The following is a 72,089-nucleotide window of genomic DNA, read 5'->3' on the forward strand; positions in this document are numbered from 1 at the left end:
GCTGATGGAAAGCCTCTGTGAGAGGATACAAGTGCAGCATGTTGTGGCCAGCGCCTATCATCCCCAAACCAACGGACTCTGCGAGCGTTTTAATGGAACATTAAAGCAAATGCTCAAAATGCTGGTGGAGCCTGAAGGGAAAGACTGGGAGCGGTACCTCCTCCATCTGTTGTTTGCCTACAGAGAGGTACCCCAGGCGTCTACTGGATTCTCCCCCTTTGAACTGGTTTATGGGAGGAGGGTCAGGGGGCCACTTGATCTGATTAAGGACTGTTGGGAGGACGAACCAAAAACTACGGGAGTCTCAGTGGTTGAATATGTACTGCGGCTCAGAAAGAGAATGCAAAAACTGAGCAACCTGGCCCATGAGAACGTGACCCAGGCCCAAATCAGCCAGAAGGTCTGGTACGACCGTAATGCCAGACTGAGGGCCTATGAGGAGGGGCAGAAGGTTTGGGTGTTGGTCCTTATGTTACAGAAATTGCAGGCCACATTGGAGGGACCATATACTGTACACAAGCGGCTAAATATGTGGTGACCCTAGATGAGCATGCAAAGCGTCAGAAAGTATTTTATGTAAATATGTTGAAGTCTCATGATGCCAGGGAGACCTGTGTCTTACCTGTGTGTAGCCAGCCTGAAGAGGGGGAGGCTGATCTGTTACTGGATGTGGGGGCCGGGACTCAGTACGTGGAGTCCCTGGAGTCAGCAGAGTTTAACCCTGAGCTATCCCACAGTCAGAGGTCTGAGCTGATGGGGCGCTCAGGGAGTTCACCGAAGTCTTCACAGGGCAGCCTGGGAGGACGCGCTTAGGGTACTTTCACACTAGCGTCGTACGACGCACGTTGCAATGCGTCGTTTTGGAGAAAAAACGCATCCTGCAAAATTGCCTGCAGGATGCGTTTTTTCTCCATACACTTGCATTAGCGACGCATTGCGATGCATTGCCACACGTTGCATGTCGTGCGACGGATGCGTCGTGTTGTGGCGGACCGTTTGCACAAAAAAACGTTACATGTAGCTTTTTTTGTGCGTCGTGTCCGCCATTTCCGACCATGCGCGGCCGGAACTCCGCCCCCTCCTCCCCGGACATCACAATGGGGCAGCGGATGCGTTGTAAAACTGCATCCGCTGCCTCCGTTGTTTTTCACAGTATGCGTCGGTACATGTAACGTTTTTTTGCTCCCGGCGGACCGCCACAACACAACGACGGTTGCGACGTGTGGCAATCCGTCGCAATGCGTCGCTAATGTTAGTCAATGGAGAACAAACTCATCCTGCAAGCACTTTTGCAGGATGCGTTTTTTCTGCAAAACGACGCATTGTGACGGATTGCAGTTAACGCTAGTGTGAAAGTAGCCTTAGCAGCTCACCATGTGGACACTGGCACTAATCCCCCAGTACGGCAGTCTGCATACCGTGTGTCAGCAGAGGTGAAGGCACACATGAGGGAACAGGTAGAGGAGATGCTGAAACTCAAGGTGATACAAAAATCCCAGAGTGCCTGGGCCTCGCCTGTGGTTCTTGTTCCAAAAAAGGACCGCACTACCCGGTTCTGTGTAGACTACAGGAAATTAAATGTACTGACTACATGTGAGTTCTACCCCATGCCGAGGATAGATGAGCTGTTAGAGCAGCTAGCTAAAGCATCGTACCTCACCATCATGGACCTGAGTAGGGGATACTGGCAGATACCCCTGACCAGAGAAACTCAGGAGAGGTCTGCCTTTATAACGCCATTCGGGCCGTTTGAGCTGGTGATGCCCTTTGGTATGAAGAATGCCCCTGCGACCCTCCAGAGGTTGGTCAATCACTTATTGGAAGGATCTGATGATTTTGCCATTGCTTATCTCGATGATATAGCCATTTTTAGTAATTCTTGGGAGGAACACCTCGTACATCTTTCTCAGGTGTTGCAAAGGCTTAAAACTGCAGTTCTTACTCTTAAGCCGTGGAAGTGTCAGGTAGCCATGCAGGGAGTACAATACCTAGGAGAAATCAATCATGGCAATGCTGATGGTTTATCTCACCAAGGTGGGGCAGAACCAGATATGCTCGGGAGCTGACCTACAAGTCAACCACGTTCATAAGGAGGGAGGTGTAGTGAAATATATATAGGTATATACTGTATGTGTGTAGTGAAATATGTATAGGTTTATTGTGTGACTAGCAGTAATATAACATCTGTTCTGAAGGCTGTAGGTCTCACAACACATGGTATCCTGAGCAAGCAGTCTACTGTCTCCAATATCGCCAGGGGGTTTTGCTGGGAACCAGGAAGAAGGGGAAGCATTTCACACCTTCTAGTTTTTTTGCAGGGAGATGTCAATTACAGCCTGACGCTATCTATCTGTGAGAACTTACACAGAGAATTTAAGAGGAAATAATATATTCATTGGGGGAGCGGCTGTGGTCCAATCAAAAACAAGCAATTATAATAAACTGAGGCTGTTCTAGAAATCTGACCTCCAAGTTAACTCTATAAATTAGGCTTATACGCATACAAAGCTGTTCACAGATTGAGGGCAGCAGAGCTGATGTGTTCCAGTCCATATTCGTCCCCCCTCAGGGAGCAGAAAGCAGACTACAAAATTAGCTATTTCTTTAAGTTTTCTCCTGTTTATTCTTACACCTGTTTTGCTTATTTGTATGTCTTTTTATTACCATATTTTTTTACCGTTTTTATTGTAAGCACTGTACCTTTTTGTATTAAATCCTAAAACTTTAACAAGTTGAACCCTGCTTGTTGTAAAGAATCCATAGCCTTAAACTGTGTGAGCCTCATGATTGGCAGACAGTAGTAGTAATATTTCCGGGACTCATCGCCCGTGTGTTCGGTGAGTGGTGGCAGCGTGTATGAGCGGGTGTGTGGCCTGGGTCGGTGTGTGATTTATGCTCCCATTACAGCATAGGACAGAGGTTGAATGCTGGACAGAGAGGGAAGATAGATTAACCCTTGCAGGCACAACCCCAAGTCGCGTGCTGAGAAGTGGGTACGTGACAAATTGGTGGCAGCACGGTGGGATCCGTGACACCAAACAAGGCAAGTCGTTGTTGCCCGACCACCACAACCCCTTTGTATACCAGACCAATGCCCTAACCCCATAACTTCCCTCTCCAAAATCACTGAAAGACAGCTTGCTCATCTCTCCATATCACACCTCACCACTTGTGCACTTGACCCCATCCCACCTCCTCCCCAACCTCACCACTACAATAATCACATCCCTAACCCATCTCTTCAATCTATCACTAACTTGATACCTTCCCCTCTGCTTTCAAACATGCCACAATCACACCTATCCTCAAAAAACCAACCCTCGACCCAACCACTATGTCCAGCTATCACCCAATACTGCTGCTCCCATACACATCCAAACTCCTGGAGCAGCATGTCCGTGCTGAACTTTCCTCTCACCTTGCATCTAACGCTCTCTTCGACAACCTACAATCTGGCCTCCGTCCCCACCATTCCACTGAGACTGCGCTGAGCAAACTTACGAACAACTTACAACCAAAGCTAACAGACAATTCTCAATACTCCTCCTCCTAGACCTGTCCTCTGCCTTCAACACAGTTGACCACTGCCTCCTACTACAGATCCTCTCCTCCTTTGGTGTCAAATACCTTGCCCTATCCTGGACCTCCTCATTAGTTACCAACCGCACATTTAGCATTTCCTACTCCCACACTACCTCTTCATCTCGCCCTCTCTCTGTTGCAGTCCCCCAAGGCTCTGTCCTAGAACCCCTTCTCTTCTCAATCTATACACTCGGCCTGGGACAACTCATAAGGTCCTATGGCTTCCAGTACCATCTATATGCTGATGACACTCAGATCTACCTCTCTGGCCCAGACGTCACCTCTCTGCTCTCCAGAATCCTGGTGTGTCTATCAGCCATATCCTCCTTCTTCTCCTCTCGCTTTCTCAAACACAATGTGGACAAATCTGAACTAATCATATTTCCTCCATTTCGCACACCGTCCCTACCTGATCTATCTATCACAATAAATGAATTCACACTTTCCCCTGTCCCAGTAATCCGCTGCCCCAGAGTAACCCTTGACTCTGCCCTGTCCTTCAAACCACACATCCAAGCTCTCGCCACCTCCTGTCGCCTTCAGCTAAAAAATATCTCCAGAATCCGTCCTTTCCTCAACCCACACTCTACCAAAGTGCTTGTGCATGCCCTAATCATCTCCCGCCTCGACTACTGCAACATCCTCTTTTATGGCCTGCCTTCTAACACTCTCGCACCCCTCCAGTCCATCCTTAACTCTGCTGCCCGACTAATCCATCTCTGTCCTCGCTACTCCTCCGCTTCCCCTCTTTGCAAATCCCTTCACTGGCTCCCAATTTCCCAGCGTATCCAATTTAAACTACTAACACTGACCTACAAAGCCATCCATAACCTGTCTCCTCCATATATCTCTGAACTAATCTCTCAATATCTTCCCTCACGTAATCTCTGGTCCTCCCAAGACCTCCTTCTCTCCTCCACGCTTATTCGCTCCTCACTCAATCGCCTCCAAGACTTCTCCCGAATATCCCCCATCCTCTGGAATTCTCTGCCCCAACACGTCCGATTATCCACCACATTTGGATCCATCAAACGGAACCTGAAAACCCATCTCTTCAAAAAAAAGCTTACAGTCTGCACTGACCACACGGCCACCTCAACACCATTGGAGCTACTGCAACCCCTCTTCCCTCTGTCATTGTTAGTTTTGTTTACTGTAAGTGATATTTGTATTTTGATGTAACCCAGTCTAATGTACAGACCATGGAATTAATGGTACTATATAAATTAATAACAATAAAAATAAAAAAAAAACTGGGGGGGTTTTGTGGGCCAGAATGGAGAACCTCGACTCAGAAGAGAGGAAAGGTGAACAAAAATAATGTACCAAGATTTGGGGGGATGCTAGCCGAAAAAGAGGTTACTGCCAATCCTGGGGATCAGTCAGAGCCGTCTGGGTAGAAGATGACTGTGACCCAACCTAGGACATAGCAGTGTGGCTCTGGCGGGCCCCTAACGTGCTCAGACGGTGGAGACAAGGTGCCGGCAGCAGTACAGGACACAGACTGACCACCTGCTGAGCTGGGGTCCTAGTGAATGCAAATGCAATGGTCCTGATATCGAAGAGAGATGAGACAAGGTGAGATTCCGCACTGATCCCTTGTATTGCACCAGACAAGAGTGGCCAAACTGTGTTTCCCAAACCCAAGAAATAATAAAAATAAATTAAGAGTAAAATTAACGTGAGCTACGCTCATCTGGTGTTAGTTCAGGGCCATATGTGCAGTCGCCTGCGCCAAGGAGCCGATTTCTTCTGGTCTTCGTGTCTACACTGACCACTATAATGCTTGGAGAATACGTGGTGCCGATTGACATATCGCTATGGGGGGCGAGCTGCAGACCCCCATATATGCACGTGGTGTCACATTGCAGCCATTACAGTGACAAGCTGGTAAATGGAGCACATTCATCTTAATGCAAATGATATCATGGAGTCGAGGCTCTGGCCACTCTTCTAGACTGAACGTTATACCTAAAAGTAGGAATACTGGAAATAATAGATCAGAAGTCTGGACATCCTTCCCTTTATTATTCCAAAGTTCCATCTTGTCTTTATCTCCACACACATCCAGAGCTGCAGCCACAATTCTGCGGTTACCTGAAGTCTTATACTCCAGTCACCTCTAGTTCATCTGAGCTTTGGACAGTGACAACAGCAGCTCTGGATGTGAGTGGAGTGGACCCGATGTGGTTGGATCAGTACATCTGGAGTGGGGGTTTGCACAGTTACTCGATGTGATGCGGAGATTTGTGCGCTTCAAGGCTGAAGATTTGGGGTGAAGGGGCTGCAGAGCTGACAACTCCGGGGCTCTCAGGCATGGAGCACGTGCAGCAGCGACTCCCCCCGTTCTGTGCCGCTGAGCACAGATTTAGGATGAAACAATTCGGGTTTATATTTTTTGGAACAACAGAGAACAAAAGTCTTAAATAAAAGTATAACCTAGGTCTACAAGTGGAGTTTAGATGGGGTGATATCACAGCGGGGGCAGCAGCTCGCCGACCCCTCCGCCCGCCGCTGCCTCTGACACCGCCGCCTCCTTGTTCTTAGAGTCATGCTGGTGATTTGTGTGCTCGTGTCGCATCCGGGCGGACCTAGAGCAGAAGCTCCGGCCACAGACCTGGCAGCTGAAGGGGCGCTCTCCGGTGTGTGTCCGCAGGTGGTTGATGAGGCTCGGCTTCTGGGAGAAGCAGCGCAGGCACACGTCGCACTGGTACGGCTGCTCCCCGGTGTGGATCCGCTGGTGGCGGAGGAGGACGGAGCTGCACTTGAAGCTCTTGTTGCACTGCGGACAGGTGAAGGGCCGCTCGCCGGTGTGTGTCCTCTGGTGCCGCACCAGTGAGAAGTTGCAGTTGAAGGTCTGGCCGCACTCGCGGCACATGAACGTGCCGTCTCCTTTGTGGCTCCTCAGGTGTCGCCTCAGATCTTTGGAGCTGGAGAAGTTCAGGTGACAGATGCCGCACTTATGGACTTGCTGCCCAGGAGAGACAGAGATCAGCGGCTCAGGGTAGATGATTCCCGGCTGCTGTCTACAGTGCAAGTTTCGGTGGCGGAGGAGAGACGACCGGTGCCCGAAGCCGTTCCCACAGTCGGGGCAGACATAGCACGGGCCGTCCTCGTGTATCTTCTGGTGCTCATGGAGGAGAGACTCCGAACGGAAGAACTTCCCACAGACTGGACAGATGCAACTGCTGCACCCTTCCCGCTCCATCTGCGGCGACTTCTCCTCGCTTGGGGCTTCTGTTTTAACATCTCCGTGATTGCCGTCACTATTGCGCTCTTCCCCGTGTGTTTCCTGGGTCCCGGTGGCTTTATCAGCATGTGGCCGCTGCCCGTCTTGCTCCTGGTGCTCAGGCTCCTGCTTCACACAAGGTTTATCCTTCTCCCGTTTGTCGCCTTTCTTGCAGATTTTCTCAGAACCTTAGAAGGAAAAAAAAACAAAAAACGACAACTTACATTTGCGTTTGCCGTGGACTCTTACATGACGCACCGGTCACCATTACGCGGCCCAGTAAGATGACATGATGGACAGATCTACAAACCACTGCACCGAAAATACGGTGCTCAGCTAAACACTCCACTAGACCAGCGGGGATGTAGTCACATTACTTACTGGACCACCAGGGCTGTTCTATTGACCCACCAAGGTGTTAGGAGCCCAAGCACTGGTACTTAGATGAACACACCAGACCACCAGGGGCATGATTAACCTGTCATACTAGACCCAGAAATGGTATTAAATTAACCCACGAGACCATAATATCACCCCCTGCTCTATATAGACCTCAGCTTGTCAGAGACGTACGTCTTATTAATGAGGCGAGAAGACTACTGCACCTCCCGGCACCTCAAGGAAGCTCTTCACCCAGGCATCAAAAGGAGCGAGCAATGAGAATGAAGTGTTCGATCCTTCTCACCCCCGAACTCATCTGTTACAGTCAACAGTCTAAAGAAGCTAACACTGAGCTAAAACATGGGGAAAAAGCCCGCGAAGAGGCCAGGGATCTGGGAAACCCGCTAGATGGGCCTTGGATCTGGTAAACCCGCTAGATGGGCCAGGGATCTGGTAAACCCGCTAGATGGGCCACGGATCTGGTAAACCCGCTAGATGGGCCTTGGATCTGGTAAACACGCTAGATGGGCCAGGGATCTGGTAAACACGCTAGATGGGCCAGGGATCTGGTAAACACGCTAGATGGGCCAGGGATCTGGTAAACACGCTAGATGGGCCACGGATCTGGTAAACCCGCTAGATGGGCCAGGGATCTGGGAAACACGCTAGATGGGCCAGGGATCTGGGAAACACGCTAGATGGGCCAGGGATCTGGTAAACCCGCTAGATGGGCCAGGGATCTGGTAAACCCGCTAGATGGGCCAGGGATCTGGTAAACCCGCTAGATGGGCCAGGGATCCAGTAAACCCCCTAGATGGGCCAGGGATATTATGTATGAGGGTGCGTGGGATGAACGCTTGCTGATGGCCATGGGATCACACGCACCTTGTCCTTCGAGAAGGTGATTCTGCTCGTGACGCAGCAGTGCCGAGCGGGAGCAGAAGCTCCGGCCACAGACCCAGCAGCTATAGGGGCGCTCGCCGGTGTGGGTCCTCAGGTGGATGATGAGGCTGGTCTTCTGGGAGAAGCCCTTGGTGCACACCTCGCACTGATAGGGCAGATCGGGGGAGTGGATCCGCTGGTGGCGGAGGAGGACGGAGCTGCACTTGAAGCTCTTGTTGCACTGCAGACAGGTGAAGGGCCGCTCGCCGGTGTGTGTCCTCTGGTGCCGCACCAGGTAAAAGTTACTGGTGAAGGTGCGGCCGCACTGGCGACACAAGTAGCGCTGGTCCCCGCCATGAGTCTTCAGGTGCCTCTTCATCTCCCCGGAGTCTTGGCAGAGCACCTGGCAGATGCCGCAGCGGTAGCTGGGCCGGGACTCTAAGGAGCGAATGCTGACGTTACAGAGCAGACTCTCCTGCGCTGCCAGGAAGGTGCGATAGTCGTAAGGAGCCTGCTGTGACCCCTCACCGCCACCGTTCTGCTCCTTCCCATCACCCTGAACCGCAGCTCTCTTATCCAGGACTGGACCTTCTAGGGTCACCGCCAGGGTCCTGTCGGGTAAGGGGCCAGTCCTTGCAGGGTTCGCATCGCCCATCTGAGCGATCTTGTGACTCTCCGGTGTCCTTTTTTTATCACCTGCAAAATAAAAATACTGGGTCACCGGGTCGCCATGTATCGATTAATGTACAACCAGAAGCCTGGGCCAATCTTACTTCTGTGCAAAATGATGGCCCGCCCAATCAAGACGCCGGGAGGAATCCCCCCACACCGATCCCCATGTACCACGTCTCCCAGCCAGCACCTACCTTTGCAGTTCTTCATGATGTCATGGCGGCTGCGCTGGTGTCGTAGCATGGCCGAGCGGGAATAGAAGGCTCGGCCGCAGACGAAGCAGATGTACGGCCGCTCCCCGGTGTGAGTCCTGATGTGGATGACCAGGCTCGCCCTCTGGGAGAAGCCTCGCCAGCACAGCTTGCACTTAAAGGGCTGCTCTCCCGTGTGCGTCCTCTGGTGCCTCACCAAGAAGTAGTTGCAGTTGAAGTCGCGGCCGCAGTCCTGGCACGTGTAGCGGCCGTCGTTCACATGACTCGCCAGATGTTTCCTCAGCTCGCTCAGGCCCCGGAACTTGGCGGTGCAGAGGCCACATTTCTGAACCAGCTCCGAGGTGTCGGTGAGGACGCGGCTCACGCTGGGAACCTTCAGGTTCTCGTTCAGGCAGCGAGACTTCTGGTGGCGGAGGAGGGTGGAGCGGTAGCTGAAGCTCTTGCCACATTCAATGCAGGGGAAGGGCTGCCCTCCGGCGTGCATCCTCTGGTGCTCCGCAAACAGCAGCGCAGACCGGAAGGTCTTACCGCAGTCCGGGCAGATGATGCCGCCATCGTCCTTCGGGTCCTGACTCTCCACCTTCCAAGGACCTTTGTTACCTGGTGAAGGCGGCTTCCACTCGCCGCCCCGAGGATCTCTGGACACTTCTTCAGGCTTTATTAGACGTTCCGCCCCTGCATGATAAACGGGGTAAATCACTGATCAGTCTAGTCCTCCAGTCACCTCCAGAGCTGCACTCACTATTCTGCTGTTACACCGTGTCTTATCCTGCAGTCACTTCCAGAGCTGCACTCACTATTCTGCTGTTACATCGTGTCTTATCCTCCAGTCACCTCCAGAGCTGCAGTCACTATTCTGCTGTTACATCGTGTCTTATCCCCCAGTCACCTCCAGAGCTGCAGTCACTATTCTACTGTTACATCATGTCTTATCCCCCAGTCACCTCCGGAGCTGCAGTCACTATTCTGCTGTTACATCTTGTCTTATCCCCCAGTCACCTCCGGAGCTGCACTCATTCTGCTGTTACATCGTGTCTTATCCCCCAGTCACCTCCAGAGCTGCAGTCACTATTCTACTGTTACATCATGTCTTATCCTCCAGAGCTGCAGTCACTATTCTGCTGTTACACTATAATATAACACTAGATCCAGTGTTTGGACACTGCGGACGCCGTACGACTTACCACCATCTTCCTCACTGCCGGGGCGGCTGCCATCTTGATCTCCTCCCCGCAGATTTCCTTGCAGGTTCCCGGAGCCGATCTGCTGCTTTATCCGCGGTGAACTCTTCTCCTCGGAGATGGAGCAGTCACTTCCCGACCTCTTCATCCCCAAATCTTCACTGTGCGGCGGCTGCTGCTGAAATCTCTCAGCTGAGGACAAAAAGTGAGAAATCAGAATCACAACCTCCATTCTTATAAGTGACGGATCTATAGATCAGATACAGATAGATGGAGCAGATAAGTGACGGATCTATAGATCAGATAGATAGATGGAGCAGATAAGTGACGGATCTATAGATCAGATACAGATAGATGGAGCAGATAAGTGACGTCTATAGATCAGATACAGATAGATGGAGCAGATAAGTGACGGATCTATAGATCAGATACAGATAGATGGAGCAGATAAGTGACGGATCTATAGATCAGATACAGATAGATGGAGCAGATAAGTGACGTCTATAGATCAGATACAGATAGATGGAGCAGATAAGTGACGGATCTATAGATCAGATACAGATAGATGGAGCAGATAAGTGACGGATCTATAGATCAGATACAGATAGATGGAGCAGATAAGTGACGTCTATAGATCAGATACAGATAGATGGAGCAGATAAGTGACGGATCTATAGATCAGATACAGATAGATGGAGCAGATAAGTGACGTCTATAGATCAGATACAGATAGATGGAGCAGATAAGTGACGTCTATAGATCAGACACAGATAGATGGAGCAGATAAGTGACGGATCTATAGATCAGATACAGATAGATGGAGCAGATAAGTGACGGATCTATAGATCAGATACAGATAGATGGAGCAGATAAGTGACGTCTATAGATCAGATACAGATAGATGGAGCAGATAAGTGACGGATCTATAGATCAGATACAGATAGATGGAGCAGATAAGTGACGGATCTATAGATCAGATACAGATAGATGGAGCAGATAAGTGACGTCTATAGATCAGATACAGATAGATGGAGCAGATAAGTGACGGATCTATAGATCAGATACAGATAGATGGAGCAGATAAGTGACGGATCTATAGATCAGATACAGATAGATGGAGCAGATAAGTGACGGATCTATAGATCAGATACAGATAGATGGAGCAGATACGTGACGGATCTATAGATCAGATGCAGATAGATGGAGCAGATAAGTGACGTCTATAGATCAGATACAGATAGATGGAGCAGATAAGTGACGTCTATAGATCAGATACAGATAGATGGAGCAGATAAGTGACGTCTATAGATCAAATACAGATAGATGGGGCAGATAAGTGACGGATCTATAGATCAGACACAGATAGATGGAGCAGATAAGTGACGTCTATAGATCAGATACAGATAGATGGAGCAGATAAGTGACGGATCTATAGATCAGATACAGATAGATGGAGCAGATAAGTGACGGATCTATAGATCAGATACAGATAGATGGAGCAGATAAGTGACGGATCTATAGATCAGATACAGATAGATGGAGCAGATAAGTGACGGATCTATAGATCAGATACAGATAGATGGAGCAGATAAGTGACGTCTATAGATCAGATACAGATAGATGGAGCAGATAAGTGACGTCTATAGATCAGATACAGATAGATGGAGCAGATAAGTGACGGATCTATAGATCAGATACAGATAGATGGAGCAGATAAGTGACGGATCTATAGATCAGATACAGATAGATGGAGCAGATAAGTGACGGATCTATAGATCAGATACAGATAGATGGGGCAGATAAGTGACGTCTATAGATCAGATACAGATAGATGGAGCAGATAAGTGACGGATCTATAGATCACATACAGATAGATGGAGCAGATAAGTGACGGATCTATAGATCAGATCCAGATAGATGGAGCAGATAAGTGACGGATCTATAGATCAGATACAGATAGATGGAGCAGATAAGTGACGGATCTATAGATCAGATACAGATAGATGGAGCAGATAAGTGACGTCTATAGATCAGACACAGATAGATGGAGCAGATAAGTGACGGATCTATAGATCAGACACAGATAGATGGAGCAGATAAATGACGGATCTATAGATCAGATACAGATAGATGGAGCAGATAAGTGACGTCTATAGATCAGACACAGATAGATGGAGCAGATAAGTGACGGATCTATAGATCAGATACAGATAGATGGAGCAGATAAGTGACGGATCTATAGATCAGATACAGATAGATGGAGCAGATAAGTGACGTCTATAGATCAGACACAGATAGATGGAGCAGATAAGTGACGGATCTATAGATCAGATACAGATAGATGGAGCAGATAAGTGACGGATCTATAGATCAGATACAGATAGATGGAGCAGATAAGTGACGTCTATAGATCAGATACAGAGAGATGGAGCAGATAAGTGACGGATCTATAGATCAGATACAGATAGATGGAGCAGATAAGTGACGTCTATAGATCAGATACAGATAGATGGAGCAGATAAGTGACGGATCTATAGATCAGATACAGATAGATGGAGCAGATAAGTGACGTCTATAGATCAGATACAGATAGATGGAGCAGATAAGATCAGATACAGATAGATGGAGCAGATAAGTGACGGATCTATAGATCACATACAGATAGATGGAGCAGATAAGTGACGGATCTATAGATCAGATACAGATAGATGGAGCAGATAAATGACGGATCTATAGATCAGATACAGATAGATGGAGGAGATAAATGACGGATCTATAGATCAGATACAGATAGATGGAGCAGATAAGTGACGTCTATAGATCAGATACAGATAGATGGAGCAGATAAGTGACGACGGATCTATAGATCAGATACAGATAGATGGAGCAGATAAGTGACGGATCTATAGATCAGATACAGATAGATGGAGCAGATAAGTGACGGATCTATAGATCAGATACAGATAGATGGAGCAGATAAGTGACGGATCTATAGATCAGATACAGATAGATGGAGCAGATAAGTGACGGATCTATAGATCAGATACAGATAGATGGAGCAGATAAGTGACGGATCTATAGATCAGATACAGATAGATGGAGCAGATAAGTGACGGATCTATAGATCAGATACAGATAGATGGAGCAGATAAGTGACGGATCTATAGATCAGATACAGATAGATGGAGCAGATAAGTGACGGATCTATAGATCAGATACAGATAGATGGAGCAGATAAGTGACGGATCTATAGATCAGATACAGATAGATGGAGCAGATAAGTGACGTCTATAGATCAGATACAGATAGATGGAGCAGATAAGTGACGGATCTATAGATCAGATACAGAGAGATGGAGCAGATAAGTGACGTCTATAGATCAGATACAGATAGATGGAGCAGATAAGTGACGGATCTATAGATCAGATACAGATAGATGGAGCAGATAAGTGACGGATCTATAGATCAGATACAGATAGATGGAGCAGATAAGTGACGTCTATAGATCAGATACAGATAGATGGAGCAGTTAAGTGACGGATCTAAAGATCAGATCCAGATAGATGGAGCAGATAAATGACGGATCTATAGATCAGATACAGATAGATGGAGCAGATAAGTGACGGATCTATAGATCAGATACAGATAGATGGAGCAGATAAGTGACGGATCTATAGATCAGATACAGATAGATGGAGCAGATAAGTGACGGATCTATAGATCAGATACAGATAGATGGAGCAGATAAGTGACGGATCTATAGATCAGATACAGATAGATGGAGCAGATAAGTGAAGTCTATAGATCAGATACAGATAGATGGAGCAGATAAGTGACGTCTATAGATCAGATACAGATAGATGGAGCAGATAAGTGACGGATCTATAGATCAGATACAGATAGATGGAGCAGATAAATGACGGATCTATAGATCAGATACAGATAGATGGAGCAGATAAGTGACGTCTATAGATCAGACACAGATAGATGGAGCAGATAAGTGACGGATCTATAGATCAGATACAGATAGATGGAGCAGATAAGTGACGGATCTATAGATCAGATACAGATAGATGGAGCAGATAAGTGACGTCTATAGATCAGATACAGATAGATGGAGCAGATAAGTGACGGATCTATAGATCAGATACAGATAGATGGAGCAGATAAGTGACGTCTATAGATCAGATACAGATAGATGGAGCAGATAAGTGACGGATCTATAGATCAGATACAGATAGATGGAGCAGATAAGTGACGGATCTATAGATCAGATACAGATAGATGGAGCAGATAAGTGACGTCTATAGATCAGAAACAGATAGATGGAGCAGATAAGTGACGGATCTATAGATCAGATACAGATAGATGGAGCAGATAAGTGACGTCTATAGATCAGATACAGATAGATGGAGCAGATAAGTGACGGATCTATAGATCAGATACAGATAGATGGAGCAGATAAGTGACGGATCTATAGATCAGATACAGATAGATGGAGCAGATAAGTGACGGATCTATAGATCAGATACAGATAGATGGAGCAGATAAGTGACGTCTATAGATCAGATACAGATAGATGGAGCAGATAAGTGACGGATCTATAGATCAGATACAGATAGATGGAGCAGATAAGTGACGGATCTATAGATCAGATACAGATAGATGGAGCAGATAAGTGACGGATCTATAGATCAGATACAGATAGATGGAGCAGATACGTGACGGATCTATAGATCAGATACAGATAGATGGAGCAGATAAGTGACGGATCTATAGATCAGATACAGATAGATGGAGCAGATAAGTGACGTCTATAGATCAGATACAGATAGATGGAGCAGATAAGTGACGTCTATAGATCAGATACAGATAGATGGAGCAGATAAGTGACGGATCTATAGATCAGATACAGATAGATGGAGCAGATAAGTGACGGATCTATAGATCAGATACAGATAGATGGAGCAGATAAGTGACGTCTATAGATCAGATACAGATAGATGGAGCAGATAAATGACGGATCTATAGATCAGATACAGATAGATGGAGGAGATAAATGACGGATCTATAGATCAGATACAGATAGATGGAGCAGATAAGTGACGGATCTATAGATCAGATACAGATAGATGGAGCAGATAAGTGACGTCTATAGATCAAATACAGATAGATGGAGCAGATAAGTGACGTCTATAGATCAGATACAGATAGATGGAGCAGATAAGTGACGGATCTATAGATCAGATACAGATAGATGGAGCAGATAAGTGACGGATCTATAGATCAGATACAGATAGATGGAGCAGATAAGTGACGGATCTATAGATCAGATACAGATAGATGGAGCAGATACGTGACGGATCTATAGATCAGATACAGATAGATGGAGCAGATAAGTGACGGATCTATAGATCAGATACAGATAGATGGAGCAGATAAGTGACGTCTATAGATCAGATACAGATAGATGGAGCAGATAAGTGACGGATCTATAGATCAGATCCAGATAGATGGAGCAGATAAGTGACGGATCTATAGATCAGATACAGATAGATGGAGCAGATAAGTGACGGATCTATAGATCAGATACAGATAGATGGAGCAGATAAGTGACGGATCTATAGATCAGATACAGATAGATGGAGCAGATAAGTGACGTCTATAGATCAGACACAGATAGATGGAGCAGATAAGTGACGGATCTATAGATCAGATACAGATAGATGGAGCAGATAAATGACGGATCTATAGATCAGATACAGATAGATGGAGCAGATAAGTGACGTCTATAGATCAGACACAGATAGATGGAGCAGATAAGTGACGGATCTATAGATCAGATACAGATAGATGGAGCAGATAAGTGACGGATCTATAGATCAGATACAGATAGATGGAGCAGATAAGTGACGTCTATAGATCAGACACAGATAGATGGAGCAGATAAGTGACGGATCTATAGATCAGATACAGATAGATGGAGCAGATAAGTGACGGATCTATAGATCAGATACAGATAGATGGAGCAGATAAGTGACGTCTATAGATCAGATACAGATAGATGGAGCAGATAAGTGACGGATCTATAGATCAGATACAGATAGATGGAGCAGATAAGTGACGTCTATAGATCAGATACAGATAGATGGAGCAGATAAGTGACGGATCTATAGATCAGATACAGATAGATGGAGCAGATAAGTGACGGATCTATAGATCAGATACAGAGAGATGGAGCAGATAAGTGACGTCTATAGATCAGATACAGATAGATGGAGCAGATAAGTGACGGATCTATAGATCAGATACAGATAGATGGAGCAGATAAGTGACGGATCTATAGATCAGATACAGATAGATGGAGCAGATAAGTGACGTCTAGAGATCAGATAGATAGATGGAGCAGATAAGTGACGGATCTATAGATCAGATACAGATAGATGGAGCAGATAAGTGACGGATCTATAGATCAGATACAGATAGATGGAGCAGATAAGTGACGTCTATAGATCAGATACAGATAGATGGAGCAGATAAGTGACGTCTATAGATCAGATACAGATAGATGGAGCAGATAAGTGACGTCTATAGATCAGATACAGATAGATGGAGCAGATAAGTGACGGATCTATAGATCAGATACAGATAGATGGAGCAGATAAGTGACGTCTATAGATCAGATACAGATAGATGGAGCAGATAAGTGACGGATCTATAGATCAGATACAGAGAGATGGAGCAGATAAGTGACGTCTATAGATCAGATACAGATAGATGGAGCAGATAAGTGACGGATCTATAGATCAGATACAGATAGATGGAGCAGATAAGTGACGGATCTATAGATCAGATACAGATAGATGGAGCAGATAAGTGACGTCTATAGATCAGATACAGATAGATGGAGCAGTTAAGTGACGGATCTAAAGATCAGATCCAGATAGATGGAGCAGATAAATGACGGATCTATAGATCAGATACAGATAGATGGAGCAGATAAGTGACGGATCTATAGATCAGATACAGATAGATGGAGCAGATAAGTGACGGATCTATAGATCAGATACAGATAGATGGAGCAGATAAGTGACGGATCTATAGATCAGATACAGATAGATGGAGCAGATAAGTGACGGATCTATAGATCAGATACAGATAGATGGAGCAGATAAGTGACGGATCTATAGATCAGATACAGATAGATGGAGCAGATAAGTGACGGATCTATAGATCAGATACAGATAGATGGAGCAGATAAGTGAAGTCTATAGATCAGATACAGATAGATGGAGCAGATAAGTGACGTCTATAGATCAGATACAGAGAGATGGAGCAGATAAGTGACGTCTATAGATCAGATACAGATAGATGGAGCAGATAAGTGACGGATCTATAGATCAGATACAGATAGATGGAGCAGATAAGTGACGGATCTATAGATCAGATACAGATAGATGGAGCAGATAAATGACGGATCTATAGATCAGATACAGATAGATGGAGCAGATAAGTGACGTCTATAGATCAGACACAGATAGATGGAGCAGATAAGTGACGGATCTATAGATCAGATACAGATAGATGGAGCAGATAAGTGACGGATCTATAGATCAGATACAGATAGATGGAGCAGATAAGTGACGTCTATAGATCAGATACAGATAGATGGAGCAGATAAGTGACGGATCTATAGATCAGATACAGATAGATGGAGCAGATAAGTGACGTCTATAGATCAGATACAGATAGATGGAGCAGATAAGTGACGGATCTATAGATCAGATACAGATAGATGGAGCAGATAAGTGACGGATCTATAGATCAGATACAGATAGATGGAGCAGATAAGTGACGTCTATAGATCAGAAACAGATAGATGGAGCAGATAAGTGACGGATCTATAGATCAGATACAGAGAGATGGAGCAGATAAGTGACGTCTATAGATCAGATACAGATAGATGGAGCAGATAAGTGACGGATCTATAGATCAGATACAGATAGATGGAGCAGATAAGTGACGTCTATAGATCAGATACAGATAGATGGAGCAGATAAGTGACGGATCTATAGATCAGATACAGATAGATGGAGCAGATAAGTGACGTCTATAGATCAGATACAGATAGATGGAGCAGATAAGTGACGGATCTATAGATCAGATACAGATAGATGGAGCAGATAAGTGACGGATCTATAGATCAGATACAGATAGATGGAGCAGATAAGTGACGGATCTATAGATCAGATACAGATAGATGGAGCAGATAAGTGACGGATCTATAGATCAGATACAGATAGATGGAGCAGATAAGTGACGTCTATAGATCAGATACAGATAGATGGAGCAGATAAGTGACGGATCTATAGATCAGATACAGATAGATGGAGCAGATAAGTGACGTCTATAGATCAGATACAGATAGATGGAGCAGATAAGTGACGGATCTATAGATCAGATACAGATAGATGGAGCAGATAAGTGACGGATCTATAGATCAGATACAGATAGATGGAGCAGATAAGTGACGTCTATAGATCAGATACAGATAGATGGAGCAGATAAGTGACGGATCTATAGATCAGATACAGATAGATGGAGCAGATAAGTGACGGATCTATAGATCAGATACAGATAGATGGAGGAGATAAGTGACGGATCTATAGATCAGATACAGATAGATGGAGCAGATAAGTGACGTCTATAGATCAGATACAGAGAGATGGAGCAGATAAGTGACGGATCTATAGATCAGATACAGATAGATGGAGCAGATAAGTGACGGATCTATAGATCAGATAGATAGATGGAGCAGATAAGTGACGGATCTATAGATCAGATGCAGATAGATGGAGCAGATAAGTGACGGATCTATAGATCAGATACAGATAGATGGAGCAGATAAATGACGTCTATAGATCAGATACAGATAGATGGAGCAGATAAGTGACGGATCTATAGATCAGATACAGATAGATGGAGCAGATAAGTGACGGATCTATAGATCAGATACAGATAGATGGAGCAGATAAGTGACGGATCTATAGATCAGATACAGATAGATGGAGCAGATAAGTGACGGATCTATAGATCAGATACAGATAGATGGAGCAGATAAGTGACGGATCTATAGATCAGATACAGATAGATGGAGCAGATAAGTGACGTCTATAGATCAGATACAGATAGATGGAGCAGATAAGTGACGGATCTATAGATCAGATACAGATAGATGGAGCAGATAAGTGACGGATCTATAGATCAGATACAGATAGATGGAGCAGATAAGTGACGGATCTATAGATCAGATACAGATAGATGGAGCAGATAAGTGACGTCTATAGATCAGATACAGATAGATGGAGCAGATAAGTGACGTCTATAGATCAGATACAGATAGATGGAGCAGATAAGTGACGGATCTATAGATCAGATACAGATAGATGGAGCAGATAAGTGACGTCTATAGATCAGATACAGATAGATGGAGCAGATAAGTGACGTCTATAGATCAGATACAGATAGATGGAGCAGATAAGTGACGGATCTATAGATCAGATACAGATAGATGGAGCAGATAAATGACGTCCATAGATCAGATACAGATAGATGGAGCAGATAAGTGACGGATCTATAGATCAGATCCAGATAGATGGAGCAGATAAGTGACGTCTATAGATCAGATACAGATAGATGGAGCAGATAAGTGACGGATCTATAGATCAGATAGATAGATGGAGCAGATAAGTGACGGATCTATAGATCAGATACAGATAGATGGAGCAGATAAGTGACGTCTATAGATCAGATACAGATAGATGGAGCAGATAAGTGACGGATCTATAGATCAGATACAGATAGATGGAGCAGATAAGTGACGGATCTATAGATCAGATACAGATAGATGGAGCAGATAAGTGACGGATCTATAGATCAGATACAGATAGATGGAGCAGATAAGTGACGTCTATAGAGCAGATACAGATAGATGGAGCAGATAAGTGACGGATCTATAGATCAGATACAGATAGATGGAGCAGATAAGTGACGGATCTATAGATCAGATGCAGATAGATGGAGCAGATAAGTGACGGATCTATAGATCAGATACAGATAGATGGAGGAGATAAGTGACGGATCTATAGATCAGATACAGATAGATGGAGCAGATAAGTGACGGATCTATAGATCAGATACAGATAGATGGAGCAGATAAGTGACGGATCTATAGATCAGATACAGAGAGATGGAGCAGATAAGTGACGGATCTATAGATCAGATACAGATAGATGGAGCAGATAAGTGACGTCTATAGATCAGATACAGATAGATGGAGCAGATAAGTGACGGATCTATAGATCAGATACAGAGAGATGGAGCAGATAAGTGACGGATCTATAGATCAGATACAGATAGATGGAGCAGATAAGTGACGTCTATAGATCAGATACAGATAGATGGAGCAGATAAGTGACGTCTATAGATCAGATACAGATAGATGGAGCAGATAAGTGACGGATCTATAGATCAGATGCAGATAGATGGAGCAGATAAGTGACGGATCTATAGATCAGATACAGATAGATGGAGCAGATAAGTGACGGATCTATAGATCAGATACAGATAGATGGAGCAGATAAGTGACGGATCTATAGATCAGATGCAGATAGATGGAGCAGATAAGTGACGGATCTATAGATCAGATACAGATAGATGGAGCAGATAAGTGACGGATCTATAGATCAGATGCAGATAGATGGAGCAGATAAGTGACGTCTATAGATCAGATACAGAGAGATGGAGCAGATAAGTGACGGATCTATAGATCAGATACAGAGAGATGGAGCAGATAAGTGACGTCTATAGATCAGATACAGAGAGATGGAGCAGATAAGTGACGGATCTATAGATCAGATACAGATAGATGGAGCAGATAAGTGACGGATCTATAGATCAGATACAGATAGATGGAGCAGATAAGTGACGGATCTATAGATCAGATACAGATAGATGGAGCAGATAAGTGACGGATCTATAGATCAGATACAGATAGATGGAGCAGATAAGTGACGGATCTATAGATCAGATACAGATAGATGGAGCAGATAAGTGACGGATCTATAGATCAGATACAGATAGATGGAGCAGATAAGTGACGTCTATAGATCAGATACAGATAGATGGAGCAGATAAGTGACGGATCTATAGATCAGATACAGAGAGATGGAGCAGATAAGTGACGGATCTATAGATCAGATACAGAGAGATGGAGCAGATAAGTGACGGATCTATAGATCAGATACAGATAGATGGAGCAGATAAGTGACGGATCTATAGATCAGATACAGATAGATGGAGCAGATAAGTGACGGATCTATAGATCAGATACAGATAGATGGAGCAGATAAGTGACGGATCTATAGATCAGATGCAGATAGATGGAGGAGATAAGTGACGGATCTATAGATCAGATACAGATAGATGGAGCAGATAAGTGACGTCTATAGATCAGATACAGATAGATGGAGCAGATAAGTGACGGATCTATAGATCAGATACAGATAGATGGAGCAGATAAGTGACGTCTATAGATCAGATACAGATAGATGGAGCAGATAAGTGACGGATCTATAGATCAGATACAGATAGATGGAGGAGATAAGTGACGTCTATAGATCAGATACAGATAGATGGAGCAGATAAGTGACGGATCTATAGATCAGATACAGATAGATGGAGCAGATAAGTGACGTCTATAGATCAGATACAGATAGATGGAGCAGATAAGTGACGTCTATAGATCAGATACAGCTAGATGGAGGAGATAAGTGACGGATCTATAGATCAGATACAGATAGATGGAGCAGATAAGTGACGGATCTATAGATCAGATACAGATAGATGGAGCAGATAAGTGACGGATCTATAGATCAGATACAGAGAGATGGAGCAGATAAGTGACGGATCTATAGATCAGATACAGAGAGATGGAGCAGATAAGTGACGGATCTATAGATCAGATACAGATAGATGGAGCAGATAAGTGACGGATCTATAGATCAGATACAGATAGATGGAGCAGATAAGTGACGTCTATAGATCAGATACAGATAGATGGAGCAGATAAGTGACGGATCTATAGATCAGATACAGATAGATGGAGCAGATAAGTGACGGATCTATAGATCAGATACAGATAGATGGAGCAGATAAGTGACGTCTATAGATCAGATACAGATAGATGGAGCAGATAAGTGACGGATCTATAGATCAGATACAGATAGATGGAGCAGATAAGTGACGGATCTATAGATCAGATACAGATAGATGGAGGAGATAAGTGACGGATCTATAGATCAGATACAGATAGATGGAGCAGATAAGTGACGGATCTATAGATCAGATGCAGATAGATGGAGCAGATAAGTGACGTCTATAGATCAGATACAGATAGATGGAGCAGATAAGTGACGGATCTATAGATCAGATACAGATAGATGGAGGAGATAAGTGACGGATCTATAGATCAGATACAGATAGATGGAGCAGATAAGTGACGGATCTATAGATCAGATACAGATAGATGGAGCAGATAAGTGACGTCTATAGATCAGATACAGATAGATGGAGCAGATAAGTGACGGATCTATAGATCAGATACAGATAGATGGAGCAGATAAGTGACGTCTATAGATCAGATACAGATAGATGGAGCAGATAAGTGACGTCTATAGATCAGATACAGATAGATGGAGCAGATAAGTGACGTCTATAGATCAGATACAGATAGATGGAGCAGATAAGTGACGGATCTATAGATCAGATACAGATAGATGGGGCAGATAAGTGACGTCTATAGATCAGATACAGATAGATGGAGCAGATAAGTGACGTCTATAGATCAGATACAGAGAGATGGAGCAGATAAGTGACGTCTATAGATCAGATACAGAGAGATGGAGCAGATAAGTGACGGATCTATAGATCAGATACAGATAGATGGAGCAGATAAGTGACGTCTATAGATCAGATACAGAGAGATGGAGCAGATAAGTGACGGATCTATAGATCAGATACAGAGAGATGGAGCAGATAAGTGACGGATCTATAGATCAGATACAGAGAGATGGAGCAGATAAGTGACGGATCTATAGATCAGATACAGATAGATGGAGCAGATAAGTGACGTCTATAGATCAGATACAGATAGATGGAGCAGATAAGTGACGTCTATAGATCAGATACAGATAGATGGAGCAGATAAGTGACGGATCTATAGATCAGATGCAGATAGATGGAGCAGATAAGTGACGTCTATAGATCAGATACAGATAGATGGAGCAGATAAGTGACGGGTCTCAGCGTCATGTATTTCACGTCTTTTCTCGTAGCGATATTTGTTGCATGAAATAATGGCGACTATTCTTGGAGTTCTCTCATAGACGTAGGCCATCTACAGCCGCTCCTGGCCACTGCCGCCATTAGCCTCATAGACACAGCTTTACTCAATGCAGAGGTGTCACGGTTCACGGGGAGGATACCTTTATCGTCCCCACCACTCACACTAATATGTGTAGAACCGGGGTTGTTTGGCTGCCCCTGGTTCCTTCTGAAGGGGATTTATCTATATCCCACTTCCCAGTTCCGGTTTGGAACTTGCAGCTCTCTGGCGCCCCCCTTACCCTCAGGTCAGACCGGTTACTGCACCTAGGATAATTAGTCGCCAGAAAGGCTGCCTGCTATGTACTGGCCAAGGGGAACACTGCAGCGAGGGCGATATAACTACTCCCAGTCAGGTGGGAACAATAATTATCAACGTCGCCAGTCGCTAGAAAGCCTCTCCAACGCACAGGACAAATCCCGCTGCCACCAGCTCTGATTTCTTAATTATTAACGGGTCCAGAGCCAACCCAGATTAGTAGCGTAATTCACTTCAGAGGACGTGATAGTTCGTTATAGAGCAAGGAGAGACAAAGCTAGCAATTTCATATATTTTACTCCAAATAAAGGTAGGCAGTGTTTACAGAAGTATAAAAAGATATTATAGGAGACAAATATCATATGTACAATACAATTACAAATAAAATGGGTTTAAAGTTGAAAGAACACTTACATTGCGTTCAGATCATTTCATCTCCTGGCTGCCCATGTGCTCAGGGAGACACGTCAAGATGCATATCACACATCTGTATAGCAGCTAGACCCCGGACAAAAGACTGTCTCACAACTCAGCAGGGTTGAGATGCCCTCTAGTCGTGACATCACAGAGTGGGCCGAGTTATGAAATGCACTCCTCTTTTCTCAGAGCTATGACAAACCATTTCTATACATAGCTCGCTGTATGAACCTCGTATGCGAACGACACCATGATCAGGAGGTGCACCACGTCGGGGCGATTCTTTTAAGTGTGAACACGGCGTAGTTACATGACCCGCTTACGGAGAAACCCGCTCCTTGCACTCGTTGGGATAGCTTGGACATCTGGAATATATAATGCTTATACCTCTAGGCCTGATCGGTGCCAATATACATAACCTTGAGGCTATCTGCACACGTTGCAGATTTTGCAGCAGATCCGCAGCGGATCAGCAGCTGCGAGTCCGCAGCAACTTTCCATGTGTTTACAGTACAATGTAAACCTATGGAAACCGCAATCCGCAATGCACATGCTGCGGAAAAAACGCGTGGAAACGCAGCGGTTTACATTCCGCAGCATGTCAATTCTTTGTGCGGATTCCGCTGCGGTTTACACCTGCTCCTTAATAGGAATCCGCAGGTGTAAAACCGCAGGTGGAATCCACACAAAATCAACATAAAAACCGCCATAAATCCACAGGTAAAATGCAGTGCCTTTTACCTGCGGATTTCTCAAATCCGCAGAACTCCAAAATACGTGTGCACATACCCTAATAAAAACAATAGAATCCCATGCTTTATGTACCAGTTTTAGCCAGTGTCAGGTAGGAGGGGGAGATGAGGGGTTTAAGGAGACCTGCTTTTGCAGCTCAAAACCATAAAAATTCTTGAAGGAGGGGGGAAATGAGGGGTTTAGAATTCCAGCCTTCTGCTGGCAAGCACAGGAAACTGCAGCTGAGAGCCCTGTATGTGTAATTGAAATAATCAGAACTTCTTCCTATTTCCTGACAAGAGGCTGCTGTGATCACAGGACTTCATCATCCAGCTAGCTCCTTCTGCACACACTGTCTGCCATTGTTTGAGAAAGATAATCATCTTCTCTCTCACAGTCTACTAATCACTTAGCAGGGAGGAAGCAAAGGGCTGCAGTGACCTCATGCCAGCCACCGGCCTCCACGGCTCACAAAGACATATCACCACCATCTGGAGCTGTTGAGAAAACCCACATCATGATTTCACCATTACCTGTGTCCTTGTCCTTCTCCTTCTTCACCTCCGTCATCCTGTCTGCCAATTCCGCCCGCTCCTTCCTCTTCTCCTCATCATCATCTTCGGAGGAGGACGAGGTCAAAGGCTCTTTGAGGTCATCGGATGAGACATCCATGATCTTCAGCTTGATGAAATCCTCGTCGTCCTCCTCGGTTGAGTTGGAACCTGCAGCAGGAGGAGATTATCATGTATTACTCTCCAGACACCTGTGCACACAGCATGAGACGTAGTGACAGGCGGCACCTTCGTGGGACAGCGGCTCTCGGTGACTTCGCTCGTGGGCGACCAGGTCAGATTTGGAGCAGAACCTTCGATCACAGGAGGAGCAGGTGTAGGGGTGCTGGCCGGCGTGTGTGCGGAGGTGGATGATGAGGCTGCTCTTCTGGGAGAAGCCCTTGGTGCACACGTCGCACTGGTACGGCTGCTCCCCGGTGTGCACGCTCTGGTGGCGGAGGAGGACGGCGCTGCTCTTGAAGCTCTTGCCGCACTGTGGACAGGTGAAGGGCCGCTCGGCACTGTGCGTCCTCTGGTGCCGCGCCAAGGACAGGTTACTGTTAAATGTGCGACTGCACTGGCAGCACATGTAGCGCTCCTCCTCGCCGCCATGGCTCTTCAGGTGTCTCCGTAGCTCTCTAGGGCTCCTGCATGTCTCCTGGCAGACACTGCACTTGTGGGGCGAGGGCGCATTAGCAGGCGCAGCTCTGGAGGGCAACCTGCTGCTCAGCTTACAGCGCGATCTCTGATGACGATTCAGGCCGGAGCGCTGACTGAATCTCCTCCCACAGTCCAGGCAACACAACGCGCCGCCCGCCGCCTCCATCCTGCCAAGACGGGCGGTCACAGGCGGGGACACAGCAGCCGGCACATCTGTGGAGAAGTAGGAAGCAGTGAGAGACAGTACAGAGCGCGAGCACCGCCATGAGCCATGACAGGGGTCACATGACCACAGCCACAGAGAGGAAGTAATACAGAGCGCGAGCACCGCCATGAGCCATGACAGGGGTCACATGACCACAGCCACAGAGAGGAAGTAATACAGAGCGCGAGCACCGCCATGAGCCATGACAGGCGTCACATGACCACAGCGACAGAGAGGAAGTAATACAGAGCACGAGCACCGCCATGACAGGGGTCACATGACCACAGCGACAGAGAGGAAGTAATACAGAGCGCGAGCACCGCCATGACAGGCGTCACATGACCACAGCGACAGAGAGGAAGTAATACAGAGCACGAGCACCGCCATGACAGGGGTCACATGACCACAGCGACAGAGAGGAAGTAATACAGAGCACGAGCACCGCCATGACAGGGGTCACATGACCACAGCGACAGAGAGGAAGTAATACAGAGCGCGAGCACCGCCATGACAGGGGTCACATGACCACAGCGACAGACAGGAAGTAATACAGAGCGCGAGCACCGCCATGACAGGCGTCACATGACCACAGCGACAGAGAGGAAGTAATACAGAGCGCGAGCACCGCCATGAGCCATGACAGGGGTCACATGACCACAGCGACAGAGAGGAAGTAATACAGAGCGCGAGCACCGCCATGAGCCATAACAGGGGTCACATGACCACAGCAACAGAGAGGAAGTAATACAGAGCGCGAGCACCGCCATGAGCCATGACCACAGCGACAGAGAAGAAGTTAATACAGAGCGTGAGCACCGCCATGACAGGGGTCACATGACCACAGCGACAGAGAGGAAGTAATACAGAGCGCGAGCACCGCCATGACAGGCGTCACATGACCACAGCGACAGAGAGGAAGTAATACAGAGCGCGAGCACCGCCATGACAGGCGTCACATGACCACAGCAACAGACAGGAAGTAATACAGAGCGTGAGCACCGCCATGACAGGGGTCACATGACCACAGCGACAGAGAGGAAGTGATACAGAGCGCGAGCACCGCCATGACAGGGGTCACATGACCACATCGACAGAGAGGAAGTAATACAGAGCGCGAGCACCGCCATGAGCCATGACAGGCGTCACATGACCACAGCGACAGAGAGGAGGTAATACAGAGCGCGAGCACCGCCATGACAGGGGTCACATGACCACAGCGACAGAGAGGAAGTAATACAGAGCGCGAGCACCGCCATGAGCCATGACAGGGGTCACATGACCACAGCGACAGAGAGGAAGTAATACAGAGCGCGAGCACCGCCATGACAGGGGTCACATGACCACAGCGACAGACAGGAAGTAATACAGAGCGTGAGCACCGCCATGACAGGCGTCACATGACCACAGCGACAGAGAGGAGGTAATACAGAGCGTGAGCACCGCCATGACAGGGGTCACATGACCACAGCGACAGACAGGAAGTAATACAGAGCGTGAGCACCGCCATGACAGGGGTCACATGACCACAGCGACAGAGAGGAAGTAATACAGAGCGTGAGCACCGCCATGACAGGGGTCACATGACCACAGCGACAGACAGGAAGTAATACAGAGCGTGAGCACCGCCATGACAGGCGTCACATGACCACAGCGACAGACAGGAAGTAATACAGAGCGTGAGCACCGCCATGACAGGGGTCACATGACCACAGCGACAGACAGGAAGTAATACAGAGCGTGAGCACCGCCATGACAGGGGTCACATGACCACAGCGACAGACAGGAAGTAATACAGAGCGTGAGCACCGCCATGACAGGGGTCACATGACCACAACAACAGAGAGGAGGTAATACAGAGCGCGAGCACCGCCATGTCAGGGGTCACATGACCACAGCGACAGAGAGGAGGTAATACAGAGTGTGAGCACCGCCATGTCAGGGGTCACATGACCACAGCGACAGACAGGAAGTAATACAGAGCGTGAGCACCGCCATGACAGGGGTCACATGACCACAGCGACAGAGAGGAGGTAATACAGAGCGTGAGCACCGCCATGAGCCATGACAGGGGTCACATGACCACAGCGACAGAGAGGAGGTAATACAGAGCGCGAGCACCGCCATGTCAGGGTTCACATGACCACAGCGACAGACAGGAAGTAATACAGAGCGTGAGCACCGCCATGACAGGGGTCACATGACCACAGCGACAGAGAGGAAGTAATACAGAGCGTGAGCACCGCCATGACAGTGGTCACATGACCACAGCGACAGACAGGAAGTAATACAGAGCGTGAGCACCGCCATGACAGGGGTCACATGACCACAGCGACAGAGAGGAGGTAATACAGAGCGTGAGCACCGCCATGAGCCATGACAGGGGTCACATGACCACAGCGACAGACAGGAAGTAATACAGAGCGTGAGCACCGCCATGACAGGGGTCACATGACCACAGCGACAGAGAGGAGGTAATAAAGAGCGCGAGCACCGCCATGACAGGGGTCACATGACCACAGCGACAGAGAGGAAGTAATACAGAGCGCGAGCACCGCCATGACAGGCGTCACATGACCACAGCGACAGACAGGAAGTAATACAGAGCGCGAGCACCGCCATGACAGGCGTCACATGACCACAGCAACAGACAGGAAGTAATACAGAGCGCGAGCACCGCCATGACAGGGGTCACATGACCACAGCGACAGAGAGGAAGTAATACAGAGCGTGAGCACCGCCATGACAGGCGTCACATGACCACAGCGACTGAGAGGAAGTTATACAGAGCGCGAGCACCGCCATGACAGGCGTCACATGACCACAGCGACAGGCAGGAAGTAATACAGAGCGCGAGCACCGCCATGACAGGGGTCACATGACCACAGCGACAGAGAGGAAGTAATACAGAGCGTGAGCACCGCCATGACAGGCGTCACATGACCACAGCGACTGAGAGGAAGTTATACAGAGCGCGAGCACCGCCATGACAGGGGTCACGTGACCACAGCGACAGGCAGGAAGTAATACAGAGCGCGAGCACCGCCATGACAGGCGTCACATGACCACAGCGACAGAGAGGAAGTAATACAGAGCGCGAGCACCGCCATGACAGGCGTCACATGAACACAGAGACACACAGGAAGTAATACAGAGCGCGAGCACCGCCATGACAGGGGTCACATGACCACAGCGACAGAGAGGAAGTAATACAGAGCGTGAGCACCGCCATGACAGGGGTCACATGACCACAGCGACAGACCGGAAGTAATACAGAGCGTGAGCACCGCCATGACAGGGGTCACATGACCACAGCGACAGACAGGAAGTAATACAGAGCGCGAGCACCGCCATGACAGGCGTCACATGACCACAGCGACAGAGAGGAAGTAATACAGAGCGCGAGCACCGCCATGACAGGGGTCACATGACCACAGCGACAGAGAGGAAGTAATACAGAGCGCGAGCACCGCCATGACAGGCGTCACATGACCACAGCGACAGAGAGGAAGTAATACAGAGCGCGAGCACCGCCATGACAGGGGTCACATGACAACAGCGACAGAGAGGAAGTAATACAGAGCGCGAGCACCGCCATGACAGGGGTCACATGACCACAGCGACACACAGGAAGTAATACAGAGCGCGAGCACCGCCATGACAGGGGTCACATGACCACAGCGACAGACAGGAAGTAATACAGAGCGCGAGCACCGCCATGACAGGGGTCACATGACCACAGCGACAGACAGGAAGTAATACAGAGCGCGAGCACCGCCATGACAGGCGTCACATGACCACAGCGACAGAGAGGAAGTAATACAGAGCGCGAGCACCGCCATGACAGGCGTCACATGACCACAGCGACAGAGAGGAAGTAATACAGAGCGTGAGCACCGCCATGACAGGGGTCACATGACCACAGCGACACACAGGAAGTAATACAGAGCGCGAGCACCGCCATGACAGGGGTCACATGACCACAGCGACAGAGAGGAAGTAATACAGAGCGCGAGCACCGCCATGACAGGGGTCACATGACCACAGCGACACACAGGAAGTAATACAGAGCGTGAGCACCGCCATGACAGGGGTCACATGACGACAGAGAGGAGGTAATACAGAGCGTGAGCACCGCCATGACAGGGGTCACATGACCACAGCGACAGAGAGGAGGTAATACAGAGCGTGAGCACCGCCATGACAGGGGTCACATGACCACAGCGACAGAGAGGAAGTAATACAGAGCACGAGCACCGCCATGACAGGGGTCACATGACCACAGCGACAGAGAGGAAGTAATACAGAGCGCGAGCACCGCCATGACAGGCGTCACATGACCACAGCGACAGAGAGGAGGTAATACAGAGCGTGAGCACCGCCATGACAGGGGTCACATGACCACAGCGACAGAGAGGAGGTAATACAGAGCGTGAGCACCGCCATGACAGGGGTCACATGACCACAGCGACAGAGAGGAAGTAATACAGAGCACGAGCACCGCCATGACAGGGGTCACATGACCACAGCGACAGACAGGAAGTAATACAGAGCACGAGCACCGCCATGAGCCATGACAGGCGTCACATGACCACAGCGACAGAGAGGAGGTAATACAGAGCGTGAGCACCGCCATGAGCCATGACAGGGGTCACATGACCACAGCGACAGACCGGAAGTAATACAGAGCGCGAGCACCGCCATGACAGGGGTCACATGACCACAGCGACAGAGAGGAGGTAATACAGAGCGTGAGCACCGCCATGACAGGGGTCACATGACCACAGCGACAGAGAGGAGGTAATACAGAGCGTGAGCACCGCCATGACAGGGGTCACATGACCACAGCGACAGAGAGGAAGTAATACAGAGCGTGAGCACCGCCATGACAGGGGTCACATGACCACAGAGACAGACAGGAAGTAATACAGAGCGCGAGCACCGCAATGACGGGGGTCACATGACCACAGCGACAGACAGGAAGTAATACAGAGCGTGAGCACCGCCATGACAGGGGTCACATGACCACAGCGACAGACAGGAAGTAATACAGAGCGTGAGCACCGCCATGACAGGGGTCACATGACCACAGCGACAGAGAGGAAGTAATACAGAGCGCGAGCACCGCCATGAGCCATGACAGGGGTCACATGACCACAGCGACAGAGAGGAAGTAATACAGAGCGCGAGCACCGCCATGACAGGCGTCACATGACCACAGCGACAGACAGGAAGTAATACAGAGCGTGAGCACCGCCATGACAGGGGTCACATGACCACAGCGACAGAGAGGAAGTAATACAGAGCGTGAGCACCGCCATGACAGGGGTCACATGACCACAGCGACAGACAGGAAGTAATACAGAGCGTGAGCACCGCCATGACAGGGGTCACATGACCACAGCGACAGACAGGAAGTAATACAGAGCGTGAGCACCGCCATGACAGGGGTCACATGACCACAGCGACAGACAGGAAGTAATACAGAGCGTGAGCACCGCCATGTCAGGGGTCACATGACCACAGCGACAGAGAGGAGGTAATACAGAGTGTGAGCACCGCCATGTCAGGGGTCACATGACCACAGCGACAGACAGGAAGTAATACAGAGCGTGAGCACCGCCATGACAGGGGTCACATGACCACAGCGACAGAGAGGAAGTAATACAGAGCGCGAGCACCGCTATGAGCCATGACAGGCGTCACATGACCACAGCGACAGAGAGGAGGTAATACAGAGCGTGAGCACCGCCATGAGCCATGACAGGGGTCACATGACCACAGCGACAGAGAGGAGGTAATACAGAGCGCGAGCACCGCCATGTCAGGGTTCACATGACCACAGCGACAGACAGGAAGTAATACAGAGCGTGAGCACCGCCATGACAGGGGTCACATGACCACAGCGACAGAGAGGAAGTAATACAGAGCGCGAGCACCGCTATGAGCCATGACAGGCGTCACATGACCACAGCGACAGAGAGGAGGTAATACAGAGCGTGAGCACCGCCATGAGCCATGACAGGGGTCACATGACCACAGCGACAGAGAGGAGGTAATACAGAGCGTGAGCACCGCCATGACAGGCGTCACATGACCACAGCGACAGACAGGAAGTAATACAGAGCGCGAGCACCGCCATGACAGGCGTCACATGACCACAGCAACAGACAGGAAGTAATACAGAGCGCGAGCACCGCCATGACAGGGGTCACATGACCACAGCGACAGAGAGGAAGTAATACAGAGCGTGAGCACCGCCATGACAGGCGTCACATGACCACAGCGACTGAGAGGAAGTTATACAGAGCGCGAGCACCGCCATGACAGGCGTCACATGACCACAGCGACAGGCAGGAAGTAATACAGAGCGCGAGCACCGCCATGACAGGGGTCACATGACCACAGCGACAGAGAGGAGGTAATACAGAGCGTGAGCACCGCCATGTCAGGGGTCACATGACCACAGCGACAGACCGGAAGTAATACAGAGCGCGAGCACCGCCATGACAGGCGTCACATGACCACAGCGACAAAGAGGAAGTAATACAGAGCGTGAGCACCACCATGACAGGGGTCACGTGACCACAGCGACAGAGAGGAAGTAATACAGAGCGCGAGCACCGCCATGTCAGGGGTCACATGACGACAGCGACAGAGAGGAAGTAATACAGAGCGTGAGCACCGCCATGACAGGCGTCACATGAACACAGAGACACACAGGAAGTAATACAGAGCGCGAGCACCGCCATGACAGGGGTCACATGACCACAGCGACAGAGAGGAGGTAACACAGAGCGCGAGCACCGCCATGACAGGGGTCACATGACCACAGCGACAGACCGGAAGTAATACAGAGCGCGAGCACCGCCATGACAGGCGTCACATGACCACAGCGACAGAGAGGAAGTAATACAGAGCGCGAGCACCGCCATGACAGGCGTCACATGACCACAGCGACAGAGAGGAAGTAATACAGAGCGCGAGCACCGCCATGACAGGCGTCACATGACCACAGCGACAGAGAGGAAGTAATACAGAGCGTGAGCACCGCCATGACAGGGGTCACATGACCACAGCGACAGAGAGGAAGTAATACAGAGCGCGAGCACCGCCATGACAGGGGTCACATGACCACAGCGACACACAGGAAGTAATACAGAGCGTGAGCACCGCCATGACAGGGGTCACATGACGACAGCGACAGAGAGGAGGTAATACAGAGCGCGAGCACCGCCATGACAGGGGTCACATGACGACAGCGACAGAGAGGAGGTAATACAGAGCGTGAGCACCGCCATGACAGGGGTCACATGACCACAGCGACAGAGAGGAGGTAATACAGAGTGTGAGCACCGCCATGACAGGGGTCACATGACCACAGCGACAGAGAGGAAGTAATACAGAGCACGAGCACCGCCATGTCAGGGGTCACATAACCACAGCGACAGAGAGGAGGTAATACAGAGCGTGAGCACCGCCATGACAGGGGTCACATGACCACAGCGACAGAGAGGAGGTAATACAGAGCACGAGCACCGCCATGACAGGGGTCACATGACGACAGCGACAGACAGGAAGTAATACAGAGCGTGAGCACCGCCATGACAGGGGTCACATGACCACAGCGACAGAGAGGAAGTAATACAGAGCACGAGCACCGCCATGACAGGGGTCACATGACGACAGCGACAGACAGGAAGTAATACAGAGCGCGAGCACCGCCATGACAGGGGTCACATGACCACAGCGACAGAGAGGAAGTAATACAGAGCGCGAGCACCGCCATGACAGGGGTCACATGACCACAGCGACAGAGAGGAAGTAATACAGAGCACGAGCACCGCCATGACAGGGGTCACATGACGACAGCGACAGACAGGAAGTAATACAGAGCGTGAGCACCGCCATGACAGGGGTCACATGACCACAGCGACAGAGAGGAGGTAATACAGAGCGTGAGCACCGCCATGACAGGGGTCACATGACCACAGCGACAGAGAGGAAGTAATACAGAGCGCGAGCACCGCCATGACAGGGGTCACATGACAACAGCGACAGAGAGGAAGTAATACAGAGCGCGAGCACCGCCATGACAGGGGTCACATGACCACAGCGACAGAGAGGAAGTAATACAGAGCACGAGCACCGCCATGACAGGGGTCACATGACGACAGCGACAGACAGGAAGTAATACAGAGCGTGAGCACCGCCATGACAGGGGTCACATGACCACAGCGACAGAGAGGAGGTAATACAGAGCGTGAGCACCGCCATGACAGGCGTCACATGACAACAGCGACAGAGAGGAAGTAATACAGAGCGTGAGCACCGCCATGACAGGGGTCACATGACCACAGCGACAGAGAGGAAGTAATACAGAGCGCGAGCACCGCTATGAGCCATGACAGGCGTCACATGACCACAGCGACAGAGAGGAGGTAATACAGAGCGCGAGCACCGCCATGACAGGGGTCACATGACGACAGCGACAGACAGGAAGTAATACAGAGCGTGAGCACCGCCATGACAGGGGTCACATGACCACAGCGACAGAGAGGAGGTAATACAGAGCGTGAGCACCGCCATGACAGGGGTCACATGACCACAGCGACAGAGAGGAAGTAATACAGAGCGCGAGCACCGCCATGACAGGGGTCACATGACAACAGCGACAGAGAGGAAGTAATACAGAGCGCGAGCACCGCCATGACAGGGGTCACATGACAACAGCGACAGAGAGGAAGTAATACAGAGCGCGAGCACCGCCATGACAGGGGTCACATGACAACAGCGACAGAGAGGAAGTAATACAGAGCGCGAGCACCGCCATGTCAGGGGTCACATGACCACAGCGACAGACAGGAAGTAATACAGAGCGCGAGCACCGCCATGTCAGGGGTCACATGACGACAGAGAGGAGGTAATACAGAGCACGAGCACCGCCATGACAGGGGTCACATGACAACAGCGACAGAGAGGAAGTAATACAGAGCGTGAGCACCGCCATGACAGGGGTCACATGACCACAGCGACAGAGAGGAAGTAATACAGAGCGCGAGCACCGCCATGACAGGGGTCACATGACCACAGCGACAGAGAGGAAGTAATACAGAGCACGAGCACCGCCATGACAGGCGTCACATGACCACAGCGACAGAGAGGAAGTAATACAGAGCGTGAGCACCGCCATGACAGGCGTCACATGACGACAGCGACAGACAGGAAGTTATACAGAGCGTGAGCACCGCCATGACAGGCGTCACATGACGACAGCGACAGAGAGGAGGTAATACAGAGCGCGAGCACCGCCATGACAGGGGTCACATGACGACAGCGACAGAGAGGAAGTAATACAGAGCGTGAGCACCGCCATGACAGGCGTCACATGACCACAGCGACAGACAGGAAGTAATACAGAGCGTGAGCACCGCCATGACAGGGGTCACATGACCACAGCGACAGACAGGAAGTAATACAGAGCGTGAGCACCGCCATGACAGGCGTCACATGACCACAGCGACAGAGAGGAAGTAATACAGAGCGCGAGCACCGCCATGACAGGCGTCACATGACCACAGCGACAGAGAGGAAGTAATACAGAGCGTGAGCACCGCCATGACAGGGGTCACATGACGACAGCGACAGACAGGAAGTTATACAGAGCGTGAGCACCGCCATGACAGGGGTCACATGACGACAGCGACAGAGAGGAGGTAATACAGAGCGTGAGCACCGCCATGACAGGGGTCACATGACCACAGCGACAGACAGGAAGTAATACAGAGCGTGAGCACCGCCATGACAGGGGTCACATGACCACAGCGACAGAGAGGAGGTAATACAGAGCGCGAGCACCGCCATGACAGGGGTCACATGACGACAGCGACAGAGAGGAGGTAATACAGAGCGTGAGCACCGCCATGACAGGGGTCACATGACCACAGCGACAGACAGGAAGTAATACAGAGCACGAGCACCGCCATGAGCCATGACAGGGGTCACATACAGAGCACAGCCAATCAGGAGGCAGCTTACAGAACAACCACATAATGAATGCAAGGCTATGATTGGACGATGTGTCTGGATGAAACCATGTGTAGTGGGGGGTATATGGGCGCTGCCATTCTGTGACCCGGCGTTGAATGCAGGGATCCTCTCCTCCCCCGGCGCTGCTCTGTCTTGTTCCCCAGCACAGTCCAGCATCACACAGGTTAATGCATCGTCCCTTGCGCTGCACGGACAGGCACCGCCCCACCCCCGGGGACTGCTCGGGGTAACGCCGCTCCTCACCTCACGGTCGCACCGAGCTTTCATACTGGAGAAGCATCTTGATGACGTCACGGTCATGTGACGCACACTACTGGCTCCTCCCTCTCTACTACGGTAACGCCCCCATCGTCTGGGAGCGAGCTGAGACGGAGCACGTGATGTGTGGGGTCTACCACTGTGAGGCGTGGGGGCGCGGCAGTGGCACAGTCCAAGTGACACGTAGGGGTGCGTGTAGTTCTGCGGCTGCGCAGTTGGAGGTGAAGTCGCTGAATTATTATTATTTATATAGCGCCATTGATTCCATGGTGCTGTACATGATAAAGGGGCTACATACAGGGTTATAAATATCACTTACAGCAAATTTACAATGACAGACTGGTACAGAGGGGAGAGGACCCTGTCCTTGTGGGCTTACATTCTAGGGGATAATGGGGAAGAGACAGAAGGTAGAATGTGAGGCGGCAGCTCTGGTGGTGGTGAGGCGGCAGCTCAGGTGGTGGTGAGGCGGCAGCTCAGGTGGTGGTGAGGCGGCAGCTCAGGTGGTGGTGAGGCGGCAGCTCAGGTGGTTGGTGAGGCGGCAGCTCTGGTGGTGGTGAGGCGGCAGCTCAGGTGGTGGTGAGGCGGCAGCTCTGGTGGTGGTGAGGCGGCAGCTCGGGTGGTGGTGAGGCGGCAGCTCTGGTGGTGGTGAGGCGGCAGCTCAGGTGGTGGTGAGGCGGCAGCTCAGATGGTGGTGAGGCGGCAGCTCAGGTGGTGGTGAGGCGGCAGCTCTGGTGGTGGTGAGGCGGCAGCTCAGATGGTGGTGAGGCGGCAGCTCGGGTGGTGGTGAGGCGGCAGCTCGGGTGGTGGTGAGGCGGCAGCTCTGGTGGTGGTGAGGCGGCAGCTCAGATGGTGGTGAGGCGGCAGCTCAGGTGGTGGTGAGGCGGCAGCTCTGGTGGTGGTGAGGCGGCAGCTCTGGTGGTGGTGAGGCGGCAGCTCAGGTGGTGGTGAGGCGGCAGCTCAGGTGGTGGTGAGGCGGCAGCTCAGGTGGTTGGTGAGGCGGCAGCTCAGGTGGTGGTGAGGCGGCAGCTCTGGTGGTGGTGAGGCGGCAGCTCTGGTGGTGGTGAGGCGGCAGCTCTGGTGGTGGTTGGTGAGGCGGCAGCTCAGGTGGTGGTGAGGCGGCAGCTCAGGTGGTGGTGAGGCGGCAGCTCAGGTGGTGGTGAGGCGGCAGATCTGGTGGTGGTGAGGCGGCAGCTCTGGTGGTGGTGAGGCGGCAGCTCAGGTGGTGGTGAGGCGGCAGCTCAGATGGTGGTGAGGCGGCAGCTCAGGTGGTGGTGAGGCGGCAGCTCGGGTGGTGGTGAGGCGGCAGCTCTGGTGGTGGTGAGGCGGCAGCTCAGATGGTGGTGAGGCGGCAGCTCAGGTGGTGGTGAGGCGGCAGCTCTGGTGGTGGTGAGGCGGCAGCTCTGGTGGTGGTGAGGCGGCAGCTCAGGTGGTGGTGAGGCGGCAGCTCAGGTGGTGGTGAGGCGGCAGCTCAGGTGGTTGGTGAGGCGGCAGCTCAGGTGGTTGGTGAGGCGGCAGCTCAGGTGGTGGTGAGGCGGCAGCTCTGGTGGTGGTGAGGCGGCAGCTCTGGTGGTGGTGAGGCGGCAGCTCGGGTGGTGGTGAGGCGGCAGCTCGGGTGGTGGTGAGGCGGCAGCTCTGGTGGTGGTGAGGCGGCAGCTCAGATGGTGGTGAGGCGGCAGCTCAGGTGGTGGTGAGGCGGCAGCTCTGGTGGTGGTGAGGCGGCAGCTCTGGTGGTGGTGAGGCGGCAGCTCTGGTGGTGGTTGGTGAGGCGGCAGCTCTGGTGGTGGTTGGTGAGGCGGCAGCTCAGGTGGTGGTGAGGCGGCAGCTCAGGTGGTGGTGAGGCGGCAGCTCGGGCTTTGGTGAGGCGGCAGCTCTGGTGGTGGTTGGTGAGGCGGCAGCTCAGGTGGTGGTGAGGCGGCAGCTCAGGTGGTGGTGAGGCGGCAGCTCTGGTGGTGGTGAGGCGGCAGCTCAGATGGTGGTGAGGCGGCAGCTCAGGTGGTGGTGAGGCGGCAGCTCTGGTGGTGGTGAGGCGGCAGCTCAGGTGGTGGTGAGGCGGCAGCTCAGGTGGTGGTGAGGCGGCAGCTCAGGTGGTGGTGAGGCGGCAGCTCTGGTGGAGGTGAGGCGGCAGCTCGGGTGGTGGTGAGGCGGCAGCTCTGGTGGTGGTGAGGCGGCAGCTCAGGTGGTGGTGAGGCGGCAGCTCTGGTGGTGGTGAGGCGGCAGCTCGGGTGGTGGTGAGGCGGCAGCTCGGCAGTGGCACAGTCCAATTGACACGTAGGGGTGCGTGTAGTTCTGCGGCTGCGCAGTTGGAGGTGAAGTCGCTGAATTATTATTATTTATATAGCGCCATTGATTCCTCACCTCACGGTCGCACCGAGCTTTCATACTGGAGAAGCATCTTGATGACGTCACGGTCATGTGACGCACACTACTGGCTCCTCCCTCTCTACTACGGTAACGCCCCCATCGTCTGGGAGCGAGCTGAGACGGAGCACGTGATGTGTGGGGTCTACCACTGTGAGGCGTGGGGGCGCGGCAGTGGCACAGTCCAAGTGACACGTAGGGGTGCGTGTAGTTCTGCGGCTGCGCAGTTGGAGGTGAAGTCGCTGAATTATTATTATTTATATAGCGCCATTGATTCCATGGTGCTGTACATGATAAAGGGGCTACATACAGGGTTATAAATATCACTTACAGCAAATTTACAATGACAGACTGGTACAGAGGGGAGAGGACCCTGTCCTTGTGGGCTTACATTCTAGGGGATAATGGGGAAGAGACAGAAGGTAGAATGTGAGGCGGCAGCTCAGGTGGTGGTGAGGCGGCAGCTCAGGTGGTGGTGAGGCGGCAGCTCAGGTGGTGGTGAGGCGGCAGCTCAGGTGGTGGTGAGGCGGCAGCTCAGGTGGTGGTGAGGCGGCAGCTCTGGTGGTGGTGAGGCGGCAGCTCGGGTGGTGGTGAGGCGGCAGCTCGGGTGGTGGTGAGGCGGCAGCTCTGGTGGTGGTGAGGCAGCAGCTCAGGTGGTGGTGAGGCGGCAGCTCTGGTGGTGGTGAGGCGGCAGCTCTGGTGGTGGTGAGGCGGCAGCTCTGGTGGTGGTTGGTGAGGCGGCAGCTCAGGTGGTGGTGAGGCGGCAGCTCAGGTGGTGGTGAGGCGGCAGCTCTGGTGGTGGTGAGGCGGCAGCTCGGGTGGTGGTGAGGCGGCAGCTCAGGTGGTGGTGAGGCGGCAGCTCTGGTGGTGGTGAGGCGGCAGCTCTGGTGGTGGTGAGGCGACAGCTCAGATGGTGGTGAGGCGGCAGCTCAGGTGGTGGTGAGGCGGCAGCTCTGGTGGTGGTGAGGCGGCAGCTCTGGTGGTGGTGAGGCGGCAGCTCTGGTGGTGGTTGGTGAGGCGGCAGCTCAGGTGGTGGTGAGGCGGCAGCTCGGGTGGTGGTGAGGCGGCAGCTCGGGTGGTGGTGAGGCGGCAGCTCTGGTGGTGGTGAGGCAGCAGCTCAGGTGGTGGTGAGGCGGCAGCTCTGGTGGTGGTGAGGCGGCAGCTCTGGTGGTGGTGAGGCGGCAGCTCTGGTGGTGGTTGGTGAGGCGGCAGCTCAGGTGGTGGTGAGGCGGCAGCTCAGGTGGTGGTGAGGCGGCAGCTCTGGTGGTGGTGAGGCGGCAGCTCGGGTGGTGGTGAGGCGGCAGCTCTGGTGGTGGTGAGGCGGCAGCTCTGGTGGTGGTGAGGCGGCAGCTCAGATGGTGGTGAGGCGGCAGCTCAGGTGGTGGTGAGGCGGCAGCTCTGGTGGTGGTGAGGCGGCAGCTCTGGTGGTTGGTGAGGCGGCAGCTCAGGTGGTGGTGAGGCGGCAGCTCAGGTGGTGGTGAGGCCGCAGCTCTGGTGGTGGTGAGGCGGCAGCTCAGGTGGTGGTGAGGCGGCAGCTCAGGTGGTGGTGAGGCCGCAGCTCTGGTGGTGGTGAGGCGGCAGCTCGGGCGGTGGTGAGGGGGCAGCTCAGGCGGTGGTGAGGCCGCAGATCGGGCGGTTGGTGAGGCGGCAGCTTGGGCGGTTGGTGAGGCGGCAGCTCTGGTAGTGGTGAGGCGGCAGCTCGGGTGCTGGTGAGGCCGCAGCTCTGGTAGTGGTGAGGCGGCAGCTCGGGTGCTGGTGAGGCAGCAGCTCGGGCGGTGGTGAGGCGGCAGCTCGGGCGGTTGGTGAGGCGGCAGCTCTGGTGAGGCAGCAGCTCTGGTGGCGGTGAGGCGGCAGAATGGATATTGCAGGCTGTAGGCTTTCCTGCAGAGATGGGTTTTCAGGTTCCATCTGAAGGATCCGAGGGTGGTGGATAGTCGGATGTGTTGAGGCGTGGAATTCCAGAGGATAGGGGATATTCGGGGGAAATCTTGGAGACGATTGTGGGAGGAACGAATAAGTGTGGAGGAGAGTAGGAGGTCTTGGGAGGATCGGAGATTACGGGAGGGAAGATGTTGGGAGATTAGTTCAGAGATATAGGGAGGGGACAGGTTGTGGATGGCTTTGTAGATCAGTGTTAGTAGTATGAACTGGATTCGTTGGGGAATTGGGAGCCAGTGGAGGGATTTGCAGAGGGGTGAAGCAGGGGAGTAGCGAGGAGAGAGGTGGATTAGCCGAGCAGCAGAGTTGAGGATGGACTGGAGTGGTGCAAGAGAGCTAGCGTGGAGGCCACAGAGGAGGGTGTTGCAGTAGTCGAGGGAGATGATGAGGGCATGCACAAGAGTGGGCTGGGGAAGGGATGGATTCTGGCAATATTTTTGAGTTGGAGGTGGCAAGAGTTTGAACGTGCGGCTTGAAGGACAGGGCAGAGTCGAGAGTTACCCCGAGGCAGCAGATTTCAGGTGCAGGAGAGAGCGTGATGCCGTTTACCATAATAGATAGGTCAGGTAGGGGGGATACGCGAGATGGAGGAAAGATGAGGAGTTCGGTTTTGTCTACATTGAGTTTTACAAAGCGAGAGGAGAAGAAGGAGGATATGGCTGACAGACACTCCAGGATTCTGGACAGCAGAGAGGTGACGTCTGGGCCAGAGAAGTAGATGTGAGTGTCGTCCGCATATACAGTACAGACCAAAAGTTTGGACACACCTTCTCATTTAAAGATTTTTCTGTATTTTCATGACTATGAATATTGTACATTCACACTGAAGGCATCAAAACTATGAATTAACACATGTGGAATTAGATACTTAACAAAAAAGTGTGAAACACCTGAAAATATGTCTTATATTCTAGGTTCTTCAGAGCAGCCACCTTTTGCTTTGATGACTGCTTTGCACACTCTTGGCATTCTCTTGATGAGCTTCTACAGGTAGTCACCGGGAATGGTCTTCCAACAATCTTGAAGGAGTTCCCAGAGATGCTTAGCACTTGTTGGCCCTTTTGCCTTCACTCTGCGGTCCAGCTCACCCCAAACCATCTCGATTGGGTTCAGGTCTGGTGACTGTGGAGGCCAGGTCATCTGGCGTAGCACCCCATCACTCTCCTTCTTGGTCAAATAGCCCTTACACAGCCTGGAGGTGTGTTTGGGGTCATTGTCCTGTTGAAAAATAAATGATGGTCCAACTAAACGCAAACCGGATGGAATAGCATGCCGCTGCAAGATGCTGTGGTAGCCATGCTGGTTCAGTATGCCTTCAATTTTGAATAAATCCCCAACAGTGTCACCAGCAAAGCCCCCCCACACCATCACACCTCCTCCTCCATGCTTCACGGTGGGAACCAGGCATGTAGAGTCCATCCGTTCACCTTTTCTGCGTCGCACAAAGACATGGTGGTTGGAACCAAAGATCTCAAATTTGGACTCATCAGACCAAAGCACAGATTTCCACTGGTCTAATGTCCATTCCTTGTGTTCTTTAGCCCAAACAAGTCTCTTCTGCTTGTTGCCTGTCCTTAGCAGTGGTTTCCTAGCAGCTATTTTACCATGAAGGCCTGCTGCACAAAGTCTCCTCTTAACAGTTGTTGTAGAGATGTCTGCTGCTAGAACTCTGTGTGGCATTGACCTGGTCTCTAATCTGAGCTGCTGTTAACCTGCGATTTCTGAGGCTGGTGACTCGGATAAACTTATCCTCAGAAGCAGAGGTGACTCTTGGTCTTCCTTTCCTGGGGCGGTCCTCATGTGAGCCAGTTTCTTTATATCGCTTGATGGTTTTTGCCACTGCACTTGGGGACACTTTCAAAGTTTTCCCAATTTTTCGGACTTACTGACCTTCATTTCTTAAAGTTTTGATGGCCACTCGTTTTTCTTTACTTAGCTGCTTTTTTCTTGCCATAATACAAATTTTAACAGTCTATTCAGTAGGACTATCAGCTGTGTATCCACCAGACTTCTGCTCAACAACTGATGGTCACAACCCCATTTATAAGGCAAGAAATCCCACTTATTAAACCTGACAGGGCACACCTGTGAAGTGAAAACCATTCCCGGTGACTACCTCTTGTAGCTCATCAAGAGAATGCCAAGAGTGTGCAAAGCAGTCATCAAAGCAAAAGGTGGCTACTTTAAAGAACCTAGAATATAAGGCATAATTTCAGTTGTTTCACACTTTTTTGTTAAGTATATAATTCCACATGTGATAATTCATAGTTTTGATGCCTTCAGTGTGAATGTACAATTTTGATAGCAATGAAAATACAGAAAAATCTTTAAATGACAAGGTGTGTCCAAACTTTTGCTCTGTACTGTATATTGGTGGTAGAGTGGTGGATAATAGAGCATTAGTGGTTGGGTTTGAGCAATCATTCCTCTCACTAAAAACTTGCACAGTACTTGTGAGGACTCTGCGCAAAAAGTTTTGGAGAACGAGCTCAGTGTTTACTAGTCCTGAGACAATAGTGTGCACTTACGATTACTCCCTTCCTTTTCTCTTCGTTTTTGTATCCAATCTTTTATTTGGCAATGATGGCCGCAAAAGGAGAAGCCTGGTACAACCAGCAGAAGAAGGACACTCTTGTTGGAATATGCATGTACCACGGCCTGGACCTCCATGGAAAAACCAAGGCCCAAATGGTCACAGAACTGGTGAAATTTGAAGAGAACCAAGCCTGTACTCAGAGCCCAGCGGACGCAGAAGCCAGCACAGGTGGTGCTGCTGCCGAGGGCAAACCGCTACTTGCAACCAGGGGAGCGTAGACTTACGTCTGCAGCTGGCTCTGCCACCATGCTCCGCAGATGACAGAGAGACTTCTGCAGCATTCCTGCAATTCCAGGAGGCAGAGAGAGCCGAGCGGGAGGCCCAAGCTCGGAGGGCCCATGAACTGCAGATGGCCCTAGCAAATAGATAATGGAGCCTATCCCACACTTTGCTTCCCTTGTGGACTACACATCTCTTTTTTGGCTTTGGACTGTGGGTATGACGGGGGTGCTCTTTGTGCATTGGATTGAGGTTGTGGGCTCTCATTGGGTTAGTTCCCCCTCTCCTTCCCCCATTCGCAGGTCCCAGTGTACCATCATTGAGACATTCATATATTTATATATGCTTCATTTATTTTTTTTTCATATGTTGAATTGTCTCATCTATCAGTATTAGTACGCTTTTATAAATATAAGCCATATATTTAAGCTTTGACAATTTTGTCATTTTCTGCACATTTATTATGCACCTTATCAGGGGTTTGTATGGTATTGCAATATCGATTTGTGTGCCGTTTCTCATTTGTGTAGTCAGGGCATCGTAGTCATCTTATTGTGGGAAGTTCATGTTTTGTGGGTTGTCATCTTCCCCACCTTGGGATATGACATGTATACATATATTTGGGCAGTGTTCTTGCATATTTGTATTTTTAAGTGTTTTTAGTCATTATGTCGTGTTTTTTTTTGTGTGCACGTGTGTGTATTTTGTAGGTTTTTTTGTCAATACAATAAATATCTTTATTTTATACCATTTCTGAGGTGTTCCTATTCATGTGGGCATGATCTTCTTCTTCTTTTTTTGTTTATGCTCAGTCACAAGCCCACAGTGAACCCTCTGTTTTTTGCGGTGCCCTCCATTTCTTCTATCTTCAGCAAATAGATAATGGCTGCACTCAGGTTTATTGTGCTAAAGCAAGGAAATGTGCAATGCATGAAATGCATCCCTGCTGGATGTTCTCATGAACTGCAGCCTGGGAACTTTTTCCCACGCTCCAGGTCATATGAGGACATCCACCAGGGGGCGCATCACCGCGACTGAAGGAAATGTAGGTCAATGACCTACATTTCATTCATTCCCCGGGGATTACAAGCACGAGCACAGCTGCATTTGCAGGGCTCCTGCCTGTAATATTAGTTAACCCCTTCAGATGGATTACTTCGTGGGACGAGATCTGACAGCAGAAGGTATGTATCTTGTGCGTTTATTATGTTGCCAAGCGAGGTCCTGGAAATGGAATGGGAGAACAATAAATTATTACAACAACCGCTGTGTTTATTTCATTAAACTACTTTGTAATCATGTGTGTGTGTGTTTTTTAACCCTTTCCTACAATTGGATTAATAATGGATAGGTGTCATAATTGACGCCTCTCCATTATTAATCTGGCTTAATGTCACCTTCCAATAGCAAGGTGGCATTAACCCTTCATTACCCCATATCCCACCGCTACAGGGAGTGGGAAGAGAGAGGCCAAGTGCCAGAATAGGCGCATCTTCCAGATGTGCCTTTTCTGGGGTGGCTGGGGGCAGATGTTTTTAGCCACGGGGGGGCCAATAACCATGGACCCTCTCCTGGCTATTAATATCTGCCGTCAGTCACTGGCTTTACCACTCTGGCGGAGAAAATTGCGCGGGAGCCCACGCCAATTTTTTCCGCCATTTAACCCTTTATTTCAGCAGCTACAGCGCTGAAATTTTGCACATACACACTACTAACATTAGTAATGTGGAATATGCAAAAAAAAAGGGGATATGAGATGGTTTACTGTATGTAATCATGTCTCATATCCTGTCGGGTTTGTGCAGGAGAAATGAAAAGCCGGCAATTGAATTAGCGGCTGTTCACAGATATCGCGCTGAATGAAATCTAAATACAGAATATATATATATGTGTCTCAATGACATATATATATATATATATATATACTGTATATATGTTTTCCCTAACATTTGAGCACATAAATCCATTAGATGTCGGTTTTGCAAGCCTGCGCGAAAATCTCGCAGTACGGATGCCATACGGATTACATACGGAGGATGCCATGCGCAAAATACGCTGAAACACCCTGACTACGGATCAATATTTTGGGGACATTTCTCCGTATTACGGCCGTAGTACGGACGTATAATACGTGGCGTATTTTCTTACGCCATGTGTGACCCCAGCCTCAGACTTTTTGGTTATGCACCAGTTCAGACTAGATGGCTGTTCAGTCAGTTTTTCTATATTTACTATGCAGATGGCCCCCCTGTTGGCGCTGCGGGCCCCCCCCCTGCCGGCGCTGCGGGCCCCCCCCCTGCCGGCGCTGCGGGCCCCCCCCCCCTGCCGGCGCTGCGGGCCCCCCCCCCCTGCCGGCGCTGCGGGCCCCCCCCCTCCAGTCGGAGGCTGGCGGCCGCAGTGTGCAGTCGCACTTCGCCGGCGTCTGACGTCATTGTCAGCTGCCGGCGAGTGCGTCCTTCACCTGCGTGGAGGAAGTGAGGTTCCCCGCCGCAGGAGCATGGCAAGGTAAGAACTCGTTTTTTTTTTTTGAGAGCGGCGATCCCAGGGGGGTGGGGACCGGGGCAGAACGCTGGACACGCTGGGGCCCGGGGCAGAACGCTGGACACGCTGGGGCAGAAAGCTGGACACAGGGGGCAGAGATGCTGGACACAGGGGGCAGTATGCTGGACACGGGGCAGAATGCTGGACACAGGGGGCAGAATGCTGGACAAAGGGGCAGAGATGCTGGACAAAGGGGCAGAGATGCTGGACAAAGGGGCAGAATGCTGGACAAAGGGGCAGAGATGCTGGACACAGGGGGCAGTATGCTGGACAAAGGGCAGTATGCTGGACAAAGGGGCAGTATGCTGGACACGGGGCAGTATGCTGGACACGGGGCAGTATGCTGGACACGGGGCAGAATGCTGGACACAGGGGGCAGAATGCTGGACACAGGGGGCAGAATGCTGGACAAAGGGGCAAGATGCTGGACAAAGGGGCAGGATGCTGGACAAAGGGGCAGGATGCTGGACACAGGGGCAGGATGCTGGACACAGGGGGCAGAATGCTGGACACGGGGCAGAATGCTGGACACAGGGGCAGTATGCTGGACACAGGGGCAGTATGCTGGACAAAGGGGCAGAGATGCTGGACACGGGCAGAGATGCTGGACACAGGGGCAGAGATGCTGGACAAAGGGGCAGAGATGCTGGACAAAGGGGCAGAATGCTGGACAAAGGGGCAGAATGCTGGACAAAGGGGCAGAGATGCTGGACAAAGGGGCAGAGATGCTGGACAAAGGGGCAGAGATGCTGGACAAAGGGGCAGAATGCTGGACAAAGGGGCAGAATGCTGGACACAGGGGCAGAATGGAGATATGGGGTATGATGAAAGACATGGGGGCATGACTGGAGACAGATGGGGAAGGATTGGAGACACAGGAGGCATGATTGGAGACACTGGGGGCAGAATTGGAGACAGATTGTGCAGGATCATGGGGCAGGATGGATACGATGGAGACAGATGGGGCAGGATGGGGAGATCATATGGGGCAGGATGGATACTCATGAGGGCAGGATGGGAGAACATATGGCTGACGCCAGGAATGAGACACACGGGGGCCAGGATGGGGAATATTATTACCATAGGGACTAATTAAGGGATATTATTACTGCAGTGATGTATTTATTTTTTGAGGACACTGTTTTAAACAAGGGGGCGGTCCTGTTACTGTGTAGAGTGACACTATGTCGCCTCTTTTTCTTCATGTGGTGTAATGTAGAAGTTGGGAAAAATTAAGTAATGTGTTCTACAAGCGGAGCTCGAGATAACTGTGTTATTTCCTGCAGAAACGAGTCCTGGCTGGAAGACATGATGGCGGTCTGTGCTGGATGAAAGATGAAGGACTTCACCTAGAGACGTCACTGGTAAGTCAGTGTTACCTATACACTGACACTATACACTGTATACAGAGCTCCTGTGTATAATTTCACCAGTGATCACTGTATTATCTGTACACAGACACTGCATACTAAGTACAGATCTCCTGTGTATAATGGCACTTATGGTGATAGTGTGGTGCTTTTTTTTTTATTACTGATCAGAATTGTAGTATTCAGTCACTATGTGGTGGTAATATGTGGTCTGGACATGGTGTTGCGGTATTTGTTCCTTGTATGTGATATTATTCGATCACTGTGGTGGTAATATGCGGTCTGGTCATGGTGTAGCGGTATTTGTTCCTTGTATGTGATATTATTCGATCACTGTGGTGGTAATATGTCATCTGGTCATGGTGTAGCGGTATTTGTTCTTTGTATGTGATATTATTCGATCACTGTGGTGGTAATATGTCATCTGGTCATGGTGTAGCGGTATTTGTTCTTTTTATGTGATATTATTGGTCATTTTAAAAATTGAAAAATAAATAAAAATATACCTAAATTGTATTGCATATTTTAACAAATATTTAATAGGTTACAGCAGAGTAGGGCCTCACCAAAAGAGTCTACCGTGTTATGGTGGCGGCTTACAAAATCTTTTGGCCAAAACAAAAGCTGCCGGCTATATGTGTGATCTGGTGATGGGAACTGCTAGGGTATGTGTCCACGTTAAGTAAACGCTGCGTGTTTGACGCTGCGTGGGGCCACAGCGTCAAACACGCAGCGTCCAGATGTTCCAGCATAGTGAAGGGGATTTTATGAAATCCCGTCTCCACTATGCGTGGTAACACGCACCCGGCGGCCCTGCGACTCCGGACATGCGGCGCTTCTTTTAAGATCACAGCATGTCCGTGTTCCTTGCGGCAGCTGCGCCGCCGCAAGCTATAACACAGGGCCCTATGTGTGGGGTGCGATGATCCCGGATGTGTGCAATGAACACATCCGGCATCATCGCGTCACAGTAGGGGGCGGGGCTTAGCGCCGAGCGGGTTTGCTGCTCCGACGCAACCGCCGGCCATCCTGAAGGTGGACACGTACCCTCAATGTGTGATTGGTGAGAAGTGGAGTTTTTCCAAGAGAGAGCGGTGGGACTGTGGACAGTTTGAGGGGTGGAGAGTGGAGGCGGGGCTGGGGTGGAGCCTGGGCGGAGTCTCAAGGGGGCCCCGAAAATTTTGCCAGTATGGGGCCCCGAAATTTCTAGTGGCAGCCCTGCTTAGGGCATTACCATCCCCCACCCGGGGCAGCGAGTCTGGCAACATTCAGTCCCCTAAACCCCTGCCAGAGCACTTTACTGTGATGGAAAGGGACTGGAACTTGGACACCTTTCTGTGGGCATTTGAGAAAGCTTGCCGACTGTACCGGCTGCCTGAGAAGCAATGGGCCTGATACCTGACCCCAGGGCTAAAGGCAAATCTCTGGAGGCGTTTCCTGCTCTCCCGCCAGACCAAGATGAAGACTATGAGGCCATCAAGCAGGCCCTGATAAAGAAGTACCAACTGACTCCTGAGGTTTACCGCAAAAAGTTCCGGAACCTCCAGCGTCGCCCACACGACAGTTAGAGCGATGTGGTGCATGGACTCAGGACCCACTTTAACCGGTGGATCCAAGGACTGTCAGTGACCACCTTTGAGCAGCTGTGAGACCTGATTATCAAAGATCAGTTTCTACATCTTTGCCCAGCTGAGGTGCGACAGTTCGACAAAGAGCCCAAAGACACGGATAAAGCAGCGCAGATTGCCGACGCCTATGAGGCCAATCGTAAATCGGAAGTGCGGAAGCCAGTCACCGCCAGCTGGAGAGGGGGTAAACCTGCAACCAACGCCAGTACCCCTGTCAGCCAACTCACCAGAGGCCATGCCCCCTTTGCCAACTGCACCAGACCTACCACCGACCTTTGCAAGTGTTTTACCTGCAATAAGACTGGTCATAACAGCGCCAACTGTCCGGAGAATAAGTAGAACCCCCCCAGCCAGGGCCAAAGGGCCTAATGCAGCAGTTCTTTTGGTGGGTGGGGCGGTTGGGAGGGTGTTTGACAACATGCAGCACGTCACTGTGGGGGGCCATGTCACTAAAGGCATCAAGGACACCGTGGCTGAACGAACCCTCATCCGACCTGAACTGGCAGCCCCTGAAGAAATCATTCTGGGGAAAACCCTGTCACCGGGATTGGGGGCATCAGCTGTCCCCTGCCAATGGTCCTGGTGTTTATAGATTGGGGTGCCGGGAGCGGGGTGAAGGAAGTGGGGTTGTCCGACAACTTGCCCATTGATATTTTACTGGGGACTGATTTGGGGAGAATGCTTGCATATTATGTCCCTGATTCCCCTACCCAATCTGATGCTAAGGGTGATGCTAATACGGATACTAATGACGGGGAATTGCATGCGACCCCTGAGAGTGATATACCCGATAATTATGTGGATGAAAATGTGCATGTTTTACCTGCTAACCATTTATTTCCTAAGGATGATGTGTTCACAGGTGCAGGAGTGCTCAGCCACGTCACTCCGCAGGGTGGGATGGCTGTGGAACCCCTAACAGGAGCAAGCGATGGTGCTAAGGGAAATGGGGAGATGCATGGGAACCGTGAGGAAGGTGATGCCGTGCAACTGACTAGTGCCACAGAGGAAGGTAACTGCCCTATAGGTAGCCCTGCTCCTGAGATGCTGGGGGTGGATGGGGAGGTAGTACATAAAGCAGTGCCGGCTGATGGGTTTATGGAAATCCCCGGGGAGACAGCCTACGTAGCTGCTGTCACCCGCAGTCAGAGTGCCCAGAACGCAGAAAACGTTCTACCTTCTGGACCCTCCTCAGTCACAGGGGTGACTGAACCAGACATGGACGGTTCCCGTGGGGAAGGGGCCCTGTCGTTGCTTCTGGCTGCCTCCAGCCAGGAGTTCCAGGCTGCTCTGCACTCAGATGCGAGCCTGGAGAATTTGAGACACCTCGCCGAGACACCCACCTCCGTGACTGATAAGGAGAGGGCGTTCTAGGAACGAAGGAGGTTGTTCCTGGAGACAGTACCTGGAAAATCCCAAAAGGAATGGTTGAGGGAAAGACAGCTGGTCATCCCGTACCAATTCAGGGGTGAGTTGTTGCGGATTGCCCATGAGATCCCACTCGCTGGACACTTGGGGATCAGCAAAACTAAGGCCCGGCTGTCTCAACACTTCTATTGGCCCAAGATGGGGACAGATGTGACAAACTACTGCCACTCCTGTATCACCTGCCAAAGAGTGGGGAAGGAGGGGCCTGCTCTTAAGCCTCCCCTGATCCCTTTGCCAGTGATAGAGGAGCCTTTCCAGAGGATCGCGGTGGACATGGTGGGCCCGCTGGCCATCCCCAGCAGCTCTGGAAAGCAATACGTCCTCACTGTGGTAGAATACGCTACCCGGTACCCAGAGGCAGTGGCTCTGTCCTCAACCAGGGCAGATAAGGTGGCAGATGTACCATTGGCCATCTTTCACTGGTAGGATTTTCCAAGGAGACGCTTACCGACCAAGGGACCCAATTCATGTCTCGCTTAATGGAGGCTCTCTGTAAGAGAATGCAGGTAAATCGTCTGGTATCGAGTGCGTATCACACCCAGACCAATGGTTTGTGTGAGCACTTCAATGGTACCCACAAACAGATACTACGCATGCTGGTTGAGACCCAAGGACGCGACTGGGAGCGGTAACTCCCACACCTGTTATTCGCTTACTGAGAGGTTCCGCAGGCCTCGACGGGGTTCTCCTTTTCGAGCTCCTGTACGGCAGGCGAGTCCGGGGACCCCTTGGGTTGGTAAGAGAATCATGGGAAGAAGAGTCGAACCCTTCTGAAGTGTCCATCGTGGAGTATGTCATGCGCTTCCGTGACAAAATGCAGACCTTCACGCAGTTGGTGCATGACAACAAGACACAGGCTGAGGCTGGTCAGAAGCACTGGTACGACCAGAACGCCCGGGAGCGGAGCTACCACGTGGGTCAAAAGGTATGGGTGCTGGTCCCCGTACCAAAGGATAAGCTTCGGGCAGCCTGGGAAGGCCCGTACATTGTCCACTAACAGCTCAACCCCTTTACCTACGTGGTCACTCTTGACCACGCTCGGGGTAGGCGGAAGGACTTTCACATCAATATGATGAAGGCTCATCGTGAACGTGAAGTCTACGTCCTACCGGTCTGCCACCTGCCCGAAGACGGGGAGGAAGACCCGCTCCTGGACATGCTGGCCCAAGCCAAGGCCGGTGTGTCCATCAAGGTGACTAATTATCCTAGGTGCAGTTCCCTGACCTGAGGGTAAGGGGGGCACCAGAGAGCGGCGAGTTCCAAAATGGAACTGGGAAGTAGGATATAGATAAATCCCCTTCAGAAAAGAACCGGGGAAGCCAAACAACCCCAGTTCATGACATATTGGTGTCAGCAGTGGGGATGATAAAAATATCCCCCTGTGATTTTTGACATTTGTTCACTGTCATCATTAGGAAAGGCCTGGTGATGCAAATTTCCCAATGTGGTAAAAGCCCAGCTTCCTCTATCCTTGTGCCAAAAAAACGCCGCCATGTGCCAAGCACTCTGAAAGTGAAAATGCTGGAGGCCCACAAACCAGGAGAAGGCTATAAGAAAATAGCAAGGCGTTTTCAAGTTGCTCAAAATATAATTAAGAAATTGCAGTTAACTGAACAGTGGAGGTCAAGATAAGATCTGGAAGACCAAGTAAAATTTCAGTAAGACCTGCTCATATAATTGCTATAGAGGCAAATCCGAACCTTAGCTTGACTACAAAAGACCTTCAAAAAGATTTAGCAGACTCTGGTGTTGTGATACATAGTTCTACTCTTCAGAGACACCTGCACACATATGGTCTTCATGGAAGAGTCATCAGAAGAAAACCTCTCCTGTGTCCTCACCATAAAATTGAACGTCAGAAGTATGAAAAAGAATATGTAAACAAACCTGAAAAGTCAAACAGGTCAAAGTATTTTTACAGGATAAAAAGGGTGAAGTGGTCAAAAATGATGTTGAGAAGGCTGAGCTTTTAAATTCTTATTTTGTATCTGTGTTCTCTAAGAAAGCAAATGTAACATCAACTCGTCTTCTCGATGCCATGAAAAGAATTATCAACTCTATCAATAAACGGAGAGATGGTGATGGAGCACTTAGCTAATTTACATGAATTTACATCTCCTGGTCCAGATGAATTACATCCTAAGGTACTGAAAGAGTTAGAGGAAATTGCAGAATCACTAGACAGAAACTTTGAAAAATCCTAGAAAACAGGAGAAGTCCCAGAAGACTGGAGAAGTGCAAATGTTGTCCCTATCTTCAAAAAAGAAGAGACAGAGCCAGGAAATTACAGTACAGTAAGCCTTAGTTCTATTCCAGAAAATATCTGTGAACACATTATTAAACAGCATGTATTATTATTATTAGTTATTATTATAGCACCATTTATTCCATGGCGCTTTACATGTGAGGAGGGGTATTCATAGTAAAAACAAGTACAATAATCTTAAACAATACAAGTCACGACTGGTACAGTAGAAGAGAAGACCCTGCCCGCGAGGGCTCACAGTCTACAAGGGATGGGTGAGGATACAGTAGACGAGAGTAGAGCTGGTCATGCAGCGGTTTGGTCTATCGGTAGTTACTGCAGGTTGTAGGCTTGTCGGAAGAGGTCGGTCTTCAGGCTCTTTTTGAAGGTTTCGATGGTAGGCGAGAGTTTGATGTGTTGTGGTAGAGGGCTCCAGAGTAGGGGTGATACGCGAGAGAAATCTTGTATGCGATTGTGGGAAGAGGAGATAAGAGGAGAGTAGAGAAGGAGATCTTGTGAGGATCGGAGGTTGCGTGTAGGTAAGTACCGGGAGACGAGGTCACAGATGTATGGAGGAGACAGGTTGTGGATGGCTTTGTACGTCATGGTTAAGGTTTTGTACTGGAGTCGTTGGGTAATGGGGAGCCAGTGCAGGGAATGACAGAGGGGAGAGGCTGGGGAATAGCGCGGGGACAGGTGGATTGGTGGGCAGCAGAGTTTAGAATAGATTGGAGGGGTGCGAGAGTGTTAGAGGGGAGGCCACAGCAGGAGGTTGCAGTAGTCAAGGCGGGAGATGATGAGGGCATGGACTAGGGTTTTAGCAGATTCTTGGTTTGGGATTGTACGGATTCGTGAAATATTTTTGAGTTGAAGTCGGCAGGAAGTGGAAAGGGTTTGGATATGTGGTGTGAAGGAGTGATCAGTGTCAAGGATTACCCCGAGGCAGTGAGCTTGTGGGACTGGGGAGAGTGGGCAGCCGTTTACTATAATGGATAGGTTAATTGGGGGGGGTCACGTGAGATGGGGAAAGATGAGGAATTCTGTTTTGTCCATGTTAAGTTTTAGAAATCTAGCGGAGAAGAAGGATGAAATAGCGGACAGACTTTGAGGGATTCTGGTTGGTAGGGTGGTGATATCTGGTCCAGAGATGTAGATCTGTGTTTCATCAGCATAGAAGTGATACTGAAAGCCGTGAGATTCTATGAGCTGTCCAGGCCAAACCTGTAAATGGAGGAGAGCAGGGGCCCTAGGACTGAACCTTGCGGGACTCCGACAGATAGGGGGCGAGGTGAGGAGGTGGTGTGTGAGTGGGAGACGCTGAATGTCCGATCAGTTAGGTATGACGAGATCCAGAATAGGGCCAAGTCTGTGATGCCAAGGGATGAGAGGGTCTGTAATAATAGGGAACGGTCCACTGTGCCACTGTGTCAAAGACAGAGGACAGGTCCAGGAGGAGGACAGAGTAGTGTCGCTTACTCTTGGCGGTTAATAGGTCATTGGTGACCTTAGTTAGGGCATTTTCAGTGGAGTGGTGTGACCGGAAGCCAGATTGTAAGGGGTCAAAGAGGGAGCAAGAAGAGAGATGGGAGGACAGTTCAAGATGGACGTGTTGTTCCAGTAGTTTTGAGGCATAGGGGAGAAGTGATATAGGGCGATAGCTAGATACAGAGGATGGGTCAAGAGAGGGCTTTTTGAGGATAGGTGTGATTGATGCATGTTTAAAGCTTGAGGGGAAAACACCAGTTGTTAGTGATAGGTTAAAGAGATGGGTTAGGGTTGGGATGAAGACTGTGGCAAGGTTTGGGATGAAGTGGGATGGGATCGGGTCAAGTGCACAGGTGGTGAGATGCGATCTTGAGAGTAGAGTGGAGAGTTGATCTTCTGTAATGGTGGAGAAGTTGGTTTTGGAGGTGGAGGGCTGAGCAGTTGGGAGGAAGGGCTCTGGGGGTTGTCGACCAAAACTGTCTCTGATGTTATCAATCTTCTGCTTGAAAAATGAGGCAAAGTCTTCAGCTGAGATAAGTGGGGAGGGAGGAGGTGCTGGGGGACAGAGGAGAGAATTGAAGGTGTTGACTGTTTAGGGTTGTGAGACAGGGAGGATATGAGAGATGAGAATTGGGTTGTTTAGCTGTGGCAAGTGTGGCCTTGAAAATAGTGAGGGACTGTTTGAATGCAATGAAGTGCTCGTTGGAGTGGGATCTTTTCCATCTCCGCTCAGCAGCCCTGGAAGCTCGCCTCAGTTCTTTGGTCAGACTGGTGTGCCAGGGTTGTCTGTTGATTTTGCGAGCTTTGGTATGTGGGGGCAACAAATTCCAAAGCTACAGCTATTGTGGTGTTATATAGAGCGGCATCCACATTGTGTAGGGAACTAATGTCAGTAAGAGGGAGTAGTGATTCAGAGAGTGAGTGTAGATCAAGAGTAAGAATTCTGCGAGGGTGTGCAAGTTTGTGGGTTGGGGATTGTAGACAAGGAGTGGAGAGGAAAGAGAATGTGAGTAGGTTGTGGTCAGAAAGAGTAAGAGGTGAGTTAGGGAGGTTAGATAGGGAGCAGAGGCGGGTGAAGATGAGGTCCAGTGTGTGGCCATCTCTGTGGGTGGCTGTAGAAGACCATTGAGTGAGGCCGAAGGAGGAACTGAGAAATAGAAGTTTAGTGGCAGCTGAGAGTAAAGTGTCAATGGGGATGTTGAAGTCACCCAAAATGGTAGTGGGGATGTCAGCGGAGAGGAAGCGAAGTAGCCAGGAGGTGAAGTGGTCAAAAAAGGTGGTGGCTGGCCCCGGGCAGCGGTAAATGACAGCCAGTTAGAGGTTGGAGGGGGAGTAGATGCGCACGGAGTGCACCTCAAAGGAAGGGAGGGTAACAGAGGGTGGTAATTGGATAGGGGTGAAGGAGCAATTATCTGACAGGAGAAAACCAACTCCTCCACCATGCTTGCTGCTGGGGCGGGGTGTGTGGGAAAGGTGGAATCCACCATAAAAAAGTGCAGCAGGTAAGGCTATGTCAGAAGGGGTGAGCCTGGTTTCGGTGATCGCGAGGAAGGAAAGTTTGTGAGTAACAAAAAGATCATGGATGTAGGAAAGCTTGTAGCAGACAGAGCGAGCGTTCCACAGAGCTCCTGTTAGTGGAACTGGGGAAGCGTGGGCTGGGTGAATGGGTATAAGGTTAGAGAGGTTACGGAAAATTGTGATAGAGCGTGGATGGGAGGTAGAACTGACTGTGGGGATGTGGTGAGGAGGACCAGAATTTGGAGAGATATCACCAGCAGTGAGAAGGAGCAGAGAAAGTGTTAGCAGGTGGGAGCAGGAGAGGGCATGAGATGGCTGTCTGTGTTTGGAGACAGAGGATTGTATGTTGAGGAAACAGTTCAGATGAAGAGGTGAGATGGATGGGGAGGATTGAAGAAGAGCTGAACAGTTCCTTACTGGGTGTAGGGATTTGGGCGGTTATTAGAAAGTGAAGGATTATAGGGATGTATGTAAGTACTTGGATATGAATACAGTAATTACCCATAGCCAGCATGGGTTTGTAACAAACAAGTCATGCCAGACTAATCTAATTTCCTTCTATGATGGAATCACTGACTGGTTGGATCTGGGAAATGTGATAGATATAGTATATTTCAACTTCAGAAAAGCATTTGATAAAGTATCTCATACTACCCTTATTGAAAAAAATGACCTAGTATGGGATCAACAAGGCTACGGTTAGGTGGATTCATGACTGGCTCAGTGATCGTACTAAAAGAGTGGTGATAAATGGTTGCACATACAATTGGAAAAATGTTACAAGTTGGGTACCACAAGGCTCTGTCCTGGCCCCAGTGTTGCTCAACATTTGTATACATGATCTAGATAAGGGAACTGAAGTTTAACTAATTAAATTTGCAGATAATGCAAAACTAGGATGGATAGCAAACACTAGAGAAGGCAGAGAAAGGATTCAGAAGAATCTAGATAAGCTTAAACAATGGGCAGTGACTGATAGAATGGGTACCTGGTAGCATAGTCTACGACAGTGAGGACGTATTGCTTTCCAGAGCTGCTGCGGACAGCCAGCGGGCCCACAATGTCCACCGCGATCCTTTGGAAAGGCTCCTCTATCACTGGCAAAGGGATCAGGGGAGCCTTAAGAGCAGGCCCTGCCTTCCCCACTCTTTGGCAGGTGATACAGGAGTGGCAGTAGTTTGTTACATCTGTCCCCATCTTGGGCCAATAGAAGTGTTGAGACAGCCGGTCTTTAGTTTTGCTGATCCCCAAGTGTCCAGTGAGTGGGATCTCATGGGCAATCCGCAACATCTCACCACTGAATTGGTGCGGGACGACCAGCTGTCTCTTCCTCAACCACTCCTTTTGGAATTGACCGGGAACTGTCTCCCGGTATAGCCTCCCTCGTTCCCAGAACACCTTCTCCTTAACAGTCATGGAGGTGGGCATCTTGGCGAGGCGTCTCAAGTTCTCCAGGCTCGCATCTGAGTGCAGAGCAGCCTGGAACTTCTGGTTGGAGGCAGCCAGAAGTGCCATCAGGGTCCCTTCCCCACGGGAACCCTCTGGGACCTGCTCTGGGTCCATCTCTGGTTCAGTCACCCCTAAGACTGAGAAGGCAGAACGTTATGTGCATTCCGGGCACTCTGACTGCGGGTGACAGCAACTACGTAGGCTGTCTCCCCGGGGATTTCTGCAGACGCATCAGCCGGCGCTGCTATGGGTACTACCTCCCCATCCACCCCCAACATCTCAGGAGCAGGGCTACCTATAGGGCAGTTACCTTCCTCTGCCACTAGTCAGTTGCACGACATCAACTTCCTCACGGTTCCAAAGCATCTCCCCATTTTCCTTAGCACCATCGCTTGCTCCTGTTAGGGGTTCCTCAGCCATGCCACCCCGCAGAGTGACGTGGATGAGCACTCCTGCACCTGTAGACACATGCAGGTAAAACATGCACAATTTCATCTTCATCATCATCATCAATATGATATAAATCACTCTCAGGTAACGCATGCAATTTCCTGTCACTATCATCAGCATTAGCATCACTCTTAGCATCAGATTGGTTAGGGGGATCAGGGACGGAATATGCAAGCATTCTCTCCAAATCAGTCCCCAATAAAACATAGGTGGGCAAGTTATTGGACAACCCCACTTCCTTCACCATGCTCCCGGCACCCCAATCTATAAACACCGGGCCATTGGCAGGGGACAGTGGATACCCCCAATCCCGGTGACAGGGTTTTCCCCGGAATAATCTCTTCAGGGGCTGCCAGTTCAGGTCGGATGAGGGTTCGTTCAGCCCCGGTGTCCTTGAGGCCTTTAGCGACATGGCCCCCCACAGTGACGTGCTGCACGTTGTCATAGACCCTCCCATCTGCCCCACCCACCAAAAAAACTGCCGCATTAGGCCTTGGGGCCTTGGCTGGGGGGTTCTTCTGCTTCTCCGGACAGTTGGCGCTGATATGACCAGTCTTATTGCAGGAAAAACACTTGCGAAGGTCGGTGGTAGGTCTGGTGCTGTTGGCAAAGAGGACAGGGCCTCTGGTGAGTTGGCTGGCAGGGGTACTGGCATTGGTTGCAGGCTTACCCCCTCTCCAGCCGGCAGTGACTACTTCCGCACTTCCGATTTACGGTTGGCCTCATAGGCGTCGGCAATCTGCGCAGCTTTATCCGCGTCTTTGGGCTCTTGGTCCATCACGAACTGTCGCACCTCAGCTGGGCAAAGATGTAGAAACTGATCTTTGATAATCAGGTCTCACAGCTGCTCAAAGGTGGTCACTGACAGTCTTTGGATCCACTGATCAAAGTGGGTCCTGATTCCATGCACCACATCGCTGTAACTGTCGTGTGGGCGACGTTGGAGGTTCCGGAACTTCTTGCGGTAAACCTCAGGAGTCAGTTGGTACTTCTTTATTAGGGCCTGCTTGATGGCCTCATAGTCTTCATCTTGGTCTGGCGGGAGAGAAGCACATGCCTCAAGAGCTTTGCCTTTGAGCCCTGGGGTTAGGTAACATGCCCATTTGGTCCCAGGCAGCCGGTACTGTCTGCATGCTTTCTCAAAGACCCTCAGAAAAGTGTCCAAGTCCCCGTCTTTTTCCATCCCAGGAAAGTGCTCTTGTGGGGGTTTAGGGAACGGAGCATGGCTCGACTCACTGCTCCGCGTGGTAGATGGTAACACCCCTAGCTGGGCCATCGGCAGTTCATGGGCCCTCTGAGCTTGGGCCTCCCTCTCGGCTCTCTCCGCCTCCCACTCGGCATTCTCTGCATCCCGCTCGGCCCTCCCAGCCTCTTGGAATTGCAGGATAAGCTGCAGACGTCTCTCTGGATCGTCTGAGGAGCAGTGTTGCAGAGCCATCTGCATGCGACAGTCCACGCTATCCTGGTTGCAAGTAGGGCCAGTTTTCAGGAGTTGGACCTCGGCCACAGCACTGCCTGGTTCTGGCTTCTGCATCTGCTGGGCTCGGAGGACAGGCATGGTCTGCTTCAAATCGCACCAGTTCTGTGACCATTTGGGCCTTGGTTTTGCCATGAGGGTCCAGGCCATGGTACATGCATATTCCAACAAGAGTGTCCTTGTTCTGCTGGGTGTACCAGTGCTCTCCTTTTGTGGCCATAATTGCCAAATAAAAGATAGGATAGAAAAACAAAGAGAAAGGGAGGAGGTAATCGAAAGTATACATGGTATCGTCTCAGGACTAGTAAACAGTGAGCTCGTTCTCCAAAACTTTTTGCACAGGGTCCTTGCAAGAGCCGTGCAAGTTTTTAGTGAGAGGAATGATTGCTCAAACCAGATCACTAATGCTCTATTATCCCTCCGCTCTGCCACCAATATGTCATGAACCGGGGGTGTTTGGTTGCCCCAGTTCTTTCTTTAGGGATTTATTTATATCCCACTTCCCAGTTCCAATTTGCAACTTGCAGCTCTCTGGCGCCCCCCTCACCCTCAAGTCAGTCAGGGAACTGCACGTAGGATAATTAGTCACCAGAAAGGCTGCCTGCTTTGTACTGGCTATTGGGCACACACTGCAGTGAGGGCAATATAACTATTCCCAGCCACAGCAGGCAATACACTTATAAACCCCTTTCCGTCACTGCCAGTTTCCCCAAAAGTGCAGGACACTTCGCCGCCACCAGCTCTTATTACTATGATTAATGACGGGTCAGTAGCCAACCCAATCAGTAGCGTAATTTACTTCAGAGGAGTTTTAGAGCAAAGAAAACGAAGCTAGTAGATATAACTTTTACTCCAAAAAGATTAGGCAGTGTTTAAAAAAAAAGTATAAAAAACGATATTACAAGATGAGACAATTATAGTATGTACAGATCAATTACAAAATAAAAGGGATTAAAAATGAAAATAAACATTTGTCATTCCATGGTAAGCCATGCGGCAGGGAGGAGGAGGAGCATATGTCTCAATGCATCAGGCAAATTACAGAGTTTGTTAGCTGACCTTCTGGGCAAAAAGCTGCTCCTAAAATGAGGCTGAATCTCTTATACACACATGGAAGCGCATGGCTGCAAACAAAGAACTGTTTTTTTTTGCTTACGCATTCTTGAGGGAGGGGGCAAGAAGTGACACACTGGAGTTTCACGTTACAGCTGTATTGTCAGCGGGGAGAAGGATCTGGGGGGATAAAGAGGGGGGTCAAAAAGCCCACAGCGTGTGTCTGTAAAGCCATGGAACCTTCTAGAAGTATACTCAGAATAGGGCATATTAATATTATTGTGACAGTCGCCTTCAGCAGGAGAATCGGTCAGTGGAGACGTATAGCTCCGAATTCCGCAGATGGGCAACTGATACACAATTGAATGACCCTTTTCTCCGAAACCAATTTCTTCAGGGCCTCACTGAAAGGTTGAAGGATGCTTTGGTGGTATATGAAACACTTGATTCCTTAGAGGCTGCTATGTCATTGGCTATACGTGTTGGTGGACTCTTTTTGGATAGGTGGGTAAGACCACCTTCTCTGGGGCCTCCTTTTCAGAGTATTGTCCCTTTGCCAGGGGAGTGGTCTGGCGGTGAAACAGTTCTGGGGAAGGTGGAGGAACGCATGCCATTAGGGGGCGCTTCGGCATCATACATTTATGGCTTCTGCGTCTGCTGGCATCGTACATTTCTCCAGAGATTCGCAAAAAGAAGGGAGTGTGGTTTTTTTTTTGTGTGGAAAAAATGGACATTTTATTGAGGCCTGTCCTTTGATGCCTAAGCAAAGGGAGACTCGTTTAACCCTTGGTAGTCTGGAGTTGAATAAGCAAGGGGTGCCTTTATTGTCAACCTGCAGTTCCTGGTTTGTCCTGACAGCAGAGGTGGTGCTGGAGAGCAAACCTGAGATTTCTGTGTTTGTTGACAGTGGAGCTGGAGTCAGCATGATTGATGCTGCGTTTGCTAGAACTCACGGTCTGGCTTGCTGTACTTTAGCTAAGCCTATTCCCATATTTGCCATAGATTCAGCACCACTTGCACAGAAAGCTCTGGCTCCGATTGTACATAATGTAAGACTGAGAGTGGGGTCAGTTCATTGTGAGATAATTCCTTGCTATGTCCTGGACGGTCTTCCCACCCCAATTGTATTGGGTCTTCTGTGGTTGGTGAAACATAATCCGTTGGTGGATTGGCAAGCCAGGGAGGTCATTGAGTGGAGAGATTACTGCCATTACTGTTTAAATATTTCCCTTTCTTCAGTCTTTACAGTAACCATACCTGTATTTTTGTCTGTTTTGAGGACATTATTTTCTGAGAGAGGGTGTCAGGATTTGCCTCCTCACCGTGCATATGACCATCCTATTAACCTGACCCCCGGAGCTAAACTTCCAAAGTCCAAGCTGTATAATCTTTCCTGTCCTGAGAGACAAGACATGAAGGATTTCATTGTGGAAAGTCTGGAGAAGTGACATATCCAACCCTCATCTTCGCCCATGGTGGCAGGGTTCTACGTCCCTGTTTAGGTTTCCGGGAATTAAATCAGATTACCATCCGAAATCCATACCCTTTTCCTCTGATTCCAGATCTATTCAGCCAGGTGGTGGGAGATAAGATGTTCTCCAAGTTGGATTTAAGGGGGGCCTACAATCTGGTTAGAATCAGAGAAAAGGATGAATGGAAAATGGCGTTCAATACCCCTGAGGGTCATTTCGAGAGTCTGGTCATGAATTTCGGTCTGACCAATGCACCTGCGGTATCCCAACATTTCATTAATTATATTTTACATCATTTGGTGGGCAGGTTTGTGGTGGTCTGTCTGGACGATATTTTGGTTTACTCACTGGATTTGGAGACACATCGGGGGCATGTTTGACAGGTGTTGCAAATATTAAGAGATAACAAACTATATGCCAAACTAGAAAAATGTGTTTTCGCTGTCCAGGAGGTGCAGTTTTTGGGGTACCTGTTGTCATCTTCGGGTTTTCGGATGTATCCTTAGAAAGTCTATGCTATCCTCGATTGGGAGCATCCCAAGAACCTGAAGACTCTGCAACGTTTTCTGGGGTTTACTTATTTTTACCGGAAATTTGTCCAAAAATTATTCAATAATTGTGAAACCCCTTACTGACATGACAAGGAATGGGTCTGATTTTTCCAAATGGTTGGATGCCGCCCTGCAGGCTTTCTCCTCCCTAAAGGCATGTTTTGCTGTGTCCCCTATACTCTGTCAACGCGATGTTTCCCAACCCTTTGTTGTGGAGGTTAATAAGTCATAGGTGGGGGTTGGAGGTTGGGGCTGTGTTGTCTCAGGGTCCATCCCCTGGTAAATGGCGTCCATGTGCTTTCTTTTCTAAGCCTGGCATCACACTAAACTTATGGAAAATCAGTCCGAGACTCCCTGCCGAGAGTCGCACAAGTGATCTCCGAATGGTCATCCGTGTGTAATGCGTTTACAATGCGATGATGCGATTTTTTTTTTTTTTTTTTTTTTAACCATTCAAATTTTTATTGTATAACAAAAATACAGTACAGAAACAGGGAAAAAGGAGGGAGAGCAAGGGAGGGGGAGAGACTGCAACATAGAGATCAGGGCCACGTAAGAGGATATCCATACAGGAACCTAGGTCAAAAATATGAAAGTACAATATATATCTAATTAACAACGCAGTTAGTAAGGGTACTGTCACACAGTGGCACTTTTGTCGCTACGACGGTACGATCCGTGACGTTCCAGCGATATCCATACGATATCGCAGTGTCTGACACGCGGCAGCGATCAGGGACCCTGCTGAGAATCGTACGTCGTAGCAGATCGTTTGGAACTTTCTTTCGTCGCTGGATCTCCCGCTGTCATCGCTGGATCGTTGTGGGTGACAGCGATCCAGCGATGCGTTCGCTTGTAACCAGGGTAAACATCGGGTTACTAAGCGCAGGGCCGCGCTTAGTAACCCGATGTTTACCGTGGTTACCAGCGTAAAAGTAAAAAAAAAAAAACAGTACATACTTACATTCCGGTGTCTGTCCCCCGGCGTTCTGCTTCTCTGCACTGTGAGCGCCGGCCAGCCGGAAAGCGAGCACAGCGGTGACGCGGTGACGTCACCGCTGTGCTTTCCGGCTGGCACAGACACAGTGGAGAGAAGCAGAACGCCGGGGGACAGACACCGGAATGTGAGTATGTACTGTTTGGTTTTTTTTACATTTACGCTGGTAACCAGGGTAAACATCAGATTACTAAGCGCGGCCCTGCACTTAGTAACCCGATGTTTACCCTGGTTACCCGGGTGCTGCAGGGGGACTTCGGCATCGTTGAAGACAGTTTCAACGATGCCGAAGTCGTTCCCCTGATCGTTGGTCGCTGGAGAGAGCTGTCTGTGTGACAGCTCCCCAGCGACCACACAACCACTTACCAACGATCACGGCCAGGTCGTATCGCAGGTCGTGATCGTTGGTAAATCGTATAGTGTGACAGTACCCTAAGAGACGGTAGATGCAAAATGATCTGGAGATGAGATAAAAGGCAAAGAGATCCAGGGGTCCCACCATGTAAGAACCTTATTTCTCTTGGAAAGACAGCAGTGATTGATTCATAGCTAAAGTGAAGATTGATTTTAGCGATTAATTCAGATCTTGAGGGGACAGATGTGGATCTCCAGTGTTTTGCAATGCATAGCCTAGCAGCAACAAGGATGTTAGAAACAATGGGCTGTAAGGAAGGTGGGAAGTCTATCAGTTAAATACCTAGAACAGCTAAGGGACCGGTTAGGGTAACAGGAATTCGGGTTACTTCCGAAAGAATGACTTCAACCTGGCGCCAAAATAGTTGTACACGAGGACAACTCCACCACACGTGAGCAGGCGAACCCCTAAGGTTACAATTTTTCCAGCACAGAGGGGAAATTGTAGGGTAGAATTTTGCTAATTTGGCTGGGGTGAGGTACCACAAGAGTTGAATTTTTTTAGATTGTTCAAGGTGCCCAAGACAAGAAGAGAATTTAGAAGGATGCTGCATGGCCAAATTCCAATCCTCAAAGGAGGCCTCAAACAAAAGGGCATCCTCCCAGGAATACATAAAAGGGAGTCTATCTGAGAAATCATGGGAAAGAAGTGCTCTATATATTATTGAAATACCATGGGAGACCCAAGTATTAGGTCTAAAGAACCTCTGGACCGGAGTCTCCTCCCCCAGGGGGGACGCGGGCACACCAAACAAATTTGAACGCTTCAGAAAACTACGAATCTGAAAATATTGAAAAAAGGCCTTAGGAGACAGATTATACCGGGCCGAAAGGTCTGTGAAGGACCTCAGGTCGGATCCATCATAAAGTTCATTAATCCGGTATATCCCGCAATCCCCCCAAGCGGAGAGAGACAGGCCCTCCACCACCCCCTCCAATGCCTGAATAGAGATATAATTGAATAAGAATGGGAAATGCGTAGGGCACAAATTTGCCCAAGTTTTAGAGGCAGAAATGATTGTTTTGAGAAGGGGGAGCCAACTAGGAGGACGGAGCAGGCAGAGTTCAAGTAGAAATCTGAGGGAGCCCCTAGGTGCAAATTGTGATTCAATAATGAACCATTGGAGAGAAGAGTTCCCCTCCCACCAAATTTTAAGGGGTTCTATAAGAGCAGCCTTGTGGTACACGTGAATTCTAGGCACTCCCAAACCTCCCTTGGAGTATGGGAGAGACATTATTAAACGCTTTATTCTATGAGGTTTATTATGCCAGATAAAACGATCAATAGCTGATTGAAAAGCTGAGCGGATGCGATTTTTTTCACACGTACTGTATGTATCTGTATGACATGCGTATGGCTTTACACAACTACCGTTCAAAAGTTAAGAATCACCCAGACAATTTTGTGTTTTCCATGAAAACTCATACTTTTATTAATCAAATGAGTTGACAAATGAATTGAAAATCTAGTCCAGACATTGACCACGTTCGAAAAAATGATTTTTATTTGAACTAATAATTTTCTCCTTAAAACTTTGCTTTCGTCACAGAATGCTCCCTTTGCAGCAATTCCAGCATTGCAGACCTTTGGCATTCTAGCAGTTAATTTGCTGAGGTCATCTGGAGACATTTCCCCCCCATGCTTCCAGAAGCCCCTCCACATGTTGGTTTGGCTTGATGGGCACTTTTTTTAGTACCATACGGTCAAGCTGCTCCCACAACAGCACAATGGGGCGGAGGTCTGGTGACTGCGCTGGCCACTCCATTACAGATAGAATACCAGCTGCCTGCTTCTTCCCTAAATAGTTCTTGCATAATTTGGAGGTGTGCTTTGGATCATTGTCCTGTTGTAGGATGAAATTGGCTCCAATCAAGCGCTCTCCACAGGGTATGGTATGGCGATGCAAAATGGAGTGATAGCCTTCCTTATTCAAAATCTTTTACCTTGTACAAATCTCCCACTTTACCAGCACCAAGGCAACCCCAGACCATCACATTACCTCCACCATGCTTGACAGATGGCGTCACACACTCTTCCAGCATCTTTTCAGTTGTTCTGCGTCTCACAAATGTTCTTCTGTGTGATCCAAACACCTCAGACTTGGATTCGTCTGTCCATAACACTTTTTTCCAATCTTCCTCTGTCCAACGTCTTTGTTGTTTTTCCCATATTAATCTTTTCCTGTTATTAGCCAGTCTCAGATATGGCTTTTTCTTTGCCACTCTGCCCTGAAGGCCAGCATCCCGCAGTCGCCTCTTCACTTTAGACGTTGACACTGGCGTTTTGCGTATACTATTTAATGAAGCTTGTCATGATCTCTGCAGGCAGAGATCATAGCAAGCCTATAGAGGGACAAGCTCTCGGAAGATGGAACTATACTGACCATGAACTAAGCCTGCCGCGCAACTAGAAATAGCCAGGTAGCATTTCCTATTTATCGCTAGATGCCCAGCTCTGGCCTAAGACCTAAATAGCTAGCAGAGGGAAATATAAGACCTGGCTCACCTCTAGAGAAATATTCCAAAGAAGACAGTAGCCCCCCACATATAATGACGGTGAGTTCAGATGAAACAACAAACGCAGCAGGAAAACAGTCTTAGCAAATTTGAGGTCCGCTTACTAGATAGCAGAAGACAGATAGTATACTTTCATGGTCAGCAGAAAAACACTAACAAAACACCATCCAGAGATTACCTTAAACTCTGGCATTAACTCATAACGCCAGAGTAGCAATCCCTGATCAACGAGAGCTTTCCAGACACAGTAACAAAACTTCAGCTGTGAACTGGAACAAATAGGCAAAACAAAACATGGAAAAAAGTCCAACTTATCTAGTAGTAGTCTAGAAGCAGGAACAAGCACTGAGAGGCATCAGATAACATTGTTGACCGGCAAGAAACCACCAGAGAAATGAGCTTAAATAGCGACACCCACTACTGATGGAACCAGGTGAAACAGGAAAGAGGATGACAAGTCCAATTCCACAAGCGGCCACCGGGGGAGCCCAGAATCCAAATTCACAACAGTACCCCCCCCTCAAGGAGGGGGCACCGAACCCTCACCAGATCCACCAGGGCGACCAGGACGAGCCCTATGGAAGGCACGAACAAGATCAGAAGCATGAACATCAGATGCATTGACCCAAGAATTATCCTCCTGGCCGTAACCCTTCCAGTTGACCAGATACTGGAGTCTCCGTCTGGAAACACGAGAGTCCAAAATTTTCTCCACAACGTACTCCAACTCACCCTCAACCAACACCGGAGCAGGAGGCTCAACTGAAGGTACCACAGGTACCTCATACCTGCGCAATAACGACCGATGAAAAACGTTATGAATGGAAAAGGACGCAGGGAGGTCCAAACGGAAAGAAACAGGATTAAGAATCTCCAATATTCTATAAGGGCCGATGAACCGAGGTTTAAACTTAGGAGAAGAGACCCTCATAGGGACAAAACGAGAAGACAACCACACCAAATCTCCAACACAAAGCCGAGAACCAACACGACGATGACGGTTGGCAAAACGCTGAGTCTTCTCCTGGGACAACTTCAAATTGTCCATAACCTGCCCCCAGATGTGATGCAATCTCTCCACCACCGCATCCACTCCAGGACAATCCGAGGATTCCACCTGACCGGAGGAAAATCGAGGGTGAAACCCCGAATTACAGAAAAACGGGGACACCAAGGTGGAAGAGCTGGCCCGATTATTGAGGGCGAACTCTGCCAATGGCAAAAAAGCAACCCAATCATCCTGGTCAGCAGAGACAAAACACCTCAGATATGTCTCCAGGGTCTGATTAGTCCGCTCGGTCTGGCCATTAGTCTGAGGGTGAAAAGCAGATGAAAAAGACAAATCTATGCCCATCCTAGCACAGAATGCCCGCCAAAATCTAGACACAAATTGGGTACCTCTGTCAGAAACAATATTCTCAGGAATACCGTGCAATCGGACAACATTCTGAAAAAACAGAGGAACCAACTCAGAAGAAGAAGGCAACTTGGGCAGAGGAACCAAATGGACCATTTTAGAGAAACGGTCACAGACCACCCAGATGACAGACATCTTCTGGGAAACAGGCAGATCTGAAATAAAATCCATCGAGATGTGTGTCCAAGGCCTCTTAGGAATAGGCAAGGGCAACAGCAGTCCGCTAGCCCGAGAACTACAAGACTTGGCCCGAGCACAAACGTCACATGACTGCACAAAGACTCGCACATCTCGTGACAGGGAAGGCCACCAGAAGGATCTTGCCACCAAATCCCTGGTACCAAAAATTCCGGGATGACCTGCCAATGCAGAAGAATGTACCTCAGAGATGACTCTGCTGGTCCAATCATCCGGAACAAACAGTCTATCAGGCGGACAACGATCCGGTCTATCCGCCTGAAACTCTTGCAAGGACCGCCGCAGATCAGGAGAAACGGCCGACAAAATTACTCCCTCCCTAAGGATACCTGTGGGTTCAGAATTACCAGGAGAGTCCGGGTCAAAACTCCTAGAAAGGGCATCTGCCTTAACATTCTTAGAACCCGGTAGGTATGACACCACAAAATTAAAGCGAGAAAAAAATAAAGACCAGCGCGCCTGTCTAGGATTCAGGCGTCTGGCAGTCTCAAGATAAATCAAATTTTTGTGGTCAGTCAATACCACCACCTGATGCCTAGCCCCCTCGAGCCAATGGCGCCACTCCTCAAACGCCCACTTCATGGCCAAAAGCTCCCGATTCCCAACATCATAATTCCGCTCTGCGGGCGAAAATTTGCGAGAAAAGAAGGCACAAGGCCTAATGACGGAGCAGTCGGAACCTTTCTGCGACAACACTGCCCCAGCTCCGATCTCCGAAGCGTCAACCTCAACCTGAAAAGGCAGATTCACATCAGGCTGACGCAACACAGGGGCAGAGGCAAAACGGCGCTTAAGCTCCTGAAAGGCCTCTACAGCATGAGGGGACCAATTAGCAACATCAGCGCCTTGTCTGGTCAAATCAGTCAGTGGTTTAACGACATCCGAAAAACCAGCAATAAATCGGCGGTAAAAGTTGGCAAAGCCCAAAAATCTCTGAAGACCCTTAAGAGAGGAGGGCTGAGTCCAGTCACAAATAGCTTGCACCTTGACGGGATCCATCTCAATGGAAGAGGGAGAAAAAATATACCCCAAAAAGGAAATTCTCTGGACCCCAAAAACGCACTTAGACCCCTTCACACATAAAGAATTAGACCGCAGAACCTGAAAAACTCTCCTGACCTGCTGGACATGAGAGTCCCAGTCATCAGAAAAAATCAGAATATCATCCAGATATATTATCATAAATTTATCCAGAAAATCGCGGAAAATATCATGCATAAAAGACTGGAAAACTGAAGGGGCATTAGAAAGACCAAAAGGCATGACCAAATACTCAAAGTGGCCCTCGGGCGTATTAAATGCGGTCTTCCACTCATCCCCCTGCCTGATCCGCACCAAATTATACGCCCCACGAAGATCAATTTTAGAGAACCACTTAGCACCCTCTATACGAGCAAACAAATCAGTAAGCAATGGCAATGGGTATTGATATTTAACAGTGATCTTATTCAGAAGCCGATAATCAATACATGGTCTCAAAGAGCCGTCTTTTTTTGAGACAAAGAAAAACCCAGCTCCCAAGGGAGAAGAAGATGGACGAATATGTCCCTTTTCCAAAGACTCCTTTATATATTCCCGCATAGCAGCATGTTCCGGCACAGACAGATTAAACAAACGACCCTTTGGATATTTACAACCCGGTATCAAATCTATGGCACAATCGCACTCACGGTGCGGAGGTAACGACCCAAGCTTGGGTTCGTCAAAGACGTCTTGATAATCAGAGAGGAACTCAGGGACTTCAGAGGGAATGGACGACGAAATAGAAACCAAAGGTAAGTCCCCATGAATACCCTTACATCCCCAGCTCAACACAGACATTGCTCTCCAGTCCAAGACTGGGTTGTGAGACTGCAACCATGGCAATCCCAGTACCAAATCGTCATGTAAATTATACAGCACCAGGAAACGAATAATCTCCTGGTGATCCGGATTGATACGCATGGTTACTTGTGTCCAGTATTGTGGTTTATTATTAGCCAATGGGGTGGAGTCAATCCCCTTCAGAGGAATAAGAGTCTCCAAAGGCTCTAAATCAAAACCACAACGATTGGCAAAGGACCAATCCATAAGACTCAGAGCGGCGCCAGAGTCAACATAGGCGTCCGTGGCAATGGATGACAAAGAGCAAATCAGGGTTACAGACAAAATAAACTTAGACTGAATGGTGCCAATGGAAACAGACTTATCAAGCTTCTTTGTACGCCTAGAGCATGCTGATATAACATGAGTAGAATCCCCACAATAGAAACACAATCCATTCTTCCGTCTAAAATTCTGTCGCTCGCTCCTGGACAGAATTCTATCACACTGCATACTTTCTGGCGTCTTTTCCATAGACACCGCCAGATGGTGCACCGGTTTGCGCTCCCGCAGACGCCTATCAATCTGAATAGCCATTGTCATGGACTCATTCAGACCTGCAGGCACAGGGAACCCCACCATAACATCCTTAACGGCATCAGAGAGACCTTCTCTGAAAGTTGCCGCCAAGGCGCACTCATTCCACTGAGTAAGCACAGACCATTTACGGAATTTTTGGCAGAAAACTTCAGCTTCGTCTTGCCCCTGAGATAGTGCCATCAAAGTTTTTTCTGCCTGAAGTTCCAAATGAGGTTCCTCATAAAGCAAGCCCAAGGCCAGAAAAAACGCATCCACATCGCGTAACGCAGGATCCCCTGCTGGCAATGAGAAGGCCCAATCTTGAGGGTCACCCCTGAGCAAGGAAATCACAATCCTAACCTGCTGAGCAGGGTCTCCAGCTGAACGAGACTTCAGGGACAAATAAAGCTTACAATTATTTCGGAAATTCTGGAAGCTAGCTCTATTCCCTGTGAAGAACTCCGGCAAAGGAATTCTCGGCTCAGATACCGGAGCATGTACCACAAAATCTTGTAAATTTTGTACTTTCGTGATGAGATTATTCAAACCCGCAGTTACACTCTGGAGATCCATTATTGTCAGGTGCACACAGAGCCATACAGAGATTAGGAGGAGAGAGAGAAAAAAGACTGCAGCAAGGCAGACTGGAGGAAAAAAAAAAAAAAAAAAATTCCAGCAGACTTCTTATAACTCTCCTTTCTCAACCTGGGTCTTTAACACTTTATTGTCCGGTCAAACTGTCATGATCTCTGCAGGCAGAGATCATAGCAAGCCTATAGAGGGACAAGCTCTCGGAAGATGGAACTATACTGACCATGAACTAAGCCTGCCGCGCAACTAGAAATAGCCAGGTAGCATTTCCTATTTATCGCTAGATGCCCAGCTCTGGCCTAAGACCTAAATAGCTAGCAGAGGGAAATATAAGACCTGGCTCACCTCTAGAGAAATATTCCAAAGAAGACAGTAGCCCCCCACATATAATGACGGTGAGTTCAGATGAAACAACAAACGCAGCAGGAAAATAGTCTTAGCAAATTTGAGGTCCGCTTACTAGATAGCAGAAGACAGATAGTATACTTTCATGGTCAGCAGAAAAACACTAACAAAACACCATCCAGAGATTACCTTAAACTCTGGCATTAACTCATAACGCCAGAGTAGCAATCCCTGATCAACGAGAGCTTTCCAGACACAGTAACAAAACTTCAGCTGTGAACTGGAACAAATAGGCAAAACAAAACATGGAAAAAAGTCCAACTTATCTAGTAGTAGTCTAGAAGCAGGAACAAGCACTGAGAGGCATCAGATAACATTGTTGACCGGCAAGAAACCACCAGAGAAATGAGCTTAAATAGCGACACCCACTACTGATGGAACCAGGTGAAACAGGAAAGAGGATGACAAGTCCAATTCCACAAGCGGCCACCGGGGGAGCCCAGAATCCAAATTCACAACAGAAGCTGCCAGTTGAGGACCTGTGAGGCGCCGATTTCTCAAACTACAGACTCTAATGTACTTGTCTTGTTGCTCAGTTGTGCAGTGCGGTCTCCCACTTCTCTTTCCACTCTGGTTAGAGCCTGTTTGTGCTCTCCTCTGAAGGGAGTAGTACACACCGTTGTAGGAAATCTTCAGTTTCTTGGCAATTTCTCGCATGGAATAGCCTTCATTTCTA

The 72,089-nt window shown here is 49.4% G+C and overlaps 1 protein-coding gene across 3 annotated transcripts; it reads right to left on the minus strand.

The window, feature by feature from the left end:
* Positions 1-1,629: 1,629 nt before the first annotated feature.
* Positions 1,630-39,196, minus strand: LOC143817494 (uncharacterized). 3 transcript variants are annotated; one of them, XM_077298960.1, is made up of 7 exons: positions 39,070-39,196; positions 25,791-26,414; positions 25,524-25,712; positions 10,143-10,331; positions 8,941-9,633; positions 8,078-8,770; positions 1,630-6,999 (listed from the first exon to the last, which is right to left on the minus strand). In XM_077298960.1, exons 2-7 carry the CDS (start codon positions 26,365-26,367, stop codon positions 6,056-6,058), a joined length of 3,285 nt encoding a protein of 1,094 aa, XP_077155075.1. In that variant the 5' UTR covers positions 26,368-26,414; positions 39,070-39,196; the 3' UTR covers positions 1,630-6,055. The 3 variants fall into 3 exon arrangements, with proteins under 3 accessions (XP_077155075.1, XP_077155073.1, XP_077155074.1); XM_077298958.1 differs by lacking the exon at positions 39,070-39,196 and adding an exon at positions 36,442-36,686; XM_077298959.1 differs by lacking the exon at positions 39,070-39,196 and adding an exon at positions 36,697-36,795 and having other exon boundaries at positions 1,631-6,999.
* Between the last annotated feature and the right edge of the window lie 32,893 nt (positions 39,197-72,089).

Source organism: Ranitomeya variabilis, chromosome 3 (assembly GCF_051348905.1).
Source record: "Ranitomeya variabilis isolate aRanVar5 chromosome 3, aRanVar5.hap1, whole genome shotgun sequence".
NCBI classification, from domain to species: Eukaryota; Metazoa; Chordata; class Amphibia; order Anura; family Dendrobatidae; genus Ranitomeya; species Ranitomeya variabilis.

Bases quoted from the DNA above. Each gene is read 5' to 3' on its own strand.
- LOC143817494 (XM_077298958.1), bottom strand. The intron at 25,713-25,790 runs GTGCCGCCTGTC...CTCCTGCTGCAG, and splicing joins AGAGCCGCTGTCCCACGAAG to GTTCCAACTCAACCGAGGAG. The intron at 9,634-10,142 runs GTAAGTCGTACG...TTTATCATGCAG, and splicing joins CGGCAGTGAGGAAGATGGTG to GGGCGGAACGTCTAATAAAG.